The sequence below is a fragment of the Panicum virgatum genome, chromosome 3N, assembly GCF_016808335.1.
Source record: "Panicum virgatum strain AP13 chromosome 3N, P.virgatum_v5, whole genome shotgun sequence".
In the NCBI taxonomy this organism is placed as follows: domain Eukaryota; kingdom Viridiplantae; phylum Streptophyta; class Magnoliopsida; order Poales; family Poaceae; genus Panicum; species Panicum virgatum.
Window position 1 is genome coordinate 32,518,567 of NC_053147.1, and position 71,383 is coordinate 32,589,949.

The window sequence follows — 71,383 nt, forward strand, 5'->3', positions numbered from 1 at the left end:
GCGCCTTATACTATGGTTGACAGTGCTAAGCGTGATGCATGTAAAAGAGGGTAAGCCTGAACAGTTCACTCCAAATGAAGGGGGTGCGTTCGATGAGGCTGATACCCTCTTTCGAGGCTGCGTCATTAGTGTTCTCGCTGAAAACCTGGTGGATTCTTATGTCCTACTGCCAACTGGCAACAAATTGTGGGATGCTCTTGAGGCTCAATATGGAGTGTCTGATGCCGGCAGTGAGTTGTATGCGATGGAGCAGTTCCTTGACTATAGTATGGTCGAAGACCGTTCTGTAATGGAACAGGCTCACATACTCTGGCAAAAGAATTCAAAAATTGCAGCAAAGAGTCCCCATGTGTGTTACCCGATAAGTTTGTGGCCGGAGGTATTATCTCTAAGCTACCACCTTCTTGGAGGGACTTTGTTACTTCTCTAAAACACAAGAGACAGGAGTTCATCATAGATGGACTCATTGGGACTCTTGATGTTGAGGAGGAGGCGAGAGCAAAGGACATACGTGGGAAAGTATTTGTTGGTGCTTCTAGCGCCAATCTTGTTTAGAAGAACAACTCTCACAAGAACAAGAAAAAGTCACCGCAGAGCCAACCAAAGACTAAGCAAACAACCACCTTCAAGAAGAAGAAGAAGAAGGGAGCTTGCTATGTGTGCGCTAGTACGGAACACTTTGCTGCAAAGTGTCCGAACCGCAAAGACAACTACTCCGCCAACATGGTCATTAGCGAACCTGGAGGAACATCGGTGTATGGTAATTTATTACCTACAGTTCTTTTAGTTTTTTGTTCACCCGAGTGGTGGGTTGACACTGGTGCTAATATTCATGTTTGTGCTGATGCTTCTTTATTTTCTTCTTACCAGAACGGCGGGACTTCCTCCTTACTGATGGGGAACAGATCGCATGCGCGTGTTCTTGGTGTTGGTACGGTAAATCTGAAGTTTACTTCGGGGAAGACCGTGCAGCTGAAGAACGTGCAGCATATCCCCACCATCAAGAAGAATCTAGTCAACGGCTCTCTACTGTGTAGAGATGGTTTTAAATTAGTCTTTGAGTCCAATAAATATATTTTGTCTAAGTTTGGTATTTTTGTTGGAAAAGGTTATGAAAGCGGAGGCTTGTTCCGTCTTTCTTTGACAGATATTTGTAATAAAGTTGTTTACAATATTATTAACATTGATGAAACAAATGTTTGGCATTCGAGGCTTTGTCACGTTAATTTTGGTTGTATGATGTGCTTAGCTAATTTGAGTTTAATTCTAAAGTTTACTTTTGTCAAAAATTCTAAGTGCCATGTATGTGTTGAATCAAAACAAACTCGCAAGCCTCATAAGGCCGCTGAGGTGAGGAGCTTGGCACCCTTAGAATTAATTCATTCCGATTTGTGCGAAATGAATGGAGTGTTGACAAATGGTGGTAAAAGATATTTCATGACTTTGATTGATGACTGCACTAGATTTTGTTACATCTATTTGTTGAAGTCAAAAGATGAAGCTTTACACTACTTTAAAAATCTATAAAGCTGAAGTAGAAAACCAACTTGAGAGAAAGATCAAAAGAGTTAGGTAAGATCGTGGTGGCGAGTACTTCTCAAATTTATTCACTTTATTCTGCGAGGAACATGGTATTATTTATGAGAGGACGCCTCCCTATTCACCTCAGTTAAATGGGGTTGCTGAAAGAAAGAACCGCACTCTAACAGATTTGGTTAACGCCATGTTAGATACAGCGGGACTTTCCAAAGAATGGTGGGGTGAGGCTATATTGACTGCATGTTATGTTCTAAACCGTATCCCTACAAAGAATAAAGAGATAACACCATTCGAGAAATGGGAGAAGAAAATACCAACACTTTCATACTTACGTACATGGGGTTGTTTGGCAAAAATGAGTGTGCCAATAACCAAGAAACGTAAGTTTGGACCTAAAACTGTGGATTGTATCTTTCTAGGTTAAGCTATTCACAGCGTTGGGTATAGATTTTTAATAGTGAAATCTGGAGTACCTGACATGCATGTTGGTACTATAATGGAGTCCAGAGATGCTACATTTTTTGAAAATATTTTTCCCATGAGAGATAAAACAAGTTCATCTAGACAAGAGTTCATCGAGAATGATAGCTCTGCTGAGCCGATAGAACAAAATGAACCTACATTTGTGGAAAATCCTGAGGAGGATAATAATGATGCTCCTAGAAAGAGCAAGAGACAAAGGACTGTAAAGTCTTTTAGTGATGATTTTATTGTATACCTCATGGATGATACACCCATAACCATTGAAGAGGCATATTCATCTCCTGATGCTGACTATTGGAAGGAAGCAGTGATGAGTGAGATGGATTCTATTATGTATAATGGAATCGGGGAGGTCGTTGAACGTCCTTATGGATGTAAACCAGTTGGGTGCAAGTGGGTGTTCAAGAAAAAATTTAGGCCAGATGGTACTATTGAAAAGTACCAAACTAGGATTGTGGCCAAGGGTTATACCCAAAAAGGAGGAGAAGATTTCTTTGACATTTATTCACCAGTTGCCCGATTGACCACAATTCGAGTGTTACTTTCCTTGGCAGCCTCTTATGGTCTTCTCGTTCATCAGATGGACGTTAAGACGGCTTTCCTCAATGGAGAGTTAGAAGAGGAGATCTATATGGATCAGCCGGAGGGGTTCGTATCAAAGGGTCAAGAAGGAATGGTTTGTAAATTGTTGAAATCTTTATATGGTCTCAAGCAAGCGCCTAAGCGGTGGCATGAAAAATTCGACAGAACTTTGACGTCTGCTGGCTTTGTTGTGAACGAAGCTGACAAATGTGTGTACTATCGCTATGGTGGGGCTGAGGGAGTGATTTTGTGCTTGTATGTGGATGGCATACTGATTTTTGGCACTAGCCTTAATGTGATTAAGGAAGTCAAAGAGTTTTTATCTCAAAGTTCTGAGATGAAGGATCTGGGAGAAGCTGATGTTATCCTTAATATAAAGCTGGTAAAAGAGAGCAATGGTGGGGTGATTCTTACACAGTCTCACTATGTGGAGAAGGTATTAAGTCGCTTTGGTTATAGTGACTATAAACTTATCTCAACACCATATGATGCCAGTTTAATTCTTAGAAAGAACAAAAGAATAATACGAGATCAGCTGAGATATTCTCAGATAATTGGTTCATTGATGTATTTAGCTAGTGCTACAAGACCTGACATCTCGTTTGTTGTAAGCAAACTGAGCCGGTTTATTTCAAACCCGAGAGATGATCATTGGAAGGCTCTTGAAAGAGTAATGTGCTATCTAAAGGGGACAATGAACTATGGAATTCACTACACCGGGTACCCAAGGGTACTAGAAGGGTATAGTGATTCAAACATGATTTCTGATGCTGATGAGATAAAGGCCACAAGTAGATATGTGTTTACACTTGGTGGTGGAGCTGTTTCCTGGAATTCTTGCAAGCAGACCATCTTAACAAGGTCAACTATGGAAGCAGAACTCACAGCATTAGATACCGCCACTGTTGAGGCTGAGTGGCTTCGTGAGATCCTTATGGACTTGCCGATAGTTGAAAAACTGATACCGGTAATTCTAATGAACTGCGACAATCAAACGGTAATTGTCAAGGTGAACAGTTCAAAGGATAACATGAAGTCATCTAGATATGTGAAAAGGCGGCTGAAATCTGTCAGAAAATTGAGAAACTCCGGAGTTATAGCCTTGGACTATGTTCAGGCGGCTAAAAATCTGGCAGATCAGTTTACAAAGGGTCTTTCACGGAATGTGATAGACAATGCATCTATAGAATTGGGCTTGAGACCCACGTGAGTCATTCTATAGTGGAAATCTGTTCTATGTGATCCGAGATCCCGTGAAGTAGGATGGTGAAACAAACTAAAGTCTGACTGAGAGAAGAGAACCTTTGTGAAAAATGCTCATTCCGTGTATAAAGTGTATTTCTCTTCTAATCTGTATGACAGGTTGGTCTATATTTTAATGTGTTCCAGGTGGTTTCTTTAAAACAAATGAGTTGCTTTCTTGAAACAAAGATGTTGTCTTACAGAACATCTGAAAAGAACACACCTATATGAGTCTGACTACTGGTCATGGTCTATGAGAACTGGGTATTCTCTAGAAACTCATGAAGGGCCTGGAGTATGACTTATAAGCTCTAAACCGCGGGGATTCTTATGCAGCCTAGTACCAGTGTAGAGCTCTGGTCAAATTTGTTTGCACAAGACTGGCAATTCAAGGTATAGTCCATTGTACAGTTGTGAATAAGTGTAGCCTTTGTCCTAGATGGAAGTTCAACATAACAGTCTCTATCTAATACTGGTATATCAATGAGGGAATGAGAGCATTTCTAGTGTGGTTTGAATTTCTTGGTTAGGATTGTTGGAATTATGAGCTTAGCCCATTTATTCTAATCAATGCAATAAAATAATTTAAAACCCACCATTAAATGATAGGGAATCAATTGCTTAATTCCGTACCGGAATTTGAGGACGATCTCAACCGACTTAAAGGGTGGACCTCGTGTACACCACTTGTGAAGCCACTTGTGAAGCCGGTAAGAGGAGATCGGTGAACCACATGCGCGCGCGCTCTCTCTCGCCTCGCCGAGCCGGGCCGAGGCCGAGGCCGAGGGCGTGGGCGTGGGCGTGGGCGTGGCGTGGCGAGGCGCGGCGCGGCGCGGCCAGCCGGACGGGCGGTGCGTGTGCGTGGCGTGGCCGGACGTGACGTGCAGGTGCGGTGCGGTGTGACGTGATGTGAGAATGTTTTGCTGTTGAAAGTATTAAAACAGAGACAATAAAACGTTGGCATTAACAGGTGAATGATGACACAGAATAAAACCTCACCAGTAATTGCTGCTCATCAAAGCCCATTATGACTCCCAGGTTCGTTGAATCTGAGGCACCTCTACGCCTATATAAACCAGGCCCTCCTCCACATTCTTTATTCACACATTATCACTTTTTTATGACATGAAATTGCTAGTAATATTTGAAATTAAAATATACCGAAAATTGCCTATTTATCTAACAGAATGTCCGAGCTCTCTTCTCTGCGCCATAGCTTTCCCAAAGAAAAACCATGCGTGTGGTGTCCACATGTTTGTTGGCCTGTCAACTGATTTATTATATCAATGTGAACTGGTCGAGGAGGCACGTACGCCCAACGGCAGGAGTGGCGAGGCTCCCGTGTGTTGTGTTATCGTAGTAGTAACTGCGAGACAATCTCCGATAGAGCCGGTTTTGGTAGTATCACCATCAGATGGAGGGTGGTGTTGCCGCGGCACGGCGGTGGAGGTTCCATGTGGCAATAGTCTTTCCAGTGCGGTACAGTCTGCATCTTTCGGTTCAATGTTGATGCAGGGTAATGCCTAGAGGTTCTTTGGTGGGTGCTATGAGCCCTGATTCTACTTATTGTCGTGTGGAGTATTTTTTGATCGAGCAGAGTTGCCTTTTTGGAGATAAATTGTGTGGTTTGTGTGGATGCTCCAATCCGCGTGACAGGCCTGAGTTGTTTGAGACGTGTTGCGTTCAGTGCGTATTGATGCCCAATTCAACCCGCCGGTGTTGTTTCTATAGTTTTTCTTTTTCTTTTTGTTACCTGGTTATAGTCTCGCAGAGGTATAATTTTTTATTTTTCTATTATATAATAGGAACGCACATCGAGTGTTGTTATTCTAAGATAAAAAAAGCACAGACGCCAGATGTCATCTCTTGCTAACTTGCTATCTGGATCCAGGGACACAGGGGGAAATCTACTTGCAAGCAAAAAAAAAGAAGAAGAGGAATTTCGACTTTCTCCTTGGTTTGGCCTGACTTGCTGACCCTGCACTGACGACCTCCGTTTTCTATGGGGTCGGCAGGCAAGGCCTAACAATTCCCTCCGGCTAGCTGCTGGCATGGCTGCAACTGCAAGCTTGGTCCGCCCAGGACTCCGGGTGCAAACTGCAGAATGCTACGACGAGGCTCAAGTCAAAGAATGCATGCACAGCACCAGCAACGAACAGACGAACAGTAAGTATAGTAGTCTGTTGGTACTAGACTACTAGTAGCACACTGCTGCTACCAAACTGATGCTGATGTGCTGAACGAAATTCTTGGTGGTTCGGCAGATTCAGCTAGGCGCCTCCACTGTACTGTAATGCCAGCGACTTCTGCGCCACCCCGTGCTGCATGCTTCCATTCCATGGAACTGTCGGTGCGTGCTAGCCGCGCCAAAGAGCCACAAGTTGTCGCAGCGTGTTCATTCCGTCTGAAAACTGTTTTGAAATCCTGTGATCTGAAAGCTGATAATGATGCACCGTACCAAAATGTCAATCCAGAACAGTCGTCGTATTATGGAGCAAGATTAATTTATTGCAATCCGGAATAATGATGCAAGTGTGAGGCTAATATAGTACAAGAATTGTTATTAGTTGTATTCCAATTTCCAAGTTCTTTAGGACGTGTTTGGATCCCTTCTGGGTACCACCCGGCTCGGCTCTCGGGAGGCAGGCTCTCACGGGCCAGCAGCGAGGGAGCCAGGCTCCGGAGAAACGAGGTCCAGGTTCGTTTCCCGGGAGTCAGGCTGAGCGCCGATTTTTGCACGGGAAGGCACGAGTCAGATGGAGATGCAAGCAACCAATCTCCCATCAGTTGCATGCGCCGAGCCTGGCTCGCGGTGTTGCAGCCAACCAATCATTCATCGGGTGCATGCGCAGAACCTGGCCGCATACAAGCAACCAAACACGCCCTTAGTTTCCTTGTCGCTGCCTGGCTCATCGTGCGTGAATGCGTGATGAAGCTAACATTGCTCCGATAATGATGATGCCAAACAAGACTCGCAAATTTAAAAGTGGGTGTTTGGATCCTGTCATCCAGCGACTAATTTTTAGTTCAGGTCACATCGGACGTTTGATACCAGTTATGAGGGATTAAACATGAGCTATAAGCTGGTGCTAATTCACGAGACTAATCTATTAAACTTAATTAATCCATCATTAGTACGTATTTAGTGTAGCACAACATGAGCAAATCATGGACTAATTAGGCTTAATCCTGGTTCTAAAGGCGTCGCCTAGACGTCCAAACGGACCAGCTCGCCTTAGGAAATAGCTAGCCATGCCTTGTCATCTAGGCGCTCTCTAGGCGTCCAGGCGTACTTAGCTCGTCTTGGGTCGTCTTATCGCCTTTAAAATATTGGGCTTAGTGGATGTGTCTCACGAATTAGTCTCCATTTATACAATTGATTTTGTAATTAGTCCATATTTAATACTCATAATTGGTGTCCCAACATCCGATATAATAGTGACTAAACTTTAAACTTTAGTCACCCCGTTCAAACACCCCTTACCAGTTTACCACACCAACCCTCTTCAACTGAATAGACAAAATCAACAATACGTTACATTTGATCTGTGTTTCCACGAATTTGTGGAAACTTAATTGCATGATGCATGGATGCGGTCACATCACATTACCAATTTAATTAAACTTTAGTTATATGGATTTCACCAATACAAAAAATCCTGCAACGTACTATTACATTTCTGGTTGAGTGGACTAGTAAGGAGCAATGATATCTTTATGCACACCTTGCTTTAGATGCCATGCACACATATAATTACATTTTGGACTATAGAGTAGACGCTAACGTGGATTAGGGAAAGTGCCAGGCACCACCCCCATGAGGGCAGCACGTGGTCAGATGAGATGCCCACGTCGGCTTCTTTGTCCCTCTTTTTCTTAGTTTTCTGGTGGAAGTGCAAGCGCCTCTCATCATAAGAGAGCTGTAAAGTGGAGATAGAAAATGACTTGGCACCTATACCTCCACCAATACTTATATATATATGCAAAAGTTCACTCAGTATACAAATTAAAATGCCTCTCCTGGTCCCAAAAGTATTAATGAATTAGTTAAATAAGTAAGATAAGTACCAAACCACCACATCCATTCTCAAAACACTACTACAAAAATGATTTGTAGGAACGCCTCAATTTTTTAGAGACGGATCAAAATTTAATCAATTGCTACCAGTGGAGCGGAGTTACCGTAACAACCAACCCGCTCCTATAAATGCATTTTTATGTGCAGATCACCCCTGGCCCGCCCTTAAAAATGATCCCATTTTTAGGGGCGGGTGAGGGGTGACCTGCACCAACCATTTGTAGGGGCGGGTCACCCCCTCACCCACTCCTACAAATGATTTTCAAATTTATTTTGGAAATTCGTTTCATTCAAAAAATAGCAAAACACATAAACAAGTGAAATTTTTACCACAAGTCTATTGTGATATGTAGAAATAGAAAAAATTATTAAAAACACATTTCATTGTATAAAATGATTTTGATAGTAGAAACCACAAAGTGAGTCTTGATTTGTATGAGATAGTAAATTGGGTGAGTTATACATTATACTTTCACACTAACATAAGGCGACGTCCGGTGGCATGCTGCGACACGCAGGCCCCGGTAGTGCATGACAGCAAGAGCAGACGGCGGCGCGGGCCGCAGCGGCGTCCAACGGCACGTGGCGGCACGTGGGTCGCGGTAGCGCACAACAGCAGGAGGAGGCTGCAGCGCCTGGCGGCGAAGGCTGTGGCAGGGCGCAGCAGCAGCTCTTAGACGCTTCGAGGCCGTGGCGGACAAACTCCTCTCCGACTCAGGCCCTGTTTGGTTTACTGCTAGTACTACTAGCACACATTTCTCGAGAAAAGAATCTTCAATGCATGGAGTACTAAACGAAGTTTATTTGCAAAACCTTTTCACGGATGGGTGTAATTTTTCACGACGAATCTAATGATAGTAATTAATCGATGATTGGCTACAGTGATGTTACAGTAACCATCCTCGAATCGTACGGTCAAAGGCCTCATTAGGTTCGTCTCGCGAAATAGAACACGGCTGTGGAGTTAGTTTTGTAAATTACCTTTATTTATTATCCTTAATTATTGGTCAAAATTTTTGTGCTACTTGTGCTAACCTAAACCAAACAGGGCCTCAGAGGACGACGACGAGATCCACGCATGGGTAGTGGCGCAGCTCTTCCACGGGGCGAGCCCCGAGGGCGACTGCGGAGGAGTACCAGCGGGAGCTCCGCCGCTGCAGCGGGCGCAGTACCTGGCATGGGGCTGCGACGCGGGCAACAACCCGAGGCGGCGGCGCCGGCAGTGGGAGGTTTTTTTTTTCTATCTGATCTATAGGGGAAGGTCAGGGCATGACCTGCCTTGAAAATAGATTTTTAAGAGTGGGTAAGAGCATGACCTATTCTTAGAAATAGAATTTTAGGGATAGGTGCGTTATCCATAGCATTTGTAGCTACGAAAAATAGGAACGGATATCGTATCTGTCTCTACAAATAGATTTTTACCTGCTCCTAAAAACTATTTTTTTAAGTAAATAAAGTATTTTAGATTTAGTTTACTGATTTATCTATTTGTATAAATATTTGTAATAAAAAGGTGAGTAATCAAGGAAATGAAACAATTCAATGATATATATATAGTAGCTCTATAGGTTTGGTTTTTTAAATTTAAATCATAACTTCCGTCACATCACACGTTCAAATACTAATTAACAGTACTAAATATAGATTTATTACAAATCTAATTTTATAAGTCACGACTTAATCACGAGACGAATTTATTAAACTTAACTAGTCCATAATTTAATCACTAATTGCTATAGTAACCATTCGAAAAACATATATTAATTATACTTAATAGATTCGTCTGGAAAATTGACGTTCAAATATTCAAATTTACATCCAAATTTTCGATGTGACAGGTCTTTTAAAAAACAAACGAGACCATAATAAGTTACTTGGTTGTCTTTTCGGACAAGATGTAAATGTGTTTCCTATCAAGACGGAGAGGTGAGCCTTTTGAAGTTAGCATGTTGTGACTTCGTCTACACTGAACCGCTTATTTTTAAGCTACGGTTGACATTATTGTTTTAGAAACCCACGGTATCGAACGAGAAGCTAGCGTTCAAAACCACGGTATCATACGTTATTGTTATATCCGAGACTTGCTAAACTACTTTCCCCGCGATTGCTGGCCTGCTAGCTTGTAAGCCCAAGTTGGCAGCGTGATTGGCTCACACGGCGCCATCAATCCAGAAGTTAAGGCTTTTGAGTTAGTGTGACGGAACCGGCAAATTAAAACTCTAAATTAAACGTAATGGCCGTCATTTGAATACATCGGACGTATTAGCTTAATGGTTTAATTTGGCGATCCTTTCTCAACTCACGGCCCGATCGAAACAACACCGGTAGTCCCACACGAAGGTGGGCACAGATAGTACAAGCACGACATAATGTTTGAAAATAGAACAACGCGACACAAATAATACATAACTTCTTACAAAGCAAATTCAGATACACTAATTTTATAAACCGGGTTTAAAAACATACTTGATATACAAGTCTTCCAACAAATAAAACTAGAATTTACACTAGAAAAGGACTATACTACATTACCCCTAGAGGTTCTGCCTAACACCACCGGTCAGATCGGTGCGTCCCACCGGTCAGACCGGTGTGCATGGGTTCCCCATGTATACACCGGTCAGACCGGTCCCTCAGACCGGTCAGACCGGTCTGAACAAAACTGAGGGCGGCACACTCTGCCCTCAAGTGTGCAACCCGCCGACTTTATAGTCTACTGGTCTTTCTCCACAACTTCCCACCCCTCTGCACCTCGGCGGATAAATTTGACGCAGCATGGGCAGAAATCGACGTCGGGGTGCCCTGAAACAAATTAATGGTGGCAACAACCCTGAGCAACTAATACTCAGCAAGACTTACCCGACCAGTGGGTATAACTTAGCCCACATAACTAGACATGCAAGACTTTTGGTCTGATGGTTATTTTGCAGAAAAGCAACTAAAGTAATTCCTTACTTTTCTTATTTTAGCCCAAGTTCTATATAAATTAATCATAGTCTAATATTTGCATAACCAAATCTAGAGCGAACATAGTGGAGCAATAAATAATAATTCATTGTGTGCATCATCATAGGTATAACTATTATTCCATCACAACACTACGATGCGACGCAGTGACCAAGGTGCTCATATCCGAGAGCGACTGACGGTGAATCGATTCGATTTAACCTTGCAAGGTGGACCTAACCAACACGGCACGCGTATGCCCCGTCGGACCACATGCACCAACCATTCCCCTCCTCGCCTCGAACTACAGAACCGCCCCACCTACATATAGTCAGCCGAGCTCAACGAGAGACCACCAAAAGTAAACATATGCATCCCGTTTCTCCGTGACTACTTGACTCGCCCTAAGGGGTGGTGATAAAGTTCTGTACTTTCAAAGCGAGGCAGTGCTAGGCTTACCGGTTTCGACTACCTCCTACTCCCGGCATGCAGTTAGTACAGTTCAAACATGATCAGCAGGACCAACAACAGTACGGTCCTTAACCGACTCAGACGGGACTAAGACACCTAGGAACTCTGTCCTGCTGCCATACCTATACATCATTATCAATTCCCGTCCGGTCTCAAATTTCCATGCATTCTATATCCATTCAACAACTCATGTGTCGAAATATAAATAATTCTCATATCTCCCGAGTAACCGGAAATTACTCGACTTCTAAACATCATATATCTCGCGAGTGACAAGAAATCACTCGACTTCTACCGAGAACTCTTAAGCATAGCATTACTATCGTCCTAACATACTAGTATAAACTCAAGGAAACCTAGGGATCATGCAACTAGGGTTTCAACCAATTTCTATACGTAATGCACAAGTAATAGATATATATATATATATATATATATATATATATATATATATCATAATTTAAATTAATAGGTTGTGCACCGGAGCTTGCCTTGAGTCTGCTGCCTAGAATTGGGGTGAACTTGGCCTTGGGCCGGGGCCTCACGCCTCTCCTCCTGCTGGGCCTGCTCTAGCGGCTCCGGTGGCTCCGCAACCACCTCGTACACCACCTCCTCTGCCGCGGCTGCTACACGTGTACACATGCATATGACATGAGGAATGCAGACATGATTTGTAAAAATTATAAGTAACTGATACCCGAATTAGTTTTCATTTATTTGCACTAACTATCCCTTACTAACCCCTCTCAGCCACTGCCACACCGGTCAGACCGGTCCACCCGACCGGTCAGACCGGTCCGAAATAATCCGACCAAGCTACCGGTCAGACCGGTCCTATCCAGACCAAAAGCTAGAATTCTTGGCGCGGCGAAACTCGCCCACCAATTCCAAAACCCTTCTAGGCACTAGTTCATGGACGTAATTGGATGTGTTCTACCAGAGGAAATCGACTAAAACCTCCTAGAAAAAGAGATCGACCCATCCCTAGTTAGAATACCATGAATGACGCGAAGAACTTGGATCCACTGCCCCCTGGGTAGGGAATCGTGGAGAAGATGATCTACCACGCTGATTGCAGCCTCCCCAAGCCTTGGAATGGATTTAGGGTGAGGGATTTGGGAGTGAGGGTTTGAGAGGGGGCACGGTGTGAGGGCGAGCAGGGTTTCAGAAACCGTCCGGGAACCGCCGGTTTCCGGGATTTTTTCCCGTTTCCGGTCCGGTCCGAGACAGTAAACCGGGTCCGGTTTTTTATATTTTAGGCTTCTAAATCCAAAAATACAAAAGTAAATTTTTTGTGCTACTGTTCCGGTTCTGAACAGTACCACCGGTTTTTTAAACCCTGGAGGGCGAGAGAGAAAGAGAGAACGAGCGTGAGAGAGGTAGAGTGAACCGGTGAGGGAGAGAGAGAGTCAGAAAAATGATGTGGGACCCAAAATAGTTGAAACCGATTTAACTGGTTAGACCGGTTGCCCCGACCGGTCAGACCGGTTGCCCCGACCGGTGAGACCGGTCTGGCCCAGACTGTCAAGAACACTTTGGTTTAGTAATTTAATTATAGAGGATTAACACATGAGGTGTTACAGTTAGTAGCCCCGATCAGTAGTCTTTCAACAACCCCGCGGCACGCACCTCGCGTGAGATGGATCTAGCTGCGTGGGAAGGTTCAAATAATTAAGCACGATCAAATCTGTTTCATCCCTAGCTAGCTCATTGAGCTCTGTTTATTTAAGCCCGCCTGCCTGCAGGTGACCGCGCCGCCGCCGCCGCGCTCCCCAGGCTCGCCGACGGTCGCGCGCCCCCTTGTAGACCGCACGCTCCGATTCCGAGCTTCACTGGCCGCCGCGCCTCCTGCTCGCCGACGGTCGAGCTTCGTTGGCCGCGTGCTCCGCCGGCCGCTAAGCCTCCCTGCTCGGCGCCGCCGCGCTCCCGCGGCTAGCGGACTGCGAGATCCGCCGGCCGCCGTGCCTCCCTACTCGCCGGTTCAGAGCTCCACCGCCCGCAAGCTCCGGCCGCGAAACAGAGCTCCGACCGCGAGCGGGCATCCAAGATCTCGTGTGCCGGCCACAAGCTCCGCGCCGGGGACGGGAAACAAGATGGCGACGGTGGCACTTCCGCCATGGAGTCCAGCCGCGCCCCGTCTAGCTCGAGTGGATGGTGAAGGAGCGACGGCTGGTGGTGGGAGTATCGCAAGCGCGAGGAGGCTCATGCTGCCGGTGCGCTGCAGTTTCCTCACCGCCGGCCGGCTCGAGCGCACGCGGCCGCTGCCTAGGAGAGCTACGTGCTGCTACACGCAGGTGCTCCGTGTCACTGGGACTTGGCGGCAGCTAGCAGAAAAAGCATCTGAGCAACGCGCGCTGGGAGGAGGGAGACGCGGAGCGGCACAGGAGTCCGCGGCGGAGCTCGCGCCCGACGGCGGGCTGTAGCACGGGAGGGAGCTCGGAGAGAGAGGGGGAAGGAGGGAGGTAATTTGGAGACTCAATTTGAAGAAGCTGTTGGTTCCTCTCTCTCTTTGAGAAGCTTCTAGTTTTTTACCTAATCTTTTACATTACCATTTAGCTAGAATTTTTAGCTAAACTCTTGGAGATGCTCGATAATTCAACAATCTCTAAAAGAGCTTAGCTCTAATCCTATACAATTTTGAGCTACGAATGCATAAGAGTCAAGTTGGATGGTGAAGAAACTACTAGGGCCACGGCCTATTACCGCCCCCATCCGGATGTCCCACAAAACCATCCAAGTACTCTCCTACGGTGGTTTTAGTGGTGGTTCTATCTGATGACATTGCACAGGATTCGTACTGTAGAAAATGGTGGAACGAGACACCTTCTCTGGTGCTCAGTTACGTGTTAATATAAGGCTAGGAACAACCCCTAGCATGGCACAACATCTTATACAAGAAGTAGATACAAAGCTTGACTTGTAAGTCAAGAACAACAACCACCTTAGAATCCTATCTATCCTAACTATCAGGATACATGCACGGTGTATCTTAACACCCTCCCTCAATCACAACTGCTCTCGCAGATTGAGATTGTTTCTGAATAGATTCAATTGTCGAACAGCTAGTGCTTTAGTGAAACCATCAGCCACCTGATCAGCAGTACTAATGAACCTAACATCTAGCTATTTCAGATTAACTTGCTCTCTGACAAAATGATAATCAATTTCAATATGCTTTGTCAGAGCATGAAACACAGGATTCTCCGACAGATATTTGGCACCAATATTATCACACCAGACACATGCTGCTTTAGGATGTGGAATTCCTAATTCATCAAGCAATTTATGAACCCACATCACCTCAGCTGTAGCATTCGCCATGGCCTTATATTCAGCCTCTATGCTTGATCTAGACACAGTGGCTTGTTTACGTGCACTCCAGGATATGAGATTGCTACCAAGAAAGACTGCAAAGCCTCCTGTGGAGCGACGATCATCAGGACACCCTGCCCAATTAGCATCAGAAAATGCACTGACCAATATAGACTTTGACCGACCAATCTTCAAGCCTAGATGGATGATTCCTTTTACATATCTGATAATTCTTTTAACAGCAGTCCAATGCACAGTCGTTGGTGAGTGAAGGAATTGACAAACCTTATTAACAGAGAAAGAAATATCAGGTCATGTCAATGTGAGATACTGAATTGCTCCCACAACACTCCTGTATCTTTTTAGAGTCTTCCGGTCCAAGTGAATCCCCCTCTCGAACCGATAGCTTCTCTATTGTGGACAGAGGTGGGGAAATAAGTTTGCATAATTCCATCCCAACCTTCTCAAGAATACTAGTAGCATAGCGTTCTTGAGTAAGCAACAATTCACCATGCGAGTGCTTAACCTCAATGCCAAGAAAGTAATGAAGATCCCCCAAATCTTTAATGGCAAATTCTTGTTCCAACTCACGAGGCTGCAATATCATTGGAAGAGCTAGCAACAATGATGTGATCCACATACACTAACATAAAGATTGTATGTTGTCTTGTACGGAAGTAAAACAAGGATGTGTTGGCCTTAGAAGGTATAAACCCCATAGATTGCAGCTTATTACTTAACCATGAGTACCAGGCACGAGGAGCTTGTTTCAGGCCATAAAGGGACTTGTCAAGTTTGCATACATGATGAGGAAACTACTTATCTTGATACCCTGGAGGCTGACGCATGTAAACATCTTCTTCAAAAAAACCATGTAAGAAGGCATTTTGTACATCCAATTGCCAAAGAAACCACCCTTGAGAGACGGCAATAGAGAGTACAAGATGGATAATAGCTTCCGTAACCACTGGACTAAATGTATCTTCATAATCAATACCATAGCGCTGCTTAAAACCTTTAGCAAAAAGACGTGACTTGTAACGATCAATGGAACCATCAGCCTTCTTTTTGACCTTATACACCCACTTGCAATCTATCACGTTCCGCCCTTTGCGAGGTGGAACGAGATGCCAAGTTTTATTTTTAAGAAGCGCATCAAACTCGACATCCATAGCAAGTTTCCAATTCTTATTAGTCAAAGCATCTTGAAGACTAGATGGTTCCTCATCAAAAGTAGCCAGATGAGCATAACGAATAGTACCATCAGTGCAAGTCTTAGGCTTGCAAATACCTTGCGAAAGATGTGTAGCAGGTCGCTGAGGCACAGGGGACGACATAGAAACTGGGGCCACAGAAGATCCAGGTGGAGGATCACATGGGCCAGTTGCCTGATCTGAGGAGGATCGTGGCGACCCGTCCTCTTGCGGGGCCACAGCAGGCTGAGGCGGCCCACAAGACCGCGGAGTTGGGCCAGGTGGCGCACATGGAGAGGACGCAGGCGGGGTGGGCGCAGAGGCGGGTGACAGGCCGCCAGGTGGCGCTTCCAGAGTGGCCGCCACGGGCGCCGCCGTGCCGGGCGCAGCAGCAATAGAGTCAGGTGACGATCCCGGAGGCGATTCACGCATAGAATCTCCAGGCGAACCAACTCCGTGTCCGGCGCCACTGTCGTTTCCTGATAAAAGGAAATAACAACGATCCATATCCGGATTTGTACCAGACGAAGGATCTTCCGGTCCTGCATGATCTCCGATGACCCCTGTAGACTCACAGCCATTGTTAGAACCAGGAGATGATACCAAATCAGAATCACAGTTATTGCACCCTGGAGTAACAAGATTTTTGGGGAGAAGAAGAATTTCCGAGCGAATGCGAGCACCAGCATTGGGATGCATAGAGGCAAACGAAAAGATTGTTTCATCAAAGACCACGTCCTGAGAAATGTAAACTCGACCTTCCTTGACATCTAGACATTTAAACCCCTTGTGCAAGTTACTATAACCTAGAAACACACACTGTGTTGAACGGAACTGAAGCTTCCGAGAATTATATGGGCGTAGATTAGGCCAACACGTACATCCAAACGTGCGGAGCATAGTGTAGTCAGGTGTTTGATTGTGTAGGCGCTCAAGAGGGGTGTTGTGACACCCTAGGTGTCTGCACATTAGTGTTGCATACCTTTTATACATCATGTGCTTGTTTTGCTTGAAAAAGGACCTTTTTGTAATTATAAAAGGTTATATGTGTAATATTGATTTTATGCAAGGGTTTTTCTATAGTTTAATTTGAATTGAATGTGTGATTATAGCTTTTGTGGAGGGTGTTTTTTGCAAAATGTGGTGTAATCATTACATGGCAGGAAACTTTTCAAATCAGCCTAAATTTGAAGTGAAATTGCTTTGAAAAAGACAAAATTCCTAGGATTCAAAATCCCTCTTATGTTTTCAAATTTAGCTCTTGAATATTTGATCAAATAAATTTTTGCACAACATCAAATTTGTAGATCTTGAAAAGTTGAACAACTTTCATGTTGGGCACTTTTTCATTTGAGCTTTAGTTTAAAAGTTATCCTTATTTTACATTCAGGTCCCTGGAATTTTTGGAAATTTCAAATTGGCCCTTTTCCCCTTCCTCCAGCCCCTCTGCTCTATCTCGCCGCCGTGTGCAGTGCAGCGCCGCCCGCCGTCGCCGTGGGGAGCCAGCCCGGCCCCTCTTGCTTCGCGCTGGCGCCCACGCGTCGCGCGGCTCCTCCTCCACCGCCTTTGGCTTCGCGCTGGAGCCTCCCCGGCCGTGCCACGCGCCCCCGCCGAGCGCAGAGCCGCCCGCGCGGCCGCCACCTCGCCGCCGCCGTGGAGAGCCCGTTGCAGCACCCCAGGGCCTCATCTCTCGCGCGCACGAGCACTACTTCTACCCCCGCAAGCTATTCCTCTCCTCCTTTCGCTTTTTCCGTGCTCCCACACCTCAGAACGCCGCCGCCGCCCCGCTTGAACTCCGACGAGCTCACCCCCACCATCGACCCGCCACCACAGACCCGCTCCACCCACGCCAACCCCACCATTCGCTCCGCCTCGTCCTAGCGTAGCTTCCCAGCCCCTTCGCCTCGCCCAAACCCCACAGGAACCACCCCCGCCGCCGTGCTCCGAGCTCCAACGGCCACCGCTCGCCGTGGACCGACCTCCTCCAACCCTCATTTCACGACCAAAGAGCATCCAGAGAACCGCCTCGGCCTCTACTCCGTTTTCCCCAACCTACCCCTCGCCGCCGGTGAGCCCCTCGCCGGGATTTGGCCGGTCAACCACCGCCTCCCCCTCTCTGACCCAGCCAAGGACCTCGGGTTTGAATTCGAGAAAGCCCAGGGGGTTATTTGAGTAGCCATAGACTCAGTTGAATAGTGCTCTAAGGACTTCTTTGTAATTTCTAGAAGTGAACTTTGAAATTCAGTAGAAATTCGTAGGAAATTCGTAAAATAGCAAATCTTGATGTTCTGGAATCCTTGTGTAAATCTCTATGGAGTAGAATCATAATATGTTAGACTTTTGTTGAAAGTTTTTGCTGTACAAGTTAATTTATGTCACTAGGTACATAAAGACTAGATGTTTTATCTTTTTCTTAACTGATGATTGAAGCCATGTCTTGTAATGAAGTTTTTATGGTGATTTACTCATGTGACACTAGTATTTCTATAAAAATTTCATGGTCAGTTCTCATGTGAACCTATTTATTTGATTTAATTCATGTTTAGTAGACTTTAATTATGATAAATAGCTTATGCTGATGATAAATCATGATTTTGAGCACCTTACTCTGATAAATTATGATAAATAGTTTATAAAATCTTTTTATTCGATATTTTTGCATTTATGGTAGGATCCGATAAATTTTATTTACTGAAATTGGGAACCATTCGAGCCATCATCGGTCGTGAATGGCTTCTACTACAAGAGTCACCAAAGACTCAAAGAGTCAACAACATCTCGATCGATACGAGACCTGACTCTGACGTCATGCACTGAGTTGAATATTTTAGCTTGTAAATAAAGTTTGAGCCCCAGTTCATGAATAGAACAGGAGCTAAAAATGAATCTTGCTAATCTGATGTCTGTTTTGTTTATTTTCTCAGAATTAATTCTTTGCAGATAAAATCATGAAAAATTCACAGTAGCTAGTTCATTTCTGTTTCGACTTCTTGTTAAATTTTGTGATTCTTCTTTGCCCTAGTCTGACCTGTATAATTCAAGCTTGTTCTAGGTGTTGTCTGATTGAATGATTTGTTGGGAGTAAATGGCTACATGTTTTGGCATAATTTTTACAGGGTAGCTTAATATGTTCATGTTCGGTTTAGGGTAATTTTTGCTAAATTTATTTCTGTTTTTGCTTTGAGTTGTTTATTTATTAGCAAACCTTGAATTAATTGCTATAGGAATCAACCCCACTTGTTTATGAAGTTAGTAAACTTCATTTGTGCTGTTGATCATGATGCCTTGTGTAGTTAAAATTGTTATTTAACTACTCTATAAATGATTGCCTATGTATATTTATAATACTGTTCTTGCATTACATATTGATACGACTGCTTTGTCGGACGGGACGTACGAGCTGATCCCGGATTCCGAAGGAGGTGATCTCGAAGCTCAAGCGAACACCGCCGTACTAACTGAAGCCCCAGACCAAAGTTCGGAAGAGCCTAGAGCTGAAATAGTTAGCGACTACCGAGAAGGCAAGCCCCGGACATAACCTATATTTCAAATTATTATCATTTACTGTTATTACTTGCTTATGCATTTACAGTTCTTAGGATTTGAATTGAAACCCTAGATGCATGATCCTAGGAACCTGTGTACTGAACACTAGACTTGAGTTCGAATACTTGCTAAGCTTATAGGACCGGTAAAAGCCGAGTGATTGCCTGTCACTCGCGAGCTCTATAGGAATTATTTGTTTACCTTTCTGTTATCAATATAAGGACGACAGACGGGGTTGTGTTCGATATAACGGCCTTATGTGAGACCCCGTCTGTGTTGATGAACTTGCTAAGGTCGCGGTGTGTGGTAGCGGTGGTTAAGTTTTTGAAAGTACTAGCCACATGCCGTAAATATGGTACGCGGTAAGCCTAGAAGCCGATTGGACCGGGGAGTGGATATACCTCCCACTCTCTCTTAGGGATATGTTTTATTTTTATGTTGCGCAACACTACGACTTCAAGGGATAAGGTTCGGCCTTGGAGCCCTGTAGTCGGGGAGAGTGGCACTGTCCACAAGCCGGAAAGAAAGGTAAACGGTTGTTTGGGAACGACCCGACGGTGTTCCAGACGTGTGTGTTAGGTTTGCCTGGCCAGGTTAAGAAATTCGATTCGAATCGTCTGCTTCTCACAGTTTGGGACTGCTTGATCCCTTTGCCACACAGAGTAATAAGAGCAACAATATTATTTATCAATCTTGATGTTTGCTTAGTTTTCTACCATGATTGGATAGTAGTTGCTTACATAGAATAGTTAATCAACTAGAATCTTAAAAGTTAAAACCTGAAAGTAAGGACCTACTCTTTAATGCTTTTCAGCAAAAGGAAAACCAGAGCCTCACAGAACCTTGCATAGTCTAGCTAAAGTGGGCTACTTATACCCGTTGACGGTTAAGTCTTGCTGAGTATTAGAATACTCAGCCTTGCTGTTGAAACCCCTTTTTCAGGTATGAGTTTTGAGGAACAGATCGCTAGCTTGACCAACCCTTGCTCATTGCCTCCTGGCTGGTCCGTAGAGTGGGATACGTCTGCGACCGGCAATGACTATGACGAGTGATACCATGCTTGGGCTAGCCTGGTATCCTTTTGCGACGTGTTGTAGCCGTCATGTTTTATCTTCCGCTGTCTAAACTCTGAACTTATAGTTATGGCTTGTATAACTGTTTTTACCTAAGTTGGTTTTGTAATAATGGTTTGAACTGGTTTGTAATCTTTACTTTGCCTATGGTGTAAAATTATGGTTGTAATATCTCTGGACTCGCCTTCGTGCGGGGTATGCTTGTTCGATCCGGGAACCGGTGGTTGTATCGGGACGTTACCCGACAGACCAAGAATTGTTCCATTTAAAGTGCGTTTGAGCTGGTGTTGCCTTTATGGTGATGGCCTGCGCACTTGAGCCGGGATAATTCAGGTGGTTCTGCCACATGTGTCATTGTTGATGACCTTGGATGGAAGTTTGTTAATGAGATACGTAGCTGTGATGAATGCCTCATCCCAAAACTTGAGAGGCATGGAGGCGTGAGCAAGGAGTGAAAGAACAACTTCAACAATGTGCCGATGCTTGCGTTCAGCTGAGCCATTTTGTTGATGCGCATATGGACAAGACACATGATGCGAAATGCCAATGCGCTGAAAAAAAGAATTAAGTTTTCGGTACTCCCCTCCCCAATCAGTTTGCATGGCCACAATTTTCTGATCAAACATACGCTCGACAAGATTTTGGAAGTCATGAAATCGCTGAAAGACTTCAGATTTATGGTGCAATAAATACATCCATGTGAATATGCTGTAATCATCAATGAAACTAACATAAAAATTATTTTTGCCAACAGAAGTGGGAGCTGGTCCCATACATCCGAAAAGACTAGTTCTAGAGGAACCCTAGAAACACTAGTGGATTTCGGATATGGAAGTTGGTGACTCTTGACTTTTTGGCAAGCATCACAAACAAACTCTTTATTTGATTCAGGAACAAAAGGGAGTTTATTCTTGTTCAACACTTGGTGAACAATGGTCGTAGAAGGATGACCTAGGCGAGAGTGCCACCAGGAGGCCGGAAACTTGGTGACACCATACACTTGTTTATTGGGAAATGACTTCAAAGGATAGAGGCCCCCTTCACACAGCCTTCTAAGCAGAACCTTCTTCGTTGATTGATCCTTAATAAGAAAATAAGATGGATGAAATTCAAAGAAGGCATCATTATCGCGGGCAAGCTTACGAACAGAAATAAGATTTTTGCTTGCTTGGGGAACATAAAGAACATTATTGAGAACAAGATTCATTTTAGGGGAGCAAACAAGACTGCGACCAATTTGATCTATCTCCGTACCTGAACCATTGGCGGTGTGAACTTGATCACCACCATGGTACTTGTCTCTCACGGACAGCTTCTCCAGATCGCCCGTGATGTGATCAGTCGAACCGAAATCAGAATACCAGTTCGTGTCGATGCCATACGAAGAAGTTGTCGCTGCGGATGCAGACTTGGCATCAGATGGCCCCTGGTACGAGGCATCAAAGCGCTTGTAGCAGCGCAGAACTATGTGGCCCTCCTTGCCACACAGTTGATAGACAGGGCGCTCAGAAGAATATGAGCCACGTCCTCCGGATCCACAACCGCGGCCACGACCACCACGTGAAGCCAGATTTGTAGATGATCCTGAGCCATGACCGGAGAGGAGAGCACAACATTGTTCAAAGGATGAAAGCTATGTAAACAACTCACCAAGGGTATTAGAGTATATTTGGTAGTTGTAGATATACGTATCGTAAACTGCCATATGTATCCCGAGGAGCCTTGCCCTAAGTCTTGTACTCTCATATATACCGGCCGAGACTCAATGCAATACAATCCATCAATTACACCAATCTTATTATTTTACATGGTATCACGAGTTTGGGTTCTAACCCTAGGCCTCAAACCCTAGTTTTCCGCTGCTCGCGCCACCGCATCCAGCGCGCCCCCGCGACGATCTACTAGCGTTCCCCCCGGGGAGATGTCGATCTCCGCCGGGGGGCGCGCCCTCCACTTCTTCCTGGCAGATCCCTCAATCTGCCGTTGTTCTAGGTGTCGCGGCAGATCGATCTGATCCGCCGACGTCGTCGTCAAGCAGCAACAAATCATGAGGAACTCACCGGGTGCCGCCGTCCCTCCTCCGTCCACCATCGCCGGGCCGTGGCAGTGGTCTTCCCCAGGCAGGATCCGCCGGCGGCCACCCCGGACCCCCTCTGGCTGGAGTATTAGAGTATATTTGGCAGTTGTAGATATACGTATCGTAAATTGCCATATGTATCCTGAGGAGCCTTGCCCCCCAAGTCTTGTACTCTCATATATACCGGCCGAGCCTCAATGCAATACAATCCATCAATTACACAAATCCTATTATTCTACAAAGGGTGATTGGCTCAGTACGGGCCGCAACAGCCGACACCTCAGGATTATACTCGATGTTGAGGTCCGAGAGGATGTACGACACGACTTCTTCATCATCAAGTCGCTTCTAGCAGATGCCATGTCATCCGCCAGGGTCTTCATCTTGGTGAAGTACTCCGCGATGGAGGAGGAGCCCTTCTGCGCATTGGCTAAAGCCATCCGGGTGTTGATGACCCGAGCACGAGATTGGGATGCAAACATCCCCTTGATGGACTCCCAGACGGCGGCAGCGGTGGGAAGCGCCGCCACTTGCGCGAGGATATCACGAGACAGCGAGGAGAGCAGATAGTTGAGGATCTACTGATCCTTCGCGGCCCAGACGTCATAGTCGGGGATCTTGTTGTCGGGCTTCTCAGGAGTCTTGGCGACGGTCTTGGGAGGAATGGGTGTCGCCGAGCTGAGGAAGTGCACGACTTGTGCGCCCTTGAGCGCAGAGAGGACCTGAGCCTTCCATAGCGTGTGATTGTTGCGGGTGAGTTTCTCGGTCACGGGATAACCAAGAGAGGGAACAACATCAAGCACGGAGGAGGAAGAACTCGCCATGGATCAGCTCGAAAAAGAACCGAGCTCTAATTACCATGTAGAAAATGGTGGAACGAGACACCTTCTCGGGTGCTCGGTTACGTGTTAATATAAGGCTAGAAACAACCCCTAGCGTGGCACAACATCTTGTACAAGAAGTAGATACAAAGCTTGACTTGTAAGTCAAGAACAACAACAACCTTAGGATCCTATCTATCCTAACTACCATGATACATACGTGGTTTATCTTAACACGTAAAAGGCTTTAAAATTTAGTCTAGATAATCTAAGGGTTATAAGTATTTTTAATTATCCCGTGGATTTACCGACCCTAAAAAGATTAGGCTCTAATCTTATATACAATTTTAAGCAAAAAAATATGTAAGAATCAAATTGGATTGCGAAGAGACGACCACTAGAGTCATAATCTGTTTCCCCACTAAGAGTCATTAACTCTATTTCTCTCAACATGCAAGCTATCCACGTCATCATCCACTAGGACTAAGAGTCATTAATTCTATTTCTCTCAACATGCAAGCTATCCACGCCATCATCCACTAGGACCTTCTATTTATGCCTTCTACCGATTTTCTGTACATAACCGCAAGTCACTTTTGTAAGACATCAATTCTAGCACAAATAATTCCTCCACCACAACAAACACACTTGAAAGGAGCTGAAGAAAACCAAAGGCCGTCACTGCAATACGAAGAAACCCAAAGATCGTCCCTGCAATCGAGTTTAAATAACTCCACTCCACCTCCGACATGCCTGCCCTACTCGGCACGGTTGTAGCTAAGAGCACCGTCGACTTCATCTTCGGTAACGCCGCCGCCATGCTACAGGGCTGCAACCTCGGTTTTCAATCTCCTTTTTTATGGTTTTCTGATGGGAAGGAAAAGAGGTGGGCAAAAAATAATATAATAATAAGAATACAAGGATAAGGATTAAAGGAAGAAAAAGAAAAAGAAGAAGAAAAGAAAGGAGAAAAAGAAAAGGTAGAGAAAATAAATAGGAAAAAATAAAATGAGAGAAAAAGAAAAAAGTATAAAAAAATAAAAAAATTGTCTCATACTTTACGAGTGCTATTATGTTTTTAATCTTTTATTTAGCTAAAATAATTTTCCTTCTATGTTTCAAGTCCCACAGACACAAGAGGCACATATGTTTCCATGCATGATGCCTGCTGCCGCGACATCCTGCTTCTTGTCGAACCGTTTATTATTGTCGATAATATAATCTTCTTCCATGACGTACGTACAGTATATAAAAATCGTGTGTAGTTGCAGGGCTTGCAGCCCACCTCCATACAACGTCCCGGTTAGTTAAATAAATAAACAGCGTCGTTGCATATGCATTTGTAGCTGGTGTCGGTCAAGGGCACACAATTCTCGGCCACCTAGACACGGAGATTAATTATTTACACCTGTATAGATATATGAGAATTTATCTGGTGGAAATCACAACCTTCGTGAAAATAATAAATTTCAAACCAGAAAGTTGTCCAGATGATTTGTTAGAAATTTGTTATTTTTATATCTAAAAAACGAAGTCGAGTTTGGACAATATATTTTACAAAGTTGTGTATCATCATATCATCTATATGTGTGATTTTTTTAGTGAATTTAGACGACTTTTTTTGCCATGGTTTGCACGGATTTTCACTTATACTTTCCACCAGATATGTACCTGCCTTTGGCAAAGAAATATATATAATTAATAATTAGATTATGATGGAACCAGTGCATAATATATATTTGCATGAGATGGGGGGCATCATGTCATTATCAGGCAAACCAGTCAAAATCCATCACCTTCACGCAGCTGTCTCCCACATGTGAGGACTCCGTATGTGTGTGACCAGTTTGCAGCCCACGCAGCATCCATGGCTCCACATGCCGTGGACACGCCCTCCGCTTTCAGCTTCCTTGAGCCAGCAGCCGGCGGATATATTCCTTATATCAAATACATATTCCCCCGACCTAAACTAAATGTTTTTAAAAAAATTCACATATATTATTAATAATAAGAAATAACCTTATTGCTTCTAATAACTCATAGTTTGAAACAGCACTGTTTATTTGGTTCTTTATATCCTAATAAACACAAATATATTGCAACTAGGGCTACTAAGGCTATGTTTACTTCTCATAAACTTTTTACAGTACTCATCACATCGAATCTTTGGACACATGCATGGAGTATTAAATGCAGTTAAAAATAACTAATTAGTACATAGTTTAACTGTAAACGACGAGACGAACCTTTTAACCCTAATTAATCTATGATTAGACATTAATTGTCAAATAACAACGAAACTGCTACGATACCAAAATTCAAAAAATTTTGCGAACTAAACAAGGCCTAAGTATTTGATTACCTCCATACCTTTCTCAATATAATTTTTTATGTTTTATATTACTTTAATTATTAGATGGATCTCACTAACTTTTAAATAAACACTTTTTGTAGGATAAAATTTAAAAGTTAATATCTGATTGGTTGGCTTCCAAAATATGCCATATCAAGATACAGGCAAGCTCATAATTTTTGGCATAGTTCAAAATAAAAAAAGTGTTCTACCTAATAAACAAGTGTTATTCTAAACTTGCTAAGATTTTGCTAAAAAAACTTGATATGCCCATATTTTGGTATCCAACCAAATATGCTCTTAAATGAAAACTTTTTTGGGACGGAAAATGCATATGTAGATTTCACATGGAACAACTAGCATTAATCTGCAAAAAGACTTGTAGTCTAGTGGTTACAAGAGCCTCGGTAGCTCCTCAGGACTTGGGCTTGACTTCCCGTGAGAATGAAATTTCTAGAATTTAATGGTGTTGTGATTTCAGTGGTAGGTGATGTTTTCATCGACAGCGATGCATCTATGGTGACTTTCAAATGATCCAGCAAAAAGCATCCAAATGGTCCAGCAAAGAGCTGCGGCATAAAGCTGTTTTTCGAAGGCTAAACTTCTCCAAGTGCCAAACAAAACAGCCATACTCGGGAGGAACAATACCAAAAGCATAATTAACCCTACATAAGCAACACCTGGTACAACCCTTCAATTTCTTTTTAGATAAGTTGTCCTTAGTTTTTTTAGATTACACGGTATAATTCGGACACTCACAACGCATACACACTCAACTCTATGAACACACGTATGCAATCTCTACCCATATGAGTATCTTCAAAGACTGAACCGCCAAATCCTCAAGATTAATGAAGTCACCACGGATTCCTCGTTGTCGATGGAAACATTGCCTACCACTTAAAGCACAACGCCGGTAAATCCTAGAAAATTCGTTTCAACAGGAAGTCGAACCCAAGATCTGAGGTGCTACTGAAGTTCTTATAACCATTAGGCTACACACCCTTTTTGCAAGTTGTCCTTAGTTAAAATGACTCCCCTTTCTCGATACCAAAGAAACACTTGGATTTTTGTTAAATGAAGCTTTATCTTTATCTTTAGGAAGTCCAATTAACATTTAACAGCATCTCTTCCATCAGATCGTTATACATAGAGTTAACCGGGAAGGATCCTTTGTTCAAAAGCCAACTGTTGACTTAATTAGCGTGGCGCGGTGAAAGAAGTTAGGGCCGGGAATTAATTAAAATGCAGGAACACCAATCGAAACATAAGAGACCGCAAAGAAATGAATTGAATTGACCGGCAGGCAGCGGATGAAGACAGACAAAAAGGGCATTCAGCGTGCGAGAGAAGGGTCGCCGTCGTCGTCCCCCGTCAGCGCCGCCGCGAAGAAGGCGTGCGTGTAGTGTTGGCGTAAGAGGAAGGCATGGTGGTGGCGGGATGGATCCAGCTGCATGCTGTAGCCTACCCTGCAACCGACCGACGGAGTCCAACGTTGCTGGAAAAGAAAACGCATTTCATTAAGAAACGCCAATAATGGAAGCAAGCTGAATAAGTCCACGCACTCACGTGCCGGCGCACCGTGACGCATGGACCGAGATAGAGCCCGAGGCACAGTTACTCGATGCCCACTGATCGTGGGGCCGGCCCTCCCACTTCCCAGAGTATTCTTTTTTATTACTTCATCCGCTCTAAATTATAAATTATTTTAACATTTTTAGATACATATTTTTTTCTATGTATTAGATAATTTTAAATTTTCTAGATACATAATTTATCTATGTATTAGACAATGCGTATATCTAGCTGCATAGCAAATGTTATGCATTTAGAAAACTAAAACGATCTTTTTAATTTGGAATGTAGGAAGTGCAGTTGAAGAATGGATTCAAAATCAATTACTCCCTCCGTTCTAAATTATAAGTCATTCCAAGAATTTTGGAGGGTCAAACCATCTCAAAGTTTGGCCAAAATTATAGAGAGAAACACAAATATTTATGATATCAAATATGTATACTATGAAAATATAGCTAACAAAGAATCTAATGATACTTAATTGGTATCATAAATGTTATTATTTTGTCATATAAATTTGGTCAAATTTAAAAAAATTGACTCTCCAAGATTCTTGGAATGACTTGTAATTTGAAATGGAGGGAGTATTTTATACGAAACTCCTACTTCATCACTGTGTCTTCAAATAAAATCTTTATTCCTAAAAATGGCATTTGTACAACTCTTTCTCACGTGCATGGACCCTTTTCTCCCTCTTTCGCTCTGGCCTTAAACCTCAACTGAGGTGTATAAGTTCTGCATACATTCTTGGCACATACATTCTTCCAGTGAAAAGGGACATGACATTTAAGAATGAGGCGTTCACGGTCTTATTTACCATAAGAAGCTGCTAAAGATGCTCCGAAAATTCATTCGACATGCCATCCGAAAAGAAACTACAACAACAAACCACATTGCCCCGCGTCGTCCTCTCTGGGCGACTCGGGGCGGCTTCCCGTTGCCCCACCCAACCCCACCACCGCCAGCACAGCAGCCCGCCGGAAGTCTGGTCAGCTGCAAGGAGGGCGGCGGCGGCGAGGCCTTCCCCCTCATTCCCTCTTGTTTCCATCTTCTTTCCCCGCCTCCCTCTTCCTTCTTCCTCCCCTCCGAGCTCTTCTTCTCCCATACGCCATGGGCTTGGCTGTCTGCCAGATCCTCTAGAGGGGGGGCGGACCCGCGAGTTGGCGGCCGAATTCGCACGCTGCTGGTCATTCCACGGTTCCGGCATCTGAGAAGGTGGTGGGAGGACCTCCTGGCGGGCCCCGCGATGGCCCCAGCTCGATGGCGCGTAGGCACGGTGAAGCGTCCCCTCATAAGAGAAGGCTTAAATGTGATATAATATCAGTCCCAGGAGGCTGATAACACATTTATTACATCAGATGGTACATCACCGTATAATCCTCCGAGGAGGTGGACACTCGAGACAGACAATAACAAGAAGTAAAAAGGCTACGGTGATACACCAGAGCACGACCCACATCGGATCCAGCTCGGGCTCAGAGTATCGCGCCAGCGAAAGCATCCTGAACAGGGCCAACACCATAGGCAGAGTTGGGTGCAGGACAGAACCCCTACTCAACGTCTTCGGGAACGAAGTCTGGATCTTCCTCTGTAAAAATTAGGAAAGGGGTGAGTACAAACGTACTCAGCAAGTCCAACCACACCCACGGAGGGGGTACAAACAGAATATAATGCACAGAGTAAATCAAGGATAAGGCTAGGGTTTAATTTGCGGAAAGCTAATTTTTATGCAGGGGTTCATTTGAAAAAAAAAATTTCAAAGCAATTTTCTCGCACTGAGTAACACGTAGGGTTGATCCACACATGATCCAAGTTTTAAATTTGCTACCGGACTCCTCATCCGCCGTAGCACACGGCACAACTGCCGAATACTTTTCCAAAACAACTCACGCCAACCCATCCATTCCCGAAAGAAACACTAGTTGTGTGACCAAACCGTAACTCGCCCAGTACTGTGGGCACGGCTATTCGAATAGATTTTAACTCTGCAGAGTTGTGCAACTTTACCCACAAGCGGAGTACCACAGCACGATCACCTTAATGTCGGTGCAGATCCCAACATAGCCATTACCCACCTTAGCTAGACCTGACTAGCCAACACGGGATCCACCAAGGGGCCATTGACCTATCACAGAGGTTTTAACCGGGGCATAAGTCACACAGAGCTTATCCCTTCTTCTTGATCACCCGTTGCTCTCAGCTCTCCTGATGGCTATCAGACTAACTAGTGGGATTTATGCTAAGCCGTTGCCGCATACAACGGTCGAGTGGTTTGCACGATAGTGGAGCTAGGCAAGATGACACATCAACTCGGTCCTTAATTGTGACAAGATGGATATCTCCCTTCCTTGCTCAACCACACAGGTACGAGCACACCATTCGGCAATTCACACAGAAGTGACATCCATCCCATCTAACTCATCTTTCGAAAATTTCACATTTTCCCTTCCCACACACACACATTTTCCTTTTATAAAACAAGTTGTACCGTGTTCGAGGTCCTAACCGTTCCAGCAGCGATTAACATCCAAACAGAATAAATCATATTCAGACATTAATCTAGGTGGTCAAGGAATGGTTATAACAAATCAAGGAGTGGCTATCCAACCATGTTTTCAGCAGTCAAAACATATGCAATTTTGTAAAACAGGCCAATAGGTTGTGTTTATAAAATTGGGACAAAATATGCATCAAAGGATGGGATTGAACTTGCCGTTTTTAAAGCCTTCCAGGAAGTCCTGATCGAGGTATTGTCCTTCGGGTTCGGTGTCGCGGTACTGGTCCTCGTTCACTTATTCGCAGTACTGCTCATCGACGGGTTCACCCTCGTTCACACCGTGATCTACGACGCACACAAACAAGCACACAATAAAGAAAAAGAAATAAAGATTTTATCGTTGAGCTTGAATCGGAAACAATTAAGATATGAAGATAGGAGTGATATTGTTGAGGGGTTTTCTGATAGTATGGCCGAAATTATGTTGGGAATGGCGTGGTAAAGTTTCAGGTTAATCGGAGAATGTTTGGCGCATGAAATGATAGGTTACAGAGAGGTTTAGGGGTTGAACCGAGATCAGGGGCCTATTTGTAAATACTTTTGAGAAGGCAAGGGCTTGATTAGAATTTTAGAAAATATCCGGGCTCTTCTGGAAAAGGGCAGGGATCTACTTTAAAATTAAGTTTATATGGTGGGGGCTAGTTCCCTAAATAAATAAAAGTGGAGGGCTTTCTTTGAAAAGATACTAGAGAGGGGGCTCTTAATAGAATAGCAGGAAGGGCAGGGGGTATGGGCAAAATTACCCTCTTCTTCCACCTCCCCTCGCTGGGAAACAGGGGAGGGGCGAGGGGGGTCGCCGGCGCTCGGGAAGTGGGGGGAAAGGGAGAGGAGACTGAGAGGGATCGATTCCCGGCCACAGCTCGGGCGGAGGCGGTCCGTGGAGGCTTGGCCACGCCGGCAGCGCTGCAAGGCTCGGTGGCCGCCTGGAGCTGGGGAAAAAGGGAGAGGGAGGCGAGGTGGTTCTTTTCCCCTCCTTACCTCGGGAAGTGGCGGCGCGAGGAGGCGGCTCCGCGGTGGCCGGCGGAGGCGGGCGGCAATGGTGGTGGCGGCGGCGCTAGAGAGCTGGAGGGAATGGCTGGATGTGGCAGGCGGGTTGTGGAGGTGAAGGGCGGCGAGAGGGGCCTATTTGTAGGCGGGGTAAGGCGGTGGAACGGGCGGGGCGCGGCGGAGGCTGGCGAGCTTGGCGGGCGGCCTTAATGGCGCTCGGTGGAGCGGCAGCGCGATTCGCGGTGCCGACGTGACAGCTCAGGCAGGGGAGGACGTGCAGGGGAGGACGAGCACGTGGAGGGGCCGACTGCTGAGCTCGGCGTCGGGCTGTGCAGGCTCGAGTGGCGAGGCGGGGTGCTGTGCGACCGGCGGCGTCGCTGTACGCGAGCAGTGCAGCTCGGACGGCGAGGCGGCGGCGCTGCACCGGTCGACGGGCGGCACGGCGAGCGGCGCGGCAGCGTGGAACGCGTGCTGCGCACAGGCTCGTGCGCGTGCAGCGCGTGGGGGCGGCCGGGACGAGTCAGCAGTGGCAGGCGGCGCGGCGAGCGGCACGGCCACGTGGTGCGCGTGGGCAGGGGCGCGCGTCGAGGCGGCAAGGGAGCTCGGCGTGCGCGGCGGGGATGGGGCAGGCGGGCAGGGTGGCGGCCAGGGGCGGCCAGGGGCGGCGCGGGCAAGCTCCGAGCTCTGCTTGGGGCGCTCGTGACCGAGCCCGGCAGTGAGAAAGAGGGAGGGAGAAAAAGAAAAGGGGAAAAGAAGAAAGAAAAAGAGAGAGGGAGAGAGGGAAAAAGAGAGAGAGAAAAGGGAGATCGCGCCGGCGGGATTCGTGGTGGCGACAGCGGCCGGACGAGCACGCGCGCCGGTCGGCGACGCGCTGCGCGTTGCGCGGAACGAGGGAAAGAAAGGGATGGGAATTTGTACCGGTGTCGGGACGGCGGGTCGCCGGGATTAGTTTCGAGGAATCAGGATCTCGGACGAAAGGGATTTATGAAGGTTTTGAGCTCAACGATGGAAGGAAATTTTGAAAATTATTTTTTGCGCGTGATTTATCTTGGTAAATTTTTCAGGACGTTACACATGGCCCAACTGCATGCTGTGCTCCGAGGCGGCGGTCTGACCCTACGCCTATCACGGTGCCGCGACGGTAGCTGGGCCTAATGGCCGGCCAAGGGGGCGGCGTGGTTCTGCGTTTGCGGCCCGGCCCGGCGCGGCGATGGGCTCAGAGCTGTGACGCGGGGATGATAGGTGCTGGCGTCGCACGTCGGCGTGGTCGCTATAGCCATGAAGGTGAAATCAAGCAAAGCCGTAGCCGGTCGCTACGCCGACGAGCTGGGAGTGCACGACGGCGAGAAGGCCAGTGAGCGCACGCCATGTGGATCTTCTCCATTCGTGTGCCCGTGGTGAGATGTGTCGGCAGCATCGTGGTAGCATGGCGAGCGCGCGGCTGGTGGCGTTCAACAGCGTTGTGGTGGCGTGGCTGGCGGTGCCGGCCATCTATTGCATCTCAACTCGGCTCCTGTGGGTTCGGTGGAGGTTAAGGTGAAAATCTGGACTATGATGTCTGCGGACGCCATTCCCTCTTTGGAGGCATCCTCTTTCTGTGATTCACCATCCCACCGTGTTGTGGATAATGCGAGTGGAAACCTAACCCTTCTTGGGTTGGCGTCGTTGTGCTCTTGTGGCATATCCTTCCTGAAGTTGACACTATGCATTTCCGACATGGTGGTTCGGCTTCTTTCGGATGGCTACGGCAGGAGAGTTTCTTTTTTCTTTTTTCTTTTCTTTTTTTCTCTCTTCTCTCTTTTTCAAAAAACAAAAAAACAAAAATGAGTTAGTGGGTGTGTGGTTGCTCGTATTGACATCCCAATCCTATAGGGCAAAGTTTGTGGAGGCTTGTGTCGATGACCCAATCTGACTGAGCGGGGGTTCTTATCGAGGCTCGTGTTGATATCCCAATCCGAACGGGTAGAGTAATTTAGGCTCGGGTCAATGACCCAGTCCGACCGGCCGGAGCAAGTTGAGGCTCGGGTCGATGTCCTAATCTGACCAGGTATTTGTTGGAGTTGAGCTGAGCCCAGCGCGGCGCGTGGTGATGCCCCAATCCAGCCATCTGGTGTTGCTCTATAGTTTTTTTTTTTCATTTGTTGTTTACCCGGTCTAGGCTTCATCATCTTTTAATATAATCGGCAGTCTCTCCTAATTCGTTTAAAAAAAATCATTCAGAGTATAACAATCCTGTAGGGCAACTACCAATCCCAAACCAAAGTAAGGTCTTGTTTAGTTCGCGAAATTTTTTTGACTTTTGGTACTATGGCATTTTTGTTGTTATTAGACAATCTAATCATGAACTAATTATGCTTAAAAGACTCATCTCATCGTTTATAGTTAAATTGTGTAATTAGTTATTTTTTAACAGCATTTAATGCTTTATGCATATGTCCGAAGATTCGATGTGATGGATACTGTAGAAAATTTTTTAGGAACTAAACATGACCTAAACTCTTTGGCAAGCTATATTTGGGACGAGCAAAATCACCATCAAGACTATACACATCGCTTAGTCACCAGCGAAGATATTTGAAACAAGTAAAACTTGGGGTTTTAGATCAAGTGGCTTGTGTATATATATATATTATTAGAAACTTGCATGTGGGGTTTTACTCTTCATTCATGCTCATAGTATCCTACTTGCCGTGACACCATTATTTTTTTTGTTCATGTTCCACAATCTGCCGTGCACCGCTACGCAAGTGCAAAAACACGGAGCCAAACCCCACCTAAATTCCAAACGCAGTCGCAGTCCGTGTGGCACATGCCCCCAACGGTCGGTCCAGCCAGCTGAGCTACGAAGAGGTAGTCGCCGCCGACGAGCCCACCCGGCGGTGCTGCCACGCGCACGCGGCGCACATGCCGGCGGCTTCCCTCCCTCTTCCGCACCTGATCACACCGCCAGTCAAACCCTCCCGTCCGCCACTCGCAACCCCACCCCGCAAGACCTCCATCCCCCGCCGCCCACCGCGGATCCAACGGCCTCGGCACCCCCCCCCCCCCCCCCCCCCCCCGCCTCCTCCCTCCGGCGAGCCACCCGCCCATAAATACCTCTGCTCCCACTGCTGCCACCCCCGCCCGCCTGTCCAAATCGCGCTCCCTGCTCTGGTCAGGTTCCCTCGGAGTCTCGCCGAACGGGAGCGGGGGGCCGCCTAGATTCGCGAGGGGCCGAGATGGCGTCCGAGCTCACCTACCGCGGCGGCGGGGCGTCCCCGGTCGCCGGCGCCGGCGCCGGCGCGGGGGGATACTCCGCGAAGCCGTCCAAGCCGCTTGCGTGGCTGCCCCGCGCCGCGCGCTACGCCGCCGCCGAGCACCGCCCGGTCTTCGCGCTCGCCGGGATGCTCATCGCCGCCGCCGTCATCTGCATCGCCTCCCCGTCCGCCCCCTCCTCCTCCGCCGCCGCCGCCGTCTCCTCCTACTCCTCCTCCAGCAGTACCAACAACCCGCTCGCCCGCTTCTCCGTCGAGCCGGCGCACCACCGCGACCTGGCCTCCACGAGGCACTTCGTCGGCGGCAAGGTGCCGCTGGGTCTCAAGCGCAAGGCACTCCGCGTGCTCGTCACCGGCGGCGCCGGCTTCGTCGGCAGCCACCTCGTCGACCGCCTCCTCGAGCGCGGCGACAGCGTCATCGTCGTCGACAACCTCTTCACCGGCCGCAAGGACAACGTCGTGCACCACTTCGCCAACCCCAACTTCGAGATGATCCGACACGACGTCGTCGAGCCCATCCTGCTCGAGGTCGACCAGATCTACCACCTCGCCTGCCCGGCATCGCCCGTCCACTACAAGTACAACCCCGTCAAGACAATCATATCCTTTCACCGTGGATCCCTTCCGTTCCGTTGCTTACCCCATGATTCATTCATTTATTCATTCATTCATTCATTCATTCATTCATTCATGCTTGGATCGCGATCGCTTCTTTTTTTTTTCTTTTCCTACCACGGAAAAGAAATATTGGGAATTTGTTCGTTTCCGCGGGTTCACCAGTTCTTCCCGCAATGCATCTGGGATGGGAGCGCTGATTTAATACCACCCTGAGATCCCCTGTCCGTCCTTGAAATGGGAAATGGGACGGGAAGGGAAATTTTGTCCGGAGCTCGGGATTTGCGCCACGTTTCAAACTGAATTTTGGAGTTTTCTTCCTTAATTGAGGGAAGGCAGAGGCAGAGTTTGTCCGTCTCAGATCTCGGTCTGCTATGATGGCGTCTGCTCAAAATCCATTCTTTTTCGTTAATCTAATTCCTTTTTATCCTCTTCGTTTGCATCTCTGAAACCTGGGGTCAAATATTCAGTTAAACTCTGATACTGAAGGTGGAACTGGAGATCTCGAGTCCTCACATCATTTCTTTACCGAGATGATTTGTGTTTTGCATTAAATAACTTTTTTCTCCCTTCTTCTGTACACTCATAGTGCATTTGCCGTGCGTTTGAATTAGAAGAAGTACTGGCAAAGGTTGCACTTGTGATCTGTACACTCGATTGCTCCGTACCGTTTTACTTTGCTTCAGGATCTGCTAATGGAAGCAGAAAGTAAGCGCACAGTGTGCCTGGAGCCCTGGATCTGGGTTAGTTGTAGACTTTGCTTAATTCTGACATAAAGGGTGCATTTCAGTTTCAACAACACAAAAGTTAGAGGCCCAAGTGGCAAGTGGCTTTTGCCCATTGCACTTTCCGAGCGCCTTTGCTTACTGTTCACTCCACGTAACTTCCTAGTGCTTTACTTGTTTTGCAATTGATTGGTGTTGTGGAGTAACAATGTCATAAGGTCACAAGGGTGATTGATCTAGTGTTTTCGCCTGCAATTTCTTTCCGGAGATGGTTTACGTTAAGCTGTTAACCTTAACCTTTGTGATGGCACAAGACCAATGTGGTTGGGACTCTGAACATGCTTGGATTGGCAAAGAGGATCAACGCCAGGTTCCTCCTCACCAGCACCAGCGAGGTCTATGGTGATCCCCTCCAGCACCCCCAGGTGGAGACTTACTGGGGCAATGTCAATCCCATCGGTATTAACTTCTCTCATGTACTCTGTTAAATGAATTCCTGAATTGAATTGTTATTGTTGACACTTGATTTTTCATGTTTTTTTTGTTTGGGTCTAGCATGTCGAGGTTAGCTTTTTGTTAGTTGGGTCATGCAAATGGCAAAAAAATAGCCGGATCTTTGCTTTTAGCAGCAAACCAGCAGCCATGAAATGAAGATCTCTCACGCACATTCCTTCTTTGTCATGCTTGTGTGATATGGTTTGAGATTTGAGAGAGTAAACTCCCGGGGGGGGGGGGGGTCCTGAACTTATTACTCAGCACTCAGCAGCAACAATCTTTAGTGTTATGATTTGGGAATGAACTAAACCAAGAAAAGGGATGGAGAGATGCCAGTTGCCCAATTCGTTACTGTTGCAAAAGTGGAGGCTGCCAAATCTTTGCTCTTCTTTTTTACCCAAGCAGTAGAAAGCAGAAATGAGCCCTTTGCAGAAAATAGTGATGGTCCAGACTTGAAGCTTACTGTTGCATGAAAAAGTCTTGTATAAGCAGTAGGCAGAGAGGAATATTAGATCTTACCCTCTGGAGATGCTGCCTATGGAATCTAGCTGCGTGGGCTCTTGCATGCTTTGATTCTTTTTGGTGGAAAGGGATAATGTTGGTAGGTGGAATTTTCTCCAGTAGGCCACTTTGTGGATCCTTTTTAATAAAGCAAGAGGGGAACACAACTACACTTGACCAGTTATGCCTAACCAAACATCCACCAACCAAGAAGCCACCTAAAATAATCAAGAAAGCAGACCACATTAAAGATGGAAGTTTGTTGAGCTATTTATGTAGTATTTGTTGGCTGTTAGATTTTTTTTTCTCGAACACGCAGGAGAACTGTTGGCTGTTAGATATTCCTTGGATTTTTTAGTCTTTACTAAGTAGGCAAGGTCTTGCTCTTCGTAGAGTTTTTACTGATGGGTATAATTTCTGCATAACAGGTGTCAGGAGCTGTTACGATGAGGGCAAGCGTACAGCTGAAACGTTGACCATGGACTACCACCGTGGTGCCAACCTTCAGGTAATTCGCCGTCCAAATTGTAGGTTTGGTTGGTTGGAATTACATTTCATCTGTGTGGAAATAAGTGTTCATCTTGGTGATTTTTTGATGTTTTCAGGTTAGGATTGCGCGTATCTTCAACACATATGGCCCTCGCATGTGCATTGATGATGGCCGTGTTGTCAGCAACTTTGTTGCTCAGGTAAATATGCACATTATTGTAGTATTGTTGCTATACAAGTTGTACAGGCCCCGAGGTATTTTACAGTTAGTCCTGTAGCACCGAAATTGACAATATGCAATTATGGCTGCAGGCACTTAGGAAGGAGCCCTTGACTGTTTACGGTGATGGCAAGCAAACCAGGAGCTTCCAATATGTTTCTGATCTGGTAAGTCCATCTCTACTCTCAACATTATCAGATTATCCAAATAGCACTTGGTAAAACAATAGTCTCAGGTTTGACTTTACAGTGGCTTAGCGCACTGTTGAAACAAATGGAATGGTTGAATTATTGATAGCCCGCAACTATGCTACAGTTTAGTAATACAGCATGCATCGCTTTTTTGTACTGATTTGGATCTTCTCCCAGGTTGAGGGTCTGATGAAGCTGATGGAAGGGGATCACGTTGGTCCATTCAACCTTGGAAACCCTGGCGAGTTCACCATGCTTGATCTCGCCAAGGTTGTCCAGGACACCATTGACCCGAATGCACGGATTGAGTTCCGTCAAAACACCCAGGATGACCCGCACAAGCGCAAGCCTGACATCAGCCGCGCCAAGGAGCTTCTTGGCTGGGAGCCAAAGATCCCCCTGCGCGAGGGACTTCCCCTTATGGTCACTGACTTCCGCAAGCGCATCTTCGGGGACCAAGACAGCGCTGCGACCACCGGAAACCAACAAGGTTAGGACGAAGGAGCATGAGACTTGGAAAAATTTTGGTGGCCTGCTTCTAGCTGCTTGGTTACTCTCCTCACTGACAAAGGCTATGGCCGTGTAGTTCGTTGGGAACATGTTACTGAAATACCTTTGGTTGCTGCTGTAATGCTATTCTTTTTCCATGTAATTGTTTTATCAGTTATCTCAGTCAGCTATACAAAATTTTCAGTTGAATTTTGGAGATAAACCCGGATGATCTTATTCTTTGTTGAGAGCATAGCATTATATGATATAAATCACACATTTCTGTAAGTGTATGCGCTGCTTTTATGTGTCTAATTCTTTGCGATGCAACAAGATTTTATTGAGCATATGCCAGCATACTGTTAGCATTATATGATATAAATCACACATTTTCTGTAAGTGTATGCGCTGCTTTTATGTGTCCAATTCTTTGCTGAGATGCAGAGGATGCCTCTCCTGAATTCAGAAACTTGAAACAAACAACTGTTCTGATGATGCAACAAGATTTTATTGAGCATGTCAGCATACTGTTTACATCACCATTATACCTGTTTCTTATGCCATGTACAGTTCTTAGTGAACAACTGATTAATGGAAATGTTTTTCATATCTACATCCTACATTGCTGCTGGTTTGGTCGGCCGCCTAGTCCACAGAGGAAACTGCTACGCCGTTGAGTCCGGTCGTGTGCCGGCACCGGACTCTCTGTGCCGCCGCTGCTGGCAACACGGGTGATCTTTGTGGGCGCCATCTGGTGGAGCTGCTCGGGCTCCGATGGAGGTCTTACCTGATCTTGAGGTTTCCAATGGCGACTGCGCTCATCGAGCCATGCAACAATGTCAGAGAACACCAGCTCCACATTCTCATCAGGCTCACCGGCAGTAAGGCCGTGCCACATCCCCGGATAGAGCTTGATGGTCTTGTCAGTGCTTGCTGCCCTCTCATACAGGGCTCGGCTGACATCTGGGTTGGTCACCGTGTCAGCCTCGCCGTGCAGGATGAAGAATGGCATCCTTACCTGGTCAAAGCATATATCAAGAAATTCAAGGACGACCAGCAGTTAATCACATCTCTGGATTGACAGAGCGCATGTTATGGGAAACAAATCTTGTTGAAATGTAGTGCGAGGTTAGTTTACCTCTGACAGGCTATCTTCCACGTCCATGCTGGTTCTGAGCATCTCCAGAGCTGTCTTCAGCCGGGGCTTGTCCTGGTAGATGAGCTTGTTCTTCCTGATCTGCTCATGGTTGCACAACATCTTAATTCAGGGAAAGTATCAAACTTCATATATATTTGAGATCACCTATGGTTGTTCCATAAACAATGATACAGAAAATTCATGACTACTGACTTTTTCGCGCTTCACAGGGTCCTTGAATGCAGAGTCGATGACGTCTTTGGTCGGGACGATCTTCCACTTCGGGATGATATCTTCCACTTGCGTAAGGAGGGTGATCACGACCGGATGTGGTTTCACCTTCTCTGATATCTGCAGTTTTGCGGATAACCCACACTTTAGCAACCCCCAGCAGAAAGTCTACATTCATGGCAGTTCACTATGATACAGCACCTTGCAGCCAAAGGGCCTCTAGCCTAGTGGTTAGAGGAGCCTGGCGGCACCCCTCAGGTCCTGGGTTCGACTCCCCGTGGGAGCGAATTTCAGGCTGAGGGTAAAAAAATCCCCTCGCTGGCCCCGGTGCCAAAGCACTGTGTGTGGACGGCCCAGGTTCCCATGGGTAACGGCCCCGGTGTCAGGGCGGGGCCAGGGTTCGGGGATTTTCTCGGTCGGGGAAGCCGAGGCTTCTTCTGAAAGTCAATACCGGTGGGGCGGTCTTTCCCCACCCGGCCGAGTTTTTTTTTTTTGATACAACACCTTGCACATTGGTTCCACAAGGACAGCACCATCCCGAAAGGTCGGATCCTTCCTGTGCAGCAATAGAGCAACAGCTCCTCCCATGGACTCACCGTACAAGAACCGGCTTTTGTTTCTGTAATCCTCCATGGCTGCAAAAGAGATTACCCAATGTTTCATATAAACTTTAGTAGACTTCAAAACGTGGATGCCAAACTGAGATATTTATGTAAGTAGAGAAGGATATATTTAGAATGAAATGAAACATTATAACTCTTTGACTATATACTTGTGACAACATTTTCCCCTCCTGATAAAAGTTGTGCCAGTTATACTAGAAATATGTTACAAACATTTGTGTTTTTTGGCAGTTAAATTTGAAAAATGGTGGAGAGATTTTTTTTTACCACAGATGGACTTGAAGAACCTGTCGCAGTCGGCGACAAGGTTATCAAACTTCTGGATGTAGCACCTGGCCCCCATAGACTTGCCGTGGCCCTCATAATCAATTCCAAGCACACCATACCCTGCTGTGGCCAACTTGATCCCACATGCTGCCAGGAAGCAATGTTCCCCACCATCAGACAAGGTATCATGCCATCCAACATTTTTAAGTGAAAGTTTGACACCATACATTCATGAACACCAATGATCAATAAAGTCAATCGATCAGGTTTCAAAGGGGAAAAGAAAAGATCAGTTTGACACCGATGCAATAGAATCCCACATAATCTGATACATAACAAGGAGTTGGAAGTATGATACTCTTATGTCTATCATAAAATTATAGTATAAACAAATCAAACAGAGGACATCGATTGCTCAGTATTCGGAATGGATAGATTATGATGTTTACCATGGTTCGTTCAAAAAAATGATCAATTTAGTTAGTTAAAAAGAATTATGTTTATAGGTTGGTAAGCCATCTTGTAATTTTTATGCGACTAATGATGTTTACAAGTTGGTAAGCCATCTTGTAATTTTTACGCGACTAACTTGTAAGTTCTGAGAGTTCATGTAGGTCCCAATTTACGTTCAAGAATCATATCATCATCATATGGGACCTATGAGATGGCCAAAGGATATGAATAAATAAGTTCGAGTCATATGTTTGGGCTACATGTGCAACACCTGCAACTGCAACCCCTGTTCAATAAAGCTTCATGTCACAAAACTATGTGCCAAGTGAACCTTACATGGGGCCAATTGGTGTCAGCTCTGTAAATTCTCTTAGCAGAGGAGGTTGTTTTGTGCTTTCAGAAAGGGGTATGTTTGAGACTAAGAATGCCGATAGAGAACTGGAACGACAAGAAATTGCTAGATGTAGATGCGGTGCTCGGATGAACTGAACTATTTAATGTGTGCTGCGACTCTACGAGCGAGCAGGCTTCTATTAAAGGAGCTGCTGTCCTCTTCTGCTAAATGGTATACACACACCCATATTTCTGGAAGCATGGGCAGTTGGGCACCCTCTGTCAACATCGCTAAATTTGCTCTTGATACCTTGTCGGATATGTTCAGATTCAGAGCAGTTACCCCAATTGTAAGGATTTTCAGTTTCATTCTGTTTTCCATCTTTGCTCTCTTTGTAGATGAGTTCAAAATGTTGCTAAACCTGCTCGGCGTTTTACTCCATCTTATTTTTAAAAGAACTCCTCTTCAAAAATATATTAAAGAAAGTTAGGTGGTAATTACCAGTACTCTGGCTTGTAGCACTAGGGTGTGCTTTTGTTTAACTGCAAGTGGAAGACGCGTTTGATAAAGAAGTCTAATGATGGCAACACGACACCTTTGAGTTATTTACCTCTAATATTTTTTCAAGTAGTCAAAGCCACGCAACAATGATGTGGCTATTATCCAATATTCAGAGAGAATTTTTGGCTCTGCCACAGTTATTGCCTGGTTTAGAAGGCTTATTGATATTCTTGGTGTGATTTGGTTCAAGGAGTTTCAGTAAGTATGAACTAAAATATTTCATTTGGAATTTTCATGATTCAGATGTCCCATACAATCCAAATAAACATAGATGACATAAGTATCTCAAATCTTTGGTCCTGCTTTGGCCAAGCTGATCTGTTTTCTAGTAATTCCACAGAGAAAATACGACGAATTATAGCTACACAGTTTGCACTTCTACACCAATTTACTATTGGTGTTACAGAACTGAGAATTTACTAAAGAGCACAAATTAAGTGGTTTAATGCTTTTTGGTGCTCATCAACTCCAATCCCAGTGTCTCATTCTGATTTATTCTGCCAATGTCTTGTTACTTCGTTTACACTATGTCACATAAGTTTTGCTAACTTGCAAGGCTCCTGACAATAAATTCAAAGCCTCACTTCTGGACTGCCCCTGAATCCTAAAATCAGGAAGAGTGTGTACTTGCAATGCTCTTTGACCTGTGCTAGCTAGTAGTTCAGTAGATGACACATGAAGGTCCATGGTTCAACCGACATGTCAGGGAAAATGCTTGTGGCTGTGTTTAGTTCCAAAATTTCTCTCTCCAAACTTTACTATTCACATATCATATCAAATCTCTTGCCTCATGCATGGAACATTAAATGTAGATAAATAAAAAAACTAATTGTATAGTTTTGATGTACACGACAATACGAATCTTTTGAGCCTAGTTAGATCATGGTAAGACAACAATTATCACAAACAAACGAAAAATGCTACAGTGTGCTACAGTGTCCGATGCGATCCTTTTTACCACCATTTTACGGATCTAAACACAGCCTGTGTGTCCCGAAAGAAGAGGGTTTGGTTGCGTCCCATGCTATTCGCATGCTCGACTAACTGGTAAATACCGCGTTCTGTGCATCTAGAAGAATAGCAGAAGAGTCTATCTGTCTCACTTTTGGTAGTAAAACGGAGTAATGCAAAACGCGAATTTCAGATGGATGTGCATGAAGGTGAAAAGTCTAGGATGGTGCAGGGTAAAAGGCAAAGTTAAATCCAATATGTGCATGCCATGAGTTGGAGAAACTAAGACATCATTTCGCTTTTTCCACCAATCGTACACCAAAAAGGAAAGAGCATGAGAGAAGGACACCACGAGCACGAGCTGGAGCATACCTCTCATGAAGTCGCTGCACTCCATTCCGTAACCTGAAAGCAGAAAGAGGAAAGGTCAACATCTATCCATGAATAACCTACCCATTCAAAGAGATGTTAATTCAAACCCCTTGATGAAGCTACTAGCTAGTAGCTAGTACGGATAGTACTTATAGATTGCAAACTCGATCGATAGAACGAGCGCCTTAACCAATGGATTCTTAACTTTAGCCAGAACAAGAAGATTTTTCAGAGTTGAGAACGCGTTGAGCTTGTGGTGATGGTCAGAGGAACTGAGGCTTATCGATCGGCACTCACCATGGCAGAGGAAGACGAGCGCCTTGGGCGAGGAGGACGCCGGCAGCCAGCCGCACGTGAAGAGCTGCACGCCCCGCGGGTTCCTCACGAACTCCTGCGGCAGATAGACAAGTAAGTAGCTCATCAGAGATGGAATCATCGAACTGGGAGAAAGCGCAGCAGGAAGCAATTGATTGACGAAGAACCTTGCTTTTGGAGCTCAGCAAGGGAACCGGATTGAAACGCCATCGACGCAATCCGATCGAAGAGCAGGAGCAGAAAAAAAAAGAGAAAAGAAGACGACTTTATTTGCTCACCTCATGGTATCGCACGTCCATCTTCTAGAGCTAGCTACGCCTTCTCGGATCAGAGCTTGAGGAGAATCAACAACAATTTTGCAGGGAGCAATGTCACCAGATGCTGCTAATTGCTAGAGAGAGAGAGAGGGAGAGAGAGATCATGCAGGCAAGTGGAGAGGGAGGAGGAGGAAGACGAAGCGGTGGGATGGGAGACGGACGGGGAAGCTTGCGGAGGAGGCGCAACACGTGCCGTATGAACGCGGCAGGGAGGCGAGGCGGGACGTGGCTCAAGGCTGCGCCCGGTCCACGAGGATCCTCTGTGTGCAGCCGCTGCCTGGCCGCGGGTGTGGCAACAGTCGAATCGACCTTCAAACGGTTTTACGTCCGGTGGGAGGGTAGGTGGCCGTTTTGCCTTTGCCGATCTAATCTGGTCAATCATCTGGCATCATCAGCATAGTGTACCTATTTATCTTCCCTTATGGGGGTGCTCAACGGCAGGGATAGTTTATGGTTTGGTACAGATGAGATGACTGTTATCTTGGCTAATTTTAGTTCTTTTGGATTTGAGGATATTGTTGTAACAGGAAACAAAAGGCAACAGAGCGGTAGCTAAACTGTTTTGTTTATAGTTAGGTGTCTAATCTTCGAGTACCTCTTGGAAATTCATTTTTAGAAAAAAATTACTATCTCTATTTTTAAGTACACCAATTAATTTGATAAGAAATACTTTTTTGACGACGTACTTGACTAATGTAATAAATAAGTATAATCATGTTGGGCAGTAGCAGGAGAGGGCCATCCTCCAATGAAATCAACCGCCGCGCCCTTGGCAAAAGGAAAAAAAATCATCTAAAAAAGGGGAAAAACTCACATGAAGGATCACTCGAGCCTGCTCGCAGATGATCATCCATGCATCCCTCCATGACTCCATGTCGACGAGCAAAGCCGCAGGGCGACGGTTTTTGCGCCTGCGCCCGCACTGCGGATAGCAGCGACGACGTACGCTCCCGCTTCTCGATGCTGTGCGGGCCATGCGCTGATGCGCGTGGTGACGAGCGAGGGCGACCAGAGGAAGAAGACGATCCATCTCGACTTTGTAGTCTGTGAATTGCGCGTGCTAAGTCTACCGCCGCGGGCGCACCACTAGTATAAAGGGTCCATCTCCCCTTTTAAATCTCACAAGTTCGCAGATTCTGGCGACTTTGTTACTCGGACACATAGGAACGACGAGTGACCGTGAACTCGTGCGGATAAAACAACATTTATAGAGATGGTACGGTATCCGTTCCTACTCCTCACAACTAAAATATTGTTTTTAGGGGCGGACGATAGAATAACCCGTTCTTACAAATCGATTAAAAAATAAAAAAACCTGCCACCACGCTGGCAGCGCTCCCACGCCGGTAGCATGTGCACGGAGGAGGGTGGCCGCCGAACCACCCCGACCATCGGATCTGCGCACGGGCGTGGCTGGCGGCGGCGCAACTCGTGGTAATTGGCGCGGTACCTGCTCCTCCTCTGAAGGTTGCTGGAAGAAGTAGATTCGCCGCCGCAGGTACTCATGCTGCCGCACGACTTGAGGCGCCCCCTCCGTGTGATGCGCCGCCAAATGTACATGTAGCCCCGCGCCTCGTCCCACCGCTCGCCGCACCCCCCCGAGTCTGCGCCCCACACCGCATCCTCGAAGAAAGAGCGAAGGGGAGAGAGAGGAAAAGGTGTCGACCGGGGAGAGACGAGGAAGGATAAGTGAGAGAGATAGAGGAGAGAGATGGGGATAAGGAGGAAGAGGTGTCAGCCGAGACAAATAGAAGAAGATAAGGTGCCCATGCCGTCGCAGCCACATGAATTTGTTTAAACCCCACTCGTTGAGTTCAAATTTTATATGAGCAGGTGATAGGATGACCCATCCCTAGAAATGGCCTCTAAAAATAACGTCTATTTATTTGTAGGGCGTCACCTACCCTTAAAATATATTAGGGCGGTTCAACTGCTACAGTACTGCGGTCCTTTTGTAGGAGAGGTTTATATTTTGATCCGCTTCTAAAAAATTAGAGCGTTGCTACAAATTATTTTTATAGTAGTGTCACGAGCCCAACTCTCATAAAGACTTTGCTTCTTTTTCGCTCTCTCCAAAAATGAAATAAACCTATTCATAAGGCGCACCTAAATGTGCTCCTATCGAGCTGTAGCTTGGGGTGGTTAATGGTTATGTATTTATATATTCCATGCCAACTAGGAAGACAATATATGCTATGGAAACCAGCATACTGTGAAAACTCGTGCAAACTATGGCAAAAAATTCGTCTAAATTCACTAAAAAAATCACACTTGCAGATGATATGATGATATACAACTTTGTAAAATATCTTGTCCAAACTCTTCTTTGTTTGTAAAATATAAATATAACAAATTTCAAGCCAGAAAATTGTCAGATGATTTGTTAGAAATTTGTTATTTTTATATCTCATAAACGAAGTCGAGTTTGGACAAGATATTTTATAAGATTGTGTATCATTGTATCATCTGCATGTGTGATTTTTTTGGTTAATTTAGACGACTTTTTTATCATAGTTTGTACGGGTTTTCACAGCAGACTAGTTTCCATAGCATACGTTGCCAACCAGGAATCAAATCTCAATTTAACGTCCAATATTTCTTAAGGTACTGTTTGGATTTAAGTGGCTCATGGATGAAAGTGCTAAGGTTTAGCATTACTGTATCAAACAGAAGTGCTGATAGGGTGGATTAAAGTTTAGTCAAAATACAAAAACTTTAGCAAAGATATGGATGCTAATATATAATAAAGATTGCCACTCAACTTTAACCCTCCAAACTGGCTTTAATTTTCCATTCAGTGCTTATGCTTATGTATGGAATATCCATAGTCTATGGTAACTTTGTATGTGTATTTATAGAGTGGATGTACATGCGTTTGTGTAAGCATTTGAGTCATACTTAACCAGGAGAAAGATAAAAAGAAAAGTGAGAACTTACGCTTGGCGCCGATAAAAAGAAATCGAAAGAAAAAACTCATGCACTCCTCACCTTGCGAACGTGGTTAAATAAAGCTGCACAGCTCTCTTATTGGGCCCTTTTAGGCCTGGATTGAAACCTACGGCAAAAGCAGCTCGTTGAGGCCCAAACCAGCCAGATCGACTGACACTCATGCTCTGACATGTAGGCCCCTAAATGAGGAAAACTGCTACCCCATCTTTTTTTTCCCCACGCACTGCGCCGCACTCAGCGAGCACGCTGACCAAACTCAATACCGACGAAGCTGCTCGAGCAGTTTTTTTATTTGAACGAACGGCGACAAGATTGTGTGCCATTTCTATTAGTAAAGGAGTTCACAAGAAAACACTCTCAGCGAAGCGAATACAGGTCAAGAAAAATAAGTATACTATACAGAAAAACAACAAACGCTCTCAAGCACCACTTAGGAGCGAAGCAAGGCGCTTTGCTCCCGCCAATCCCCAAGCTCAGGCTTCCTCCTTGATTTTGAGCAGCAAGGTCGTGGCCGACTGCTCCTTTCGGTGGAACGTTCGCGCATTACGTTCCTTCCAAATCTCCCAGACAACTAAAAGGATAAGAGAGCGTAATCCACTTCGCGGGAACCCGTTCTTGTTTCCAGCATCAGCCACCATTGAGGCACACTATCACTTAGCTCCCAATGGGTCGGTCTAAGCTGCGGGTAGTGTGTCCAATCAACGATCATCATCCAGATACGTCTCGTGTAGCGACAATCGGCGAGCAAGAGATGGGCTGTTTCTTGGCTTTGTCGGCAAAGTGGGTAGCAATCATTCCTCGGCCATCGCCTAGTCGCAAGATGGTCCAAAGTCCAAACTCGGTTTCGCATCACAAGCCATGCGAAGAATTTGCATTTTGGTGGTGCCCACAGCTTCCAAATTAGTGGGCATGGGTTTCGCCCTGTGTGTCCGAAGAACTGCGCACGGTAGACCGATGACACATTGTACATACCAGATTGGGTCAGCTTTCAAGTAATGTTGTCGTCAGTGTCCGGCGTGACTGGTATGGTGGCTACCTAGTTCCATAAGATGATGAACTGTTGAATATGTGAGACTGAGAGCTGCGCTCCCAGGTTGATGTCCATAATGTTGCTCGAGCAGTTTTGGAATGCACCCATAATGAAGCACTCATATCACACGTACATACACATGGATACATCTATCCACACGCGCACCTTCATTCGATTGGAAATCACGTGTCGAGTAGAGCTTGAACACGCGATCGGCGGTCTCCGCACCTTGAGCACTCACCAACCGCCCTTCTCGTGAAGCCGGATTCGGTCAACGGTTGAAACCACCATGGAACTTACCTCTTAGGCCATCTCCAACGGTTGTCTTTTTGCCATCTATTTAATAGTTAATTAGCAAAAATCCTCTTAGTTGGGCAAGCCGAGGGCACCTTCGTCTCCGCGGAACTCGACGACATCCTCTCGCTCTCCAAGAATCAGCAGACGGTAGCCCGCGCGTTGGAGCTCCAGTCCCAAGTCATCGTCGACTGAGATGGATCTGTTGCTCCCGCTCGATTTTTGGCGCGCCTTTGCTAGGGAGTCGACTCCCGTGCGCGCCACTCCGGGAATCAGACCAAGATAAATTTGTCCCCCGCCTTCGCCTTCGACGCAGGTAGCAGCAGCAGGCCGCCATGTCGCGGAAAGAGGAAGCGGCGCGCAAGGCACGGAAGATGCTGGATGCAGCGGCGGCGCGGGAGCGGAAGGCAGGTACAGCGGCGCTGGGTCGCAGAGGCACATCGCCGGCGGATTCCATCCCCAGCTAACACCAGTGGCCAGTTCGCCGCTGCCCCACGGTCCACCGGGGGCTTGTTCCCCGCCGCCCCAGCCAGCACCGGTGGTCGTTTCGCCGCCGCCCCAGCGAGCACCGGTGGCCGGTTTGCCGCCGGCCCACGGTCTACTGGTGGCTTCTTCTCCGCCGCCCCGACCTCCACCGGTGGCCCATTCCACGCCGGCCACCATCATGGTTCGCCGCCGTCAAGCTTCGCCGCCGCCTTATCAACTGAACATCAATGGATGCACTCGGATGCATCGAATTGGTAACCAAGATGTCTCTGAAAATCAATTTGTAGTGTGCATTATCTGGAAATCAATTGATACTTTGTAGTGTTCATTCTGTGGAAATCGATTCATACTTGAATTGTTCATTCACTGTAAATTAAAGTCAGAGATAACGATACTTGGCCAAGCTGCTGAAGAATGTAATAACTGATCTCTGCTTGGTCAGTTTAATTGTTCATTATGTGGAAATCGATTGATAATTGTTGATACTTATAAAATATGAGAATGATAGCATCTGTTCATTTGGAAAACTCTGAGAATGATAGCATCTGCAATTACAATAAAACCGATCCCTGCCCTCGATTGATAGCATCTGTTCATTTGAAAATATTTACCTCTGTTCATTTGCAAATGTACTATCGGCTAGTATATTTGGAAGTGTGCATTGTTTATTTAGCCAATAATTACAATTCAATAGCTCTACGTAAATATATATAAAAAATCAGTCGTTGTCCTTTGGCTTTTTCTTAACTAATCTTTTGTTTAGTTCCCTTCAAAATTTCAAAATTTAACGAAAATGCTACAGTATTTTACCCCAAAATTTTACACATCTAGAGAGAGAAAATCAGTCTGATCGGGAAAGGAAAATCTCATACTCTGTGCCGCCCAACCCAACCCAGCGACTCCATTCCTTGCCAGTCAGCCCCATCCCCATTCCTTGTCAGTCAGCCAGTCGCCGCCGCTGCTCGACGCCGCCGCGCCGGCCAACTCATGAGCAGTGAACCCCACAGAGAAGGCACAGTCCACATGAGCGAGGATGCCACCTCGCCGGCGCTGGAGCCGGGGCCACCGCCTCTGCCGGACAACGACGACCTCCACCGGGAGATCTTCCTCCGCCTCCCGCCGCTCCCCTCCTCCCTCCCCCGCGCCTCCCTCGTCTGCAAGCGCTGGCGCCGCATCCTCTCCGACCCGGCCTTCCTCCGCCGCTTTCGCGCCCACCACCGGACGCCTCCCCTCCTCGGCTTCTTCGCCGACGAGGACGGCGACATCGAGTTCATCCCCACGCTGCGCCGGCCCGACCGCATCCCGCGCGAGCGCTTCTCCCTGCCGCGGCGCGACGCCGGCGACTACCTGAGCTTCCTCGGATGCCGCCACGGCCTCGCCCTCCTCATCGACCGCGCGCGCCTCGAGGCCGTCGTGTGGAACCCCGTCACCGGCAGCCAGCTCCGCGTACCTTTCCCGCCGGGGTTCGGCCAAGGACACAACGTCTACAGAGGCGCCGTCCTGAGCTCCTCCGGCGACGGCCACGTGCACGGTGATTGCCGCCTGATCCCCTTCAAATTGGTACTGGTGCATCATGCTGATCTCAGTGTCGCGATTGTGTCCGCCTGCCTATATGAATCGAAGTCTGGTAAATGGGGCAATGCCAGCTCAATGGCTATTCCACATTTCTCTAGTTTGCATCAGCCCGGTGTCCTTGTTGGGAATCAAGTTTACTGGATGCTATTGGGGACTAGCGACATCCTTGAGTTTGATTTGAATGGCCATAGCTTAGCTGTAATTAAGAAGCCAGAGGACGCCCATGTTAAAAGCAATTCAGGCCTTCAGGCCTTGCGGACAGAAGATAACAAGCTTGGCCTTGCAACTATTTCAGAACTGGGCATCCAATTGTGGGGGAGGGAGACCAATTCATACGGTGTTGGCAGATGGGCGCCATTGAAAACTGTTGAACCAGACAAGCTCCGTTCAATAAGTCCATCAATGAGGATACGGCCAGCAACGATTTTGGGGTTTGACGAGGATAACAATGCCTTTTGTATTTGCACGAATATTGGCCTCTACATGATCCAGCTTGGGTCATTGCAGTTCACAAGACTTTTTGACGGCGATATGTTTACTGCCTACTATCCCTACACAAGTTTCTACACTGCAGGTAATAGCTTGTCTTTAAATTGCGAGCAGCGATGCAAGTCATGACACCAAAAGGTTGTAGTGGGTTTACTAGCTAGTTCATTTTATCCCACTTTCATTGCTTTTAAAACAGATTGTAGTTCATTTAAATGAGCTTTGGATCGATGTATGAACCCAAAGAAAACCAAACTTGCATCCCTACTTGCAAAAGTTATGAAATCCAACTATTTTTGCTATATGGTAATTGAATTACTGTTCATATGCTTAAGAGTTGACTAGTAGTTTAAATATATGCATTGTAGTTTTATTATCTGTTTCTCAATTTGGCAAACTCATGAGAAAGTAATTTTCTCATATGATTACTACTCTAGAACTACATGAACCTAGTAAACAAATTCATATTATTGCCGGACTATTGAGTATGCAAAAGATATTCGTTGGTGCTTCTTGAACTCCTGCTTTCAACATCAGCTTCCAAAAACTTTAAGGAATTTGCAATACTTTGACTTTAGTAAAGTTAAACCATCCAGATACTAAATAAGTAGCACAATTGACATACTTGGAAGCTTAAAGCTTGATTTCTACTTTCATTCATTATATTTTCTGCAAGATAATGTTTATACCTATTGGATATTGATCTTGTTATCAAATAAAAGTCTGAGCGAATGACATCATTGTTAGCTTGTGGACTAATACTTCTGCAGGTGATGTGTTCATTTCTTCTCGGTTAGAACAAAATAATTTTTTGATCTACAGGGCCAAATTTTTACTTGAAGTAGAAGTAACAAGTTACATCTAAATGAATGTGTTCATTTTTTTACTGAAGTTTCTCATTTTTAACTTATTTTGTAAGGTTCATTTGGGGTATCTAGAACAAAGTTCACTGTGGATAGATTACTTTTTCTCTGATTGCCTAAGGAATTTAAACATATCACTCATTACTAGGCAGCTGAGTATTGCTGCTCAGAATTATTTCCTGTGTACATGGCATTAGGTTTGCTCTTTTTCTTGCTCATTTATGACCTTATAATAAAAGCTAAGATTTTTCTCAGTTTACATGATTAATTACTGTAAGGTTGACCTGAATCTTATTATCACACATTTTGTTTATTTATCAATCAGGCATTCAGGATTTATTTATTTTTATTGGTTTATTGGAATTGTTTTGCTCATAGGCTTGGGCATTGGCGGTGGAGATGATAGAGCTGAAATCCTGAACAATGCATGAGACAGTTATCCAATATATTTGAGGTGTTTGATGAACAGGTGATGCAAATTTATCTTCTGCTATGTGTATGTTGTTTTCTTATCAGCATATTGGTTGAATATATGCTCAAAAGTTTTAGGATGTCATCACCTATTTTGTTATTTAGATCAATGTCTTTCAGTTGTAAACAGGCAGTAATTTGATGTGTTTAGTAGTCAAATAATTTTTGGTCATTGCTTGGCCATCAATGTATGGAAATATTATGTGGTGCTTTCTTTTACTGTTGTTCAAGCGTGAGCATCCTAATAGGAAATAAGTAGCTCAATTGGCATTGCAACTTGCTGTTTTGTTTTGTTCATTGATTATTATCTTCTGCAGGATAATATGATCTCTATTGCTTTTACTACTAAATCATAAATCTGTGATGGCAGTTTGCATATTATTGTATGGGATAATAGTAACATCATTAAAACTTTTGTGGAAGACTCACGCTGAAAATGATGTTTGCACTTTTACTGGATTAGAGCTAACTGGTGCTTGTTATATTTCACAAGGCCACTATTTATTTCTATGCAGTCATGCAAATGATTTTTTACTCTCTTTTTGAGATTATTAGAATTGATTTCATTGGGAACAGGTGAAACAAACTTATCTAGAGTACTTGTAGATAACTTTATTTTGTGTGATGGCTTATTAGTTCAAACATGTCCTTAATTGATAGGTTAGTAGTTATATGACCATTTCTGTTCTGCATAATTTTCTCGTTACTGCCAATAGTTTTTATTTTCTTTGCCTGTTTCTAATCTTTTGGTAAAAGTTAGCAATTTTCTGAATTTGCAAGAATATGACAGTAGGTTGACCTGAATATATCTTATGGTTGCAGATTTCCTTGGTGTTCATCGGTTTGTTGGACTTGTTTTTCTCCTAATTTGGAATTGGTGGTGGAAATGATAGAGCTAAAATGTCAATCAATACATCAGATGATCGCCCCATTTTGAAGTGTCGTGCTAGTTGAACAATGGATGCGAATTTATCTTCTACTACATGTATGTCTGTATGATCTGCCCACTGCCTTCCCCGGTGGTTCCGTTAACAGTCGCATCCCTGTGTCATGGTGGCGTCTCCGTGCTGCGTCTCCGGCGGGGGATAAGTGGGAGGGTCACGAGGGCAAACAGTCTATTCGGAACCGACCAAAGACTGGAAAATAATGACGACTACCTGAATTTTCTGTCCCAATTCCTGTATCAACTGTAAAAGACCAAAATGTAAAGGGACTAAAGAAAGTTTTAGTCGTTACCAAATCCCACCACACACTCTTGGACCAAGAATATCTCTGGGACTTAACTTTCAATGTTCCTTTTTACTAATGCATGTTAATCATGATCGTAAAGTCATTAGTCCTCTTAACAAAATTAGGGATCTATATATACTTGCAAGCTGCAGAATCATGAACGTATTGTTCTGGATATCTACATCTTACAATGCTGCTGGTTTGGTTGACCACCGAGCCCGCAGAGGAAGCTGCAGCCATGCTGAGGCGGATGACCGTGTGCCGAATCTGGCACCAAACTCTCCGCGCCATTGCTGTTGGTGACATGGGCGCTTTTCTCAGGCTCTGGTGGAGTTCTGATCCGTTCTTCAAGTTCCCAATGGCAACTGCGCTGGTCGAGCCACGCAAGAATGTCAGACAACACCAGCTCCACATTCTCATCAGGCTCGCCAGCGGTGAGACCATGCCACATCCCCGGGTAGAGCTTGAAGGTCTTGTCGGTGCTAGCTGAGCGCTCGTAGAGGGCGCGGCTGACCTCCGGGTCGGTCACTGTGTCTGCCTTGCTGTGCAGAACAAAGAATGGCATCCTCACCTGGAGGAAACATATCCCTTATTGATTAAAAATCTAGTGCATCTCTGGATTGAGAAAGCTAATCACAAATTATGGATAAACAAATCTTGCTAGCAGCTTGAGGTTATTAGAGTACCTCTGATAAATTGCCTTCTACATCCTTGCTGGTTCTGAGTAGCTCCAATGCAGTCTTCAGCCGGGGCTTGTCCTGGTAGATGAGCTTGTTCTTCCTGATCTACTCAAGGTTGCAGAAGAACATAATTCATGTTCTTGAAGAAAAAAGAACTTAATTCAATGATAATGTCTGGATTTTCTATATGTTTTGAACGAGTATAATTTTCAACAACTGTAGGTGAGAGAAATTAATGTTTTCTTCAAATGACTAAAGATCATGTGAACACCATCAACATGCATACTGCATATACCATAGAAGGACCCAAGAGTTTAGTGACCTTTTCGCGCTTGACAGGGTCCTTGAATGTGGAGTCAATGATTTCTTTGGTCGGGACGATCTTCCATTTGGGGATGATGTCCTCCACCTTGGTCAGGAGGGTGACCACAACAGGGTGTGGTTTCACCTTCTCTGATATCTGCAATCACGCAAACAATCCACACTTCAGCAACCAAGCAGCAAGTTCAGATACCATGGGGATTGAGCCTAGTGCTCTAACGCAGACCTTGCACATTGGCGCCACAAGGACTGCTCCATCCCAGAATGCTGGATCCTTCCTATGCAGGAGCAGAGTGAGGGGTCCACCCATGGACTCGCCGTACAGGAACCGGCTTTTGTTTCTGTAATCCTCCATGTCTGATTAAGGATTTAGTAAATTCCATGATCATATGAATGTGGTCACCCGCAAAAGAATACTTTGATGTCCTTAAGAGTTTGAGGACACATCAAAATGTGAGATACCAAACTAAGTTGCTAATCTGCGTCAAGCAGAAATGTAGCGATCATATGTGGCATAATAAGGTATTTGCAGCGATTGAAGTAAAATGTTAAAGTTGTTTTACTGCAGATGGATTTGAAGAACTGTTCGCAGTCAGCGACAAGGTTGTCGAACTTCTGGATGTAGCACCTGGTACCCATGGACTTGCCGTGGCCCTCATAATCGATCCCGAACACACCATACCCTGCTGCGGCCATCTTGATCCCACATTCTGCCAGGCAACAATGTTCCCCACCATTAGACAGAAAGTATCATGGCAGCAGACAATTTTCAAGAAACCAGACAGCCACGTTCATGAACATTGATGCTCAATAGTCAATACATCAGTTCAGAAATGAACTTTTGAGAATAGTCAGAACACATGTTCAAGTGATCTTATTCTGATATGATCAACAGTACATGCAATTGCAAGTTGCAACTAGCAGCATGGAAAATGACAGGTTCCTGCAACACGAGGATTTGAGCGCCTGATACTCTTATGTATGTAATAAAAAAAAAAGAAATTAAGCCTTGTGTGTGGTCAAGGCTAGATTTTTCTTTAGCTCTGAAGAAAAGTCTCAAAGACCGTAGAAAATCACATAGCCTTATCTTTCTTTTGAGCATGAAACTGACTTGCATTGAAAACTAAGGCATATGATATATAGGTCCCAAATCAAAATTATGAAGCGCAAACCTAATCTAACCCAGTTCCAGGATGGATCGCCCTAACACCCATACTGTAAACTACATATCTGCCAATATGAAACCTTACTGCTAGCTTTTGATTTGCATGTAATAGGAACAAAACACCTGAAAGCCAAATTAGGACCAAAGTTTCTGAACATATGGGGATTGTGGCAAACAATAGCAACTCGTCCAGATCAAGAACAACTGGAGCATCTTTCAGTTCCTCCTTATGGAATCTCTGAGCCAAATGAAACCAAGAACGATGAAACCTATTTAAGTCAAGCAACAGTACCATCTCTCATCATTAACCACCAAATACTAGCCCAAGCAACGGTTAATAGTTTCTACAGCCTTACATTAATATCTCATTATCAGTTTTTTAGATAATGGATGATATCTCTCATTATCAGGTAACTGTCAACTTCGCTGTTGCGTAGCTTTGAGATCTTTGACTACTGGGAAAAAATATTAGAGGTAAACACCTAAAGGGTATAGCATTGCCATCATCAGGTTTCACTCTCAAAACTCAAAAGTATCTTCCAATTGTGGCTCATTTTTAATTATCTTTGCCAGAGAGTTTGTCTAAACTTTAGATAGAAGGTTTGAATCTTGAACAGGTGATGTGACATTATGAAATCGTATCTACGAAAGAGCAAATATGAGGACCATGAAATTAAAATTCCTTACTACATTTCGGGTAAACTGCTCTAAATTAGAACATACAAAGCAAGGTATTAAGGTCAATTTTAGGGCAATATTAGTAAACTAAGTAACCTTACCAGCTCTTCTCAACCAGGTATTACCTTCTCAAGGTATATCTAGACATATGGGTGATGGGTGCAGAACTGCAGATGCATCCAGAAATATGTATGAGTATATATATTCAATTCAATTAACCAGGGAACAGCTGCTTTAATAGATGTAGATCCGCAGCAGCTATTATCAAAATACACTGAATAGTAATTCATCAGAGCATGCATCTATTCATCTATCATTCATAGTTTCATACTCCAAAAGACAACCTCTTCTACTCTGAGAATTCACCTAAGGGCACAAAGATGGTTTTCTTCTTTTTGTGCTAATTAACAATTCGTTCTTTTTTTGTGCTAGTTAACAGGTCCTCACGCCTCATTCTCTTTTATGCTAACCACTGCCTCATTATCTTTCATGCTAACCACTCCTCCCTTGTTCTCGATTTCTTGTGATGTTCTGTATTTTACTATCGTTGACGCTGTGTCATCGAGAATGTTTCGTAACTTGTAAGGCCCTGGGCAATAATTCGACTCGGCTCACTTCTGCACCATAGCATCCAGGCATCCACGAATAGTGGTGATCGGATAGTATTTGTCAAAAATGAAAATGGAACTACTGCGCGAAGCCTAAATTAAATTTTCGATAGATATGCACGAATGTGAAGTCTTGGTTGATGTAAGATAGGAATACAAGTTAGTGAACTGAAACTGAAATTTACATGTTTTCAAATAATTTCCAGGCCGAAAGTTAAAGAAAAGAACAGAGACTGATAGTGCGAACATGAAAGCCAGGGAGTACCTCTCATGAACTCGCTGCAATCCGCGCCGTAACCTGAAGTTAATCAACGCATACAAGATCGAAGAAGAAAGGGTCAATATCTTGAAATGAAAAAAAAATTCAAAGCTTAGAAGTTAGAACCGCGTTGAGTTTGTGCCGGTGGCTACAGATTAAGTGCTCCTATACCATGGCAGAGGAAGACGAGCGCCTTGGGTGGGGATGATGCCGGCAGCCACCGGCAGGTGAAGAGCTGCACGCCCCTCGGGTTCCTCACGTGCTCCTGCATCGACCGCCATACCGGTTGCAAAGATCGTCCAAATAAACTGAACCAAGCAGAAAAATGCAAACATTTCTCTTGGAGCTCAAACTGCTCACCTCATGGTACTCTATGTCCATCTTCTTTCTAGACACTGCTCTACTATCCAGGCACGACGAAGGGTCAAGCGGTTTCTCGAATCAGGAGGAGGAGGAGAAATCGGTAGAGGGATCGGAGCAACGTTACGGAGAACACATGAATGAATGCGCAGCTACAAGCAGCCGGATGGATGGGAGGAGGAAGACGGGAGGCGTGTGGGAGGTCAGGAGGCGCAGCACGTCTGTGCAGTTTTTGCCGATCTGGTACGGTGTATCTTTTTCAATTCCACCTCGGGCTCGGGGTGCTGGACGCCTGAACAGCAGTGTAGTTTATGGTTTGATCCAGATCAGATCAAGAGTATCTCCGCTTATTCTGGTACCAGCAGCTACATCCGATTCACAACAATACTTGTTGTGAAATGCTCCTTCGGAATTAACTCAATTGGCAACTTCATAATGATGTCATTAATCTCATCAAATATTAATTACAAAAATAGATTACTAATTTATTTCTTCATAACAACAACAATACTTGTTTTTTTCGCGACCGTGCCTGAGCACGTATTTCATTAAGAAGAAAGCAGTTTACAGACAATTTTAGATGCGGCCAAACAGTGCTTGACCAACACAAGATCACGAAGAACTAAAAACAGAGAAAAAACTGATAAAATACAACCAAAACACCCAGCAACTACAACAGACACCCAGCAGCAGAACACCTCCAACCCTGCAGCCCAAACCAAGGCCAACCTAACAACTGGACCTGCAAAAGACGTACAACGTCGCCAAAGATGCCTAGAGAGGAACCATCCAACAATCAACACTACCACGGCGGCAAAGCATCCGCCAGAAGGAGCACGACGGCAAAGCATCTGCCAGACGAAGAGCCACGGCGGAAAAGCATCCGCCCGAACCAAGACGCGGTGGCAAAGAATCCACCCGACCACCACAATGGGACGACAAAGCATTCGCCACGACCTAGGCAACAGAGGCAATGGTGTGCAACAACAAAGCGAAGCAGGTGCAGAAGTTGAACCATCCCCAGTAGCTTCCAAGACGACGCCTTCAGCAAGGAAATGACGCCACATGCGCCATCGACGCCCGACTAACAAAGTCTAGGTTTTCACCTGGGAAGCACAGAGGGGAAGGGGCACACAGATGATGCCTCCAACGAGGAAAACGGCGCCCTAAAGCGTCGCCATCATCGGCCTGCAAGCGAGCAATGGCTTTCGCCTCGACCCCATCCCCAGAGCACCGCAACACCAGCCAAGGTGCAAAGAGGGTAAACCGACCACGGCAACCCCACACAGATCTGGCAGCTCCCGATGAGGAACCGATGAACCCGCGGCCCACCCCGGCGAGCGAGGGCGTCGGCAGCGGGGACGCCGACCCCCACCCGGAGTGGCGCCAGGACATGGCGGAGGCCATCCCCCACAACCCGAAGGAGGGCACGGACGGGAGGCAGCGGCCCGCGCCAATGGAGGGACCCTATATCCGGGCCCCCAGCACCTGTCCCCGGCGAAAGGCGGCGGCGGCCGGCGGGCACCGAGGATGTCGGAAGGTGAGGAGGAAACGCCCCAAGCCGGAGGCGGAGCAGCAAACGACGGCCAGCCCCGCCCGGAGCCCATGGCACCGCCGCCCCCGACGACAAGGCCCACCCGGCCAGGAAGGCACAGATCCGCGGCACGGGAAGGTGGATCCGGCGAACAGTGGCCGGATGCCGGCGCACGGTGGCCGGACCCCAGAGGAAGACGATGACCTAGGGTTGGGAGAAGGGCGGGATGGGAGAGAGGAGGGAAGGGGAGGGAGAGGGCGTGACACGGGGGCTGGCTTCGGCACCGCCGTTGGCCGCCGCCGCCGGCGGCGGCGGCGACGGCGGCCGCTGTGGTCGGGCCGGCGGGCTGCTGCGGTGGGTGGGGGGAGTTGCCCCCGAGCCGCCCTGGGGAGCGACGCGGGGGGCGGGGGGGAGGGGGAGCAACAACAATACTTGTTGTTTTCAGACTTGGGCCAAGGAGCATATAAAATGGTATCTTGTCCTTAATAAAAAGATATTGCCTCTTAATTATTCCTGCTAATGCCTTCTGGATAATTGTTCTCAGCACATCGAGTCGTCGGGGATGTAAATGTGTTTGTCGGCGAACCCATGCATATGTCATTTTATCCGATTAAATTTAAACTATACAAGGGTTCATAGATAAACCATTTATACTTTTAGAGCATATCTAAGAGTGCATTCCAAAACAATTAATTTTAAATGTGATAAAATCGAGCTCCAACAATTTTTAAATTAACTCCCAAGCCCCTCTCCCCCTGGACTTGGAGTTCTCCGACTGGGGGGACAACGACGGCGGCGACGACGACTCCTCTGCTGGGCCATCCGGCTTCAGCCCGGGATGGCACTGCCCTCCCGGCCCGCCAAGGGGAGGAGGGGGGCCTGGGGCTGCCCACAACTGCTAGGGGGCCCCCTCACGGGGCATCCTGCTGCTGGGGGTGGGCCGCCTTCCCCGGCCCGCTGGGCGCTGGGCCGCCCACTGTACCCATCCGTCCCCCTGTGGACGTTAGCGGCTGGCGCGCTCACTGCGCTTGGCCGCGCGCTCTCCCTCGCCGGCGTGCCCCAGCTGGTGATCAGGGACCTGCCGCCCCCGCGGACCCCTGCCTCCCCCGCTGCCCCAAGTCCACGTAGCGAGACCTCGCCAGTGCACCGCTCTCCCTCCTGCACTCCCTCCGTGGAGGACCTCCTCATTGCGGAGGAGCACGAGGCTAACGTGCATCGGCGTCATGCACGCCGCAAACATGCCCAAGATGTTGCTGCCAAGGCCCGCTGCCACAGCCTCCGCCTTGCCGCCAAGGAGGAGCCTTTCTACGTCGACGCCACCTCCAAGGCTTCCCGCGTCAAGGTGGCGCAGCTGGACCTCACTCGCGCCTCTGCTCGCATGCGGGAGGCGCTGGCGCGGTCCGGCATTCTGGAGCACCCCGCCCCACAGAAGATCTCGGCGCGCGACCTCTGCTGCCTGGGGCATGCCTGTGGCTTGCCTAGCCTCTCCTTCGCCGGCGACGATGCCGACTCCGAGGGGGTGTCAGGGGCTTAATGTTTTTTCTCTTTTGTGTTGTATGCTTGGGCTTCTCCACTAGGGAGATCCCTTTAGCTTGTCATGGTCCTGTTCTCCATGTTCAAGCTGCTCTTCCCCTTCTGGGTGAGCGTCTGTCTCTCTGGCCTGATGCCTTGCTCGGCCTCCCTGCGCTAGGTAGTGAGCTTATGGTGATTTGTTGTGTGTTGTACTCGCTGTTGTTCGTGTCCCGGTGTTGCAGCCGCCGGTGTATGGTGTTTGCTGCCATAGGTAGGGTGCCGACCTCTGTTGGGTTTGGCCTATTGTACTCCCCTACCTCATGCCATAATATATGTGTTATGTTTGTGTACTGCTGGTGTTTGCTTTGTGGTTTATGAATCGCCAACTCTCCTTTTGTTCTTGGAATGTTTGTGGCCTAGGGCAATCTACGCGCCCCGACGATGTGCTTGCCGAGCTCATCTCTGTTCGCCCTACCTTTGTGGCGCTCCAGGAGACCAAACTGCAGTCCCTTGAAGTGCACAAACCATCCTCGTTCCTGCCTTGCCGTCTTCGCAGTTGTGTTGCGCACAACGCCATTGGCGCGTCCGGTGGTCTGCTCACGGCCTGGGACCAGCATGTTTGCTCCCTGGTCGACTCGGATCGCCGCCTTTTCATGCTTACAATGAAGTTCCAGCTCAGCTCGGATGCCTCTAAATTTACCCTTACGAATGTGTATGCGCCGGTTCGCCGTGAAGAGAAGCAAGCCTTCTTTACTGAGCTAGCGTCTGTTGCTGCAACCATTTGTGGTGCGTGGGTGGTGATTGGTGACTTCAACCTCACTCACGACCCTACGGATAAGAACAATGATAACTTCAACTTTGGTGAAGCAAATAACTTCAACGATCTTATAAATGCTCTTTGCCTCATTGAAATCCCTCTCGCCGACCGCGCGTACACTTGGAGCAACAACCGGGCCGATCCAACCCTGGTGCGGCTGGACAGGTGCTTTGTCAATGTAGATTGGGATGCGATCTTCCCCAACACCACGCTCTCCTCCCTCACCCGCTTCTGCTCTGACCATGTTCCCTTGCTCCTCACTGCCTGCACTAGGATTCCGCGGGGTGGATGTTTTCGCTTCGAGAATTCATGGCTGGCCCGGCATGACTTCTGCTCGGTTATCCATGGTGCCCTCAGCAGGCCTGCGCACGGCGACGTCGCCAAAAGCTTTATTCTGAAACTCAAACACTACCGTGGTGCCTGTCGTTCATGGGCCAAGCGCCTCCCACCCCTTGAACAGAGAGCTACGGACATCAGAATTCTCATCAAGGCCATGGATCTTCTGGAGGAACACCGCCCGCTGCATCCTGACGAGCTGCACCTGCACCGCGCTGCCATTCAGAGCCTCCAGGACACGCACGCCGAAAGTCTTGCGTTTTGGCGTCAGCGCTTCAGTTCTCGGCTTGCTGTTGAATGGGACGAAAACTCCCGGTTCTTCCATGCTGCTGTGTCCGGCCGATGTCGTAGAAATAGCATCGCCGCTCTGATCGGAGAAAATGGCACGGTCACCACACATAGCGCGAAAAGTGCCATCCTACACAATTTCTACCTGGACCTTCTCGGACGGTGCCGCGACGTCACCTGGAGCTTCGCGTTATAGGAACTCTACCCGTCCCTTGATCTTGATTCTTGGGACCTCTCCTCCCCGTTCAATGCAAGTGAAATCACTAGCGCCTTATTCTCTATGGATATGCATGCCAGTTTGGGGCCATATGGGTTCAGCCCATCTTTCTACAAACAGTTCTGGGCGCTTCTCCGGGATGACGTTCTTAGCTTGTTCACTTGCTTCCATGCCGGTAGCCTGGATCTCGACGGCCTTAACCATGCACTGCTTGTCCTTCTTCCCAAGAAGGAGGGCGTCTACAGTGCTGATGCTTTCCGACCTATTTCCCTGCAAAATTGCCCCATGAAGCTGTTCACAAAGGTCATGGTCAATAGGCTCAAACCGGCCATCCCCACCATCGTCGATGCCGACCAAACCGGGTTTGTTCAGGGGCGGTGCATCGTAGAAAACTTTGTTTATGCGGCTGATCTTCTTAGCTGCTGCTACAAACGCAAATTTTGTACTGCCATTCTCAAGCTTGACTTCAAGAAAGCTTTCGACTCCGTTGAGTGGTCCAGTCTGGACAAGATCTTCGCTGCGTGAGGTTTCGATCAACGGTGGCGGACTTGGGTCTCCTCCATTCTCACGAGCGGCAAGATAGCGGTTATGTTAAATGGCGCCCCTGGTCGATGGATACAATGCCAACGCGGCCTCTGTTAGGGAGACCCGCTATCTCCATACTTGTTCATCATTGTGGCTGATGTTCTCCAGCGCCTCATCCGTCGGGCCTCTACCCGTGGCGAACTACATCACCCAATTGATCCCAACCTTCCATGCCCGGTTCTTCAGTACGCGGACGACACCTTGATCTTGACCTGGGGTGACGTCGCATCCATGATGGCTCTGAAACGCATCCTGGATTCCTTTTCCCAAGCAACAGGGCTTGTGATCAATTTCCATAAGTCTACCTTTGTCCCAATGCATGTTAGCGAGGACACTGCTGCGGAGATGGCCTCTGTCCTTGGATGCAACATCTCCACCTTCCCTCAGACCTACTTGGGGCTTCCACTGTCGCCACACAAACTCAAGTGCACAGACTACCAACCTCTCATCACCTCCTTTGATCACTACCTCGCTGGCTGGAAAGCACGGTTGCTCAGCACTAGTGGTCGCCTTGTTCTTGTCAACTCGGTGCTAGGCAGCCTTCCTATCTATTACATGTCTTCCATCCTACTGCCGAAGACTGTCCGAGACCTCCTAGAAGCCAAAACACGTGCTTTCCTTTGGATGGGGGAGGAAAAATACCACGGCTCGAGTTGCTTGGTTGCCTGGGAGGATGTGTGCAATTCTAAAGAACAAGGCGGCCTCGGTGTCAAGAACTTGGAGAGCATGAATCACTATCTCCTCCTCAAATTCGTTCACAGAATGCATGACACGAGCACTCCCCCCTAGAAATAGTGGCTCCATTCACATGGCGGTGATGGCCTGGGCCTTGCTCCCGACTCTTACCTGGGCAAAATCGTCTTCGGTGAACTCCAACGCTATCGGAGCTTGACTTCTGCCAGTGTTGGCACTGGTGTGCATGTTGCCTTCTGGCATGATCATTGGCTTCTGAACATCACGCTGCAGGAGGCATTCCCTACTTTCTACATGCATTGCACTCAGCCTACGGCTTCTTGAAAGGACCTTGGATGTCGCCTAAAGGGGGGGGGGGGGGGTGAATAGGCGTTCTTAAATTTCTGCAAAATTCAACACTTAAAAGCACTGATTAGTACACAGACCGGTCAGGCAGACCGGTCAAAGACTTAACCGCAGAAACAAATAGACAACCGGCCAGACCGGTTGTGTATACCGGTCAGACCGGTCCTATGCAGAACCTGCCCGAGATCAGAGTTTCTCCCCTCTTTTGCTCTAGCACAAGAGTAACTTGGTGTAGTGTCTTTGTAGATGATGTCAAGTATATTTCTAGTCTCTGCACACACAAAAACAACACCACCAAGTAGATCGAAGCGGAAGCACAAATTAATAGCTAGAGAAATGAGTAGTGAGGCAAACCACAAAGGAGACACAAGGATTTGTTTCCCGAAGTTCAGATTCACCAACGTGAATCCTACGTCTCCGTTGAGGAACTCGTTGGGGTTGAGTCTCTTGCAATGAGTTGGATCTTTTTCAACCACTTCCTCCTTTCCATTATCTTGATTCTTTCCTCCAAGGGGGCAAGATCACGCCCGCACAAATTTGCCACTGTTCACCACACCGTCGGGAGCTAGCCGGCGACACCTAGCCGTCTAGGAGGCTAACAACCAAGAGTAACAAATGCAAAGATGAAATCTTTGACTGAACCAAGAGTGCTCAAGTTATGGTTGCTCTCAACAGCTCGAAATGGAGCTCTCACAATGCTCAACAATCTCACACATGCTCAATCTCTCAACCCAATCCAAAGATATACAATCTAGTAAGTACAACTCACAAAGAGTGTTGGGGAGAGCTAGTTAGTCAAGAAAATACTTTGGAAAGCACAGGAATGCCAAGGAACCAGCAGCCCTCAAAGGAGAGGGCTGAGGGGTATAAATACCCAACTCCCAAAAACTAGCTGTTGCTCTGTCAGTACAGACCGGTCAGACCGGTCTGGGCAAGAGAAGCCCAAACCCCTGTTTACAAGACTCCACTTGATCCATCAAGTCAACACTTGATCATTCAAGTATATCTAAGTTATTTCTCAGAGGTTTTCTCTCAGGATCCTCTCATGAGTGATCTATGAGCACTTTTGACCGAGTCAAATAATCAATGTTGCATCCCTCTTGATAGTACGGCATACCTATACTTAAGATTAAATTTAAAACACATTTCATCCACTTGGAGTCTTGAATCACTTCATATTTGCCATACTTTGATTTTCTCGAACTTGGGATTCCAACATTGCATGATCTTCTCTTTTTAAGCAAACCCATACTTGAGCTAGTGACTTAGGAATTCCAACTCTTAGATAAAATATGTCCATGAATCCAAGTCACTCCATAATGATGTTTGATGCATTGCATCGCTTCTCACAACAAGGGTTGAATATGATTCTTCGAACACCCCACAGATACTAGCACTTCACCTTAGCAATTCGCACACATGGTGAGTCATCACTCCACCAAAGCTTGCTTAGTCCCTCGCACTAGTCATCTTGGTTGATTTCTTCATCACTTACCCTTGCCATGTTGAGTTAAGCTTTGTACACCAACAATGAATTCCATATTCCATTCCCATATCTTCATTTCTTTGTCTTGCGTTGTAATCATGGATGATAACCATATTTCATGTATTGCAAGATTCCATAAATAAGACCAATAAGTCTAGCTCACAAGTGTATGTCTCTTTTTAATTTTATCAACCCATGAAGCCTTGCAATAATGCTTTCAACAATTTTGTACCTCAAATGTGCCAAGCCATATATATATAGAAACCACTTGTTGTCATTGCATGAACACTTGTTTCTTGTTTCTCTTCACAACATGCTTGACATTCTCTAGTTATTTGCCTTTTGTTTGATTCTATATCACATGAGCTAACAACAATAACTAATTTGCAAATAATTCCCTGCTCATGACAACTTCAATAATATCGTTAGTCCTTTAATCATGTTGTCATTCAACTCACCAAAACCCATTAGGGCCTAGATGCACTCACAATCTCCCCTTTTTTGGTGATTGATGACAACCCTGATTAAAGCTTACAAATGAATCAAATAAAAGCTTTTAAATTCTCAGATATATCATGAGCTCCCTCTAAATATGTGCTTTGAATTGAATTTAACAAACGAGGCCTCAAATGCCAATTTGCACATATTTAAAAATAAATAGGAGCTCCCCCTATATCTCAGAATTCATGGGGTGCAAAGAGAGCAAGTGTGTCTACAGAAGATACACGTGATGCATATGACAAGAATATTCACTTCATTTCAAAAGAAAAGAAATTCTGGTTCTGTCAGTGCTGACCGGTCAGACCGGTCCACCAGACCGGTCAGACCGGTCTGTCCTGGCAGATACCAAAAACAACAGATCATCATTCAAATAAGCATCACACTAGCACAAATTCACTTAGACAAATTTAAAAGGTGCATAATACAGAGTAGCACACATTACAAGCCTCAAGTCCACAAAAGAAATTAAGGTACGAATTATTACAGTTTCAGAGTACATGAATGATGACCGGTCAGACCGGTCCAATAGGCTGGTCAGACCGGTCCAGCTAAAACAGACACTCTGAACTGAACTGACTTCTACTCTTCTCTTTTTCTTCTTTTGCCAAGCTGAAGCTTTAATCCATGTTCTTCTCTCCCTTTGTCATCTATCACCATAAAGATCCTGGGAGAAGTAGCTTGGCGCCAATCACTGTCCATTACCCCCATTGCCAGTGGCATCTGAGGGAGTCCTATCACCCCAATCATGCATACCTATCCAGAGGTTTGAGGTCAGATAAGAATTTTCAGGTAGTGTTGTGTCTGAAGTGAAGTGGTTGCTATGTCAAGTGAAGAATTTATGCAAGTTGCAATGCTTGACATACTAGGTTGATAGCCAAAGATTGAAGCAGCTGTAGATTGAGCAAAGATCTCCGCTGCTGAGGGACGAGAGGCTTCTGGCTGTGTACCATACAGAGGTGCCATAGTGGATGTCCCTGGAGCTCCAAGTGTGTCAAAACTAAAGACTGGAGGAGGAGGGAATGGAGCTGATCCAGAGGCACCTACTGCTCCAAAAGACATGAATGACCCAAAGACCCCTTCTCCAGGTGCGGGAGAGGATGTGGCACCAAAGTCTGGATAGAATATGTGACCATACAACTCAAAATACCCCGCATCCTGATAGCCCTGCATTCTTGCATCAACTGAGGGAATCTCAACCTCAGGAGGTGAAGGAGAGACGGATGAGCGAGGCGGCTGAAGGTTCATTGCATTGTGCATCATCTTGATTGAGTCTCTTTCTTTCTTACTAGTCCTCCATTGTCTCTGTTGCTCAACCTCTATGTCTCTCTGGCTCTTGCACATCCCAATAAATAGATTGATCAGTTTCTTGATTGGGGATGAGGGCTTGTTCCTACTGCTGTGCTGCCTCTGGTCCGACCGGTTAGACCGGCCGCTTGGACCGATCAGACCGGTCCCAGTATGTGCAGCTGGTGACTGCTGCTGTGGCTGCCCTTCCTCTCTTCTCCTATTTCTCCCTCATTATCTGAATATCTGTGGGGTGAGGGCTCTCTTCTGTGCTTGGGCACCTTAGGACGGATGGGCTCATGCTTCACATCAGTTTGGAACTTAGTTTTTGTTGCCTTTTCAATCAACTCCATCAAGTAGGGCGCATAAGCACATATCTTTTGGGGATTTTCAGATATGTACTTGATTTCCTCCCAAATATAATTAGCCAAACAAAAAACTTGCTTAGTCCCTCGCACTAGTCATCTCGGTTGGATTCTTCATCACTTACCCTTGCCATGTTGAGTTAAGCTTTACACACCAATAATGAATCCATTCCCATATCTTCATTTCTTTGTCCTGCGTTGTAATCATGAATGATAACCATATTTCATGTATTGCAAGCTTCCATAAATAAGACCAATAAGTCTAGCTCACAAGTGTATGTCTCTTTTTAATTTTATCAACCCATGAAGGCTTGCAATAATGCTTTCAACAATTTTGTACTTCAAATGTGCCAAGCCATATATATAGAAACCACTTGTTGTCATTGCATGAACACTTGTTTTTTGTTTCTCTTCACAACATGCTTGACATTCACTAGTTATTTGCCTTTTGTTTGATTCTATATCACATGAGCTAACAACAATAACTGATTTGCAAATAATACCCTGCTCATGACAACTTCAATAATATCGTTAGTCCTTTAATCATGTTGTCATTCAACTCACCAAAACCCATTAGGGCCTAGATGCACTCACACTTCTATCCATTAGGTTCTCCACGACGGGCTGCGACACTACTTACGTCCTCGGCTGACCAACACTGCCGCGAGTGAGGAAAACACACTTCTTGACTGCCTGAGGCACACCGTGCTCACCGATCACCCCGACACCAGGCTACTCCTCTCCTCGCCACTTGAACCCTTCAGCTCACGGGGAGCATACCGGGTCATGAACAATTGTGGGGTGCCCACGGACGCCATGAGGATTTGGGCAACGCTCCTACCCATGAAAGTTAAATTCTTTGCCTGGCTGCTACACCGGGGACGCTTGAACACCCGTGCCTATCTCCATTATTGGAATATCAGGGCCCTGGAGGACTCCTGGTGCGTGCACTACTCTGGTATTTTGGAAACCAACGCTCACATCTTCGCTGGCTGTCATAAAGCACATGATGTTTGGGAATGTCTTGGCATCTCCTTGCACGGCGATCTGGTTCAGTGCCCAGGAGACATTGGCATTGGAGTCACTTTGCCAGATGCGATACGCGTGCACTTCTTTCTACTGCTGCTCTGGCACATATGGAAAGCTAGGAGCTCTATGATTTTTTATCAGCTCGACTCGACTCCTCATGCGGTTCTCAGACGAGTTGCGTTTGGATCTCGACGCTTGGACAAGACGATACAAGAAATATAGGCAGGAACTGCAGGTTTGGCGAGCTTGGCTCGCAACATGTAATCCGCCTCCTTCCTCAACTCTTCTCTCTTAAACCTCTCCCCTGTATCTCCTTCCCGGAATGCCGGGAATCAACTAGAATGTAAAATTTCAATTAATGGTAGGTGGGGATCTCCCCCCGATATTGCTCGAAAAAAAATTAACTCCCAACATTTACCCGCGTCCAAAACTAGCTGCAAATTCAGTCCAGGCCCGAAGAAGGCTCTCTTGCCCTTTCCCTGAACCAGATGCTCCTCCTCGACCTTGACCCTCTCCGCCGCAACCGCGGTCACTGGTCGGAGCTCTTCTAGGCTTCCTCCCCTCCCCAAAGCGACAACAAGTTAGGTGACCAGGGCGCCAACGTCCTTGCCGGACAACGACGACCTCCTCCTTGAGATCCTGCTCTGCCTCCCGCCGCTTCCTTCGTCCCTCCCCCGCGCGTCCCTCATCTGCATGCCCTGGCGCCGCCTCCTCTCCGAGCCCTAGTTCCTCCGCCGCTTCCGGGCCCACCACCGGAAACCCCCAATGCTTGGCTTCTTCTCCGTGGACTTCGACGGGTTCGACAACGACGATGGTCCCATACCGGTCTTCACCCCCACGCTGGCCAGCAGTTTTTATATTTTTATATTTTTTATTTTTGTTTTTTACAAAAATATATATTTTTTTTCGAAATTTACAGGAATATACCCCGGCCGCCCCGCTGCCGGGCGACCGGGACCTGGTCGCCCCGCTGCGGGGCGGCAGGGGCTTTTGTGCAAAAACTTTTAAGAAATTTTTTGCGCGCAGGTCCCTGGGGGCCGGTCGCCCGGCAGCGGGGCGGCCGGCCCCCCAGGCCGCCCGGCAGCGGGGCAGCCGGCCCTGGCCCCCCGGCTGCAGGGCGAACGGCTCTCCCACCCTTATATGGGCGGCCGGCCCCCCAGGCCGCCCGGCAGTGGGGCGGCCGGCCCTGGCCCCCCGGCTGCAGGGCAACCGGCTCTCCCACCCTTATATAAGGGTTGGCTGGTCCCCCCACCCCTCATTTGCATCACTAAAATTCCAGAAACCAAGAAAAAAGATGGAGGGAGGGAGAGAGGCGAAGCCCTGCCGGATTTTCGAGCCGGCGACTGCAGATAACCAAAATTCTTCTACGCTTTACAAATAGATTATGTTGTAATTATTTTTGTTGAAACAATAGATTAGCAATCAATTTAATATCATGATTGTGTGTCCAGATATGTCGAGCAAGCTTCATTTTCAAGTTCATTATGGTGACTACTATATTTCTCATGATGCGTATGGAGTAGATCTATCAGCTTTTGAACGAAGAGAGTGCGGAATAGATAAACCCTTAGAGAGGAGTTTTGGTTCCATACGCAAATGGCTTCACGAGATATTCAATGTGAATCCAAAGACTCATTTCCTAACCGTTCAGACTGTGACGAATTGGGGAACTGAAGGGGATTTCTGGGAGTTGATGCTTATAACAAACACCAAAGAATGGCGGACTTACATGCAAGCAGCTCTTGACCACGGGTGGCCTCTTGCAATGCTAATTCAGATTCACCAGAAGGCAGCCCATTTCGGTGAAGGGTCAACAAGTACATCATCTCATATGAACCAAGCAGTGGAACAAGAAAATGAAGATCAGAACATGCATGTCACAGAATCTGAGCCGCAAGGTATAGCTGATTAGGTAGGAGAAAAAAAAGATCAAAACGTGCATGTCATTCAACCTGAGCCGCAAGGTTTAGCTGATGAGGGGGAGCGGATACCTGGAATAGTGGAAGCTGTACAGAATGAAGACCAAGAGGCTCGAATGATGGAAGAATGTGGGGACTCATCAGACGATGAGGACTACCCGTTGCTAGGTGAATGGCGAGACAAGGGTTTTGGAAATCCAGTGATACAGGATATTAGGAGTAATGAGTATGAATACAGAGAGAATGAGGTTGTGCAAGGGGCAAAGTATCCTAGCATTGAAGCTGTGAAGCTGTGGGCTATATCGTTGAGGAAGGAATTCAGAGTTGTGAAGTCTAGCAGTAAAAAATATGAGGTGAAGTGTGTCAATGGCGATTGTACATGGCGAGTACATGCCTACAAGGGCAAGTACAAGACACACTGGGAGTGTTCAATTGTTACACCACATAAATGTAGATTAACTGCTGTTGCGCAAACTCACCATAACATCACATCCACTTTCGTGGCCAAGAAGATGTATGGGGTGATTCTGGACAAAATTGATTATGAGCCAAAATTGATAATTAGGGACATCGACGACCGTTTTCAATACAAAATCAGCTATGCAAAGGCTTGGCGGGCAAAACAAAAGGTGTTTAAGATGAGATTCGGCACATATGAGGCATCATATGATAACCTGGCTCACATGCTGTCAGCAATTGTGCAGAGAAATCCTGAAAGCGCGACTGATACCTACATTGTACCGAGTTTATATGGGGGACCTGGGTTTCTGCTTCGTGCTTTCTTCTGCCTTGGTGCATGTGTGAGGACATTTATGTATTGTCTTCCTGTTCTATGTATTGATGGCACATTGTTGACAGGAAGATATAAGGGAACAATACTGACAGCGATTGGAGTTGAATGCAACAAGCAGGTGGTTCCCATCGCCTTTGCTTCTGTTGAGAATGAGAACACAGAGAGCTGGTACTAGTTCCTTGAACGTGTGAAGATTCACGTTGTTGCTGGAAGGCCTGATGTTTGCCTCATCAGTGACAGACATGCAGGTCTTCTAGCAGCAATAAGGCAACTACATGAAGGAAGTCGAGGACAACCTCCTCTATGGCCAGATGTTGTGAGTAGGTGGTGCATAAGGCATATGGGTGCAAACTTTTATGAGCGCTTCAAGAATAAGGAACATATGAATTTGTTCAAGAGGTTGTGCACTCAGAATCAGCAGAGGAAGTTTGATGCATTGTGGCAGGTGCTAGATAACATGTGCGCCGAGCTGCTAAAGGAACATGCCTCAACCTCTAGCCGGAGACGTTCCGGCGGCGGACCTTTCACACAGTGGATTAAGGATGCACCTAAGGAGAAGTGGTCAATTCTATACGACACTAGTAGTCGTCGATATGGGATCGAGACAACCAACCACGCAGAGTGTTACAATATGGTAATGCGTCATGTTCGTGGATTTCCTTTTGTTGGCATAGTTGAGTTCATCATGTACGGATGCACAAGGTACTTCAGAGAGCGGTACCAGGCAGCTGCTGTCTTACTTAATGATCCAGGAGTGATTTTTTGTAATAGGGTCACTAACTACATGAAAGAAAAGATTGAAAAGGCTCAATATCACAAAGTGGTCTCCATGGGCACAAAGGATCAAA

General features: G+C 46.3%; 4 protein-coding genes across 4 annotated transcripts; 2 read left to right on the plus strand and 2 right to left on the minus strand.

The window, feature by feature from the left end:
* Window positions 1-33,785: 33,785 nt before the first annotated feature.
* Window positions 33,786-38,120, plus strand: LOC120665732 (UDP-glucuronic acid decarboxylase 4-like). The gene is made up of 6 exons (XM_039945393.1): window positions 33,786-34,689; window positions 35,741-35,888; window positions 36,854-36,933; window positions 37,031-37,114; window positions 37,227-37,301; window positions 37,503-38,120. Exons 1-6 carry the CDS (start codon window positions 34,054-34,056, stop codon window positions 37,818-37,820), a joined length of 1,341 nt encoding a protein of 446 aa, XP_039801327.1. The 5' UTR covers window positions 33,786-34,053; the 3' UTR covers window positions 37,821-38,120.
* A 178-nt stretch (window positions 38,121-38,298) lies between these two features.
* LOC120665733 (caffeoylshikimate esterase-like) lies at window positions 38,299-43,584 on the minus strand. Its single transcript, XM_039945394.1, has 8 exons — window positions 43,338-43,584; window positions 43,042-43,135; window positions 42,745-42,777; window positions 40,074-40,220; window positions 39,688-39,818; window positions 39,166-39,303; window positions 38,953-39,051; window positions 38,299-38,832 (listed from the first exon to the last, which is right to left on the minus strand). The coding sequence occupies exons 1-8, from the start codon at window positions 43,356-43,358 to the stop codon at window positions 38,425-38,427; spliced, it is 1,071 nt and encodes a 356-aa protein (XP_039801328.1). The 5' UTR covers window positions 43,359-43,584; the 3' UTR covers window positions 38,299-38,424.
* Window positions 43,585-49,023: 5,439 nt separating this feature from the next.
* On the plus strand, window positions 49,024-52,820 carry LOC120665734. The gene is made up of 3 exons (XM_039945395.1): window positions 49,024-50,284; window positions 51,438-51,528; window positions 52,353-52,820. Exons 1-2 carry the CDS (start codon window positions 49,123-49,125, stop codon window positions 51,488-51,490), a joined length of 1,215 nt encoding a protein of 404 aa, XP_039801329.1. The 5' UTR covers window positions 49,024-49,122; the 3' UTR covers window positions 51,491-51,528; window positions 52,353-52,820.
* LOC120665735 (caffeoylshikimate esterase-like) lies at window positions 52,745-57,135 on the minus strand. The gene is made up of 8 exons (XM_039945396.1): window positions 56,832-57,135; window positions 56,643-56,736; window positions 56,478-56,510; window positions 54,325-54,471; window positions 53,988-54,118; window positions 53,763-53,900; window positions 53,447-53,545; window positions 52,745-53,331 (listed from the first exon to the last, which is right to left on the minus strand). Exons 1-8 carry the CDS (start codon window positions 56,850-56,852, stop codon window positions 52,939-52,941), a joined length of 1,056 nt encoding a protein of 351 aa, XP_039801330.1. The 5' UTR covers window positions 56,853-57,135; the 3' UTR covers window positions 52,745-52,938.
* Window positions 57,136-71,383: the final 14,248 nt, after the last annotated feature.

Bases quoted from the DNA above. Each gene is read 5' to 3' on its own strand.
- LOC120665732 (XM_039945393.1), top strand. From the start codon at position 34,054: ATGGCGTCCGAGCTCACCTACCGCGGCGGCGGGGCGTCCCCGGTCGCC. The intron at 35,889-36,853 runs GTATTAACTTCT...TCTGCATAACAG, and splicing joins GGGCAATGTCAATCCCATCG to GTGTCAGGAGCTGTTACGAT. The intron at 36,934-37,030 runs GTAATTCGCCGT...TGATGTTTTCAG, and splicing joins ACCGTGGTGCCAACCTTCAG to GTTAGGATTGCGCGTATCTT.
- LOC120665733 (XM_039945394.1), bottom strand. From the start codon at position 43,358: ATGGACGTGCGATACCATGAG. The intron at 43,136-43,337 runs GTGAGCAAATAA...TATCTGCCGCAG, and splicing joins TGGACGTGCGATACCATGAG to GAGTTCGTGAGGAACCCGCG. The intron at 39,304-39,687 runs GTGTTGTATCAA...GCAAAACTGCAG, and splicing joins TTGTGGAACCAATGTGCAAG to ATATCAGAGAAGGTGAAACC.
- LOC120665734 (XM_039945395.1), top strand. From the start codon at position 49,123: ATGAGCAGTGAACCCCACAGAGAAGGCACAGTCCACATGAGCGAGGAT. The intron at 50,285-51,437 runs GTAATAGCTTGT...TTTTGCTCATAG, and splicing joins CACAAGTTTCTACACTGCAG to GCTTGGGCATTGGCGGTGGA.
- LOC120665735 (XM_039945396.1), bottom strand. From the start codon at position 56,852: ATGGACATAGAGTACCATGAG. The intron at 54,119-54,324 runs GTAAAACAACTT...ATCCTTAATCAG, and splicing joins GTTCTTCAAATCCATCTGCA to ACATGGAGGATTACAGAAAC. The intron at 53,546-53,762 runs GTCACTAAACTC...AACCTTGAGTAG, and splicing joins ACCCTGTCAAGCGCGAAAAG to ATCAGGAAGAACAAGCTCAT.